At 46.8% G+C, this 70,205-nt stretch overlaps 2 protein-coding genes and 1 long non-coding RNA gene across 5 annotated transcripts; 2 read left to right on the top strand and 1 right to left on the bottom strand.

Annotated features, from left to right (window-relative positions):
* The first annotated feature begins 3,820 nt into the window (after positions 1-3,820).
* On the top strand, positions 3,821-31,654 carry Meaf6 (MYST/Esa1 associated factor 6). 2 transcript variants are annotated; one of them, XM_058570898.1, is made up of 8 exons: positions 3,821-3,933; positions 4,925-5,040; positions 8,660-8,747; positions 8,902-8,947; positions 24,725-24,917; positions 28,803-28,832; positions 29,618-29,651; positions 30,144-31,654. In XM_058570898.1, exons 1-8 carry the CDS (start codon positions 3,844-3,846, stop codon positions 30,150-30,152), a joined length of 606 nt encoding a protein of 201 aa, XP_058426881.1. In that variant the 5' UTR covers positions 3,821-3,843; the 3' UTR covers positions 30,153-31,654. The 2 variants fall into 2 exon arrangements, with proteins under 2 accessions (XP_058426881.1, XP_046325131.1); XM_046469175.2 differs by lacking the exon at positions 28,803-28,832.
* Positions 31,655-40,759: 9,105 nt separating this feature from the next.
* On the bottom strand, positions 40,760-56,260 carry Zc3h12a (zinc finger CCCH-type containing 12A). 2 transcript variants are annotated; one of them, XM_046468807.2, is made up of 6 exons: positions 55,886-56,260; positions 48,412-48,888; positions 44,287-44,426; positions 43,058-43,292; positions 42,425-42,531; positions 40,760-42,282 (listed from the first exon to the last, which is right to left on the bottom strand). In XM_046468807.2, the coding sequence occupies exons 2-6, from the start codon at positions 48,852-48,854 to the stop codon at positions 41,411-41,413; spliced, it is 1,797 nt and encodes a 598-aa protein (XP_046324763.1). In that variant the 5' UTR covers positions 48,855-48,888; positions 55,886-56,260; the 3' UTR covers positions 40,760-41,410. The 2 variants fall into 2 exon arrangements, with proteins under 2 accessions (XP_046324763.1, XP_046324762.1); XM_046468806.2 differs by lacking the exon at positions 55,886-56,260 and adding an exon at positions 49,642-49,780.
* An 11,051-nt stretch (positions 56,261-67,311) lies between these two features.
* On the top strand, positions 67,312-69,522 carry LOC124109899 (uncharacterized). The gene is made up of 3 exons (XR_006857126.2): positions 67,312-68,591; positions 68,758-68,847; positions 69,280-69,522. It is a non-coding gene; the product is annotated as an uncharacterized LOC124109899 (long non-coding RNA).
* Positions 69,523-70,205: the final 683 nt, after the last annotated feature.

Here is a 70,205-nt window from a genome sequence, read left to right on the forward strand (position 1 = left end):
ACAGTGGGGGATTTTGGAAAGGATTCTATACATTGTTTGCCTCAAGTTCCATAATGATAGTGAGAAATCATGCAGTCCTGGTTCAAGTGATCTTTCCTCTGGACTGTTGGTTTCCAACTGCAGAACTTCATAAAAAGAAGACAGATGATTCCTTAAGCTGCCCATTTCACAGGGATCTCAAGGAAATCAGATTAGATGGGACTTCTGGGGGTAGAGAAGTCACCCCCAAACTTACATCACCAAGTCACAGCTGGAGCTACTTGGAAATGATCTTGTTGATTCATAAAAGTTTTCAGTAATTGAGTGTGGAAGAAGTGCTATCAATTGAGACTTTAATAATAAAGCTGGCTGGGATTGAGGAGCACTTTCTATGAATAAGTACAGAGCTAAGCATGTACTAACTCATATGTACTCTTAATTCATCTTCATAACTCAGATGAGGCAGGCTTCAACCATTGTTCTATTTTGCAAATGGGAAAACTGAGGCATAGAAGGTTAAGGTCATACAATGGTAGGCAGTACTGGCATTATTCAAACACTCTTTTCTTTCTGAGATGGGCTTTTGGTATGTTGCCCAGGCTGGTCTTCAACTCCTGGGTTCAAATGAGTGAATCTCAGTATCCCAAGTAGCTAGACCACCTGATGCCACATTCTTTAGCGTTAAGATGTACAAAGGCTGGCCCTTGCAGAGCCATAGAGTCAGCCATATACATCAATAGATGGAGGACACATTGGGGATTGTTTAAGTGAAAAGTTGGGGTTAAGGAAGCCTTATGAATACAAGAATGAGGAGTTACCCAGAACAAGCCAAGCAATGGCACTAGAAATGCTAAAGGAGGCTTTGGGAAAACTTGAAGTTCAGTAGGGGAATTGAGGTAGTGAGACTTCTGGTTTCTTTTCACAATGGAACTACATTATTTTGATGAACCCACCTGCAAAAACTTAAAGGTAAAATATGAACAGAAAAAGTTCTTGATTCCAAGAACAGACAAATTATTAAAAAATTTATCAGTCAAGCCAGGAATGGTGATGCATATAATCTAGCAACTCAGGAGGCTGAGGCCAGACCCTGTCTCCCCCCAAAAAAAACAAAAACCACAAAACTGGGGATGTAGCTTAGTGGTGGAGTGCTTACCTAGCATGTGGGAAACCCTGGGTTTGATCCCTGGTAGCAAACACAAAGTTAACAGTCAAAAGTGAAGATAAAGCCAGGTGTAGTGGCCCATGTCTGTAATCCCAGCAACTCAGGAGGCTGAGGCAGGAGGATCACAAGTTTGAGGCCCTGTCTTTTTTAAGGGTTGGGGATGTGCCTTGTGGTTAAGCATACCTGTGTTTGATCCCCGGAAACAAAAAAAAGAAAAAAGAAAAACAAGAATCCAGAAAGAAATGGAGTATAGATGCAATGTTGGAGATCACATTGAGGGTATGGTGTATGCTAGGTAAGTACTCAACCACTGAGCTACACTGCTGCTCAACCCCAGCCATGTAAACCATATTTGACCTAAAGGAAAACCATGTTTGATTCTAGCAAATCAGACTTCACATTGAGTGGGACAGAAATCAAAACCCAAAGTCCACATATAATGGGGAGTCTAATATTTCATTTTTAAACAAAAACTGTCATACCATACACCTTTCAGAGTAAAAGAGTAGATCAGGAATAAAATCTTCTTAAGGATTTACAACTCGGGAATTTAGGAATACTCAAGCTATGTTCCTGTATTGTTAGTGTCTTGGATATCTGATAGAAATAAATGAAATTACTTTCTAGAAGAATGGATTTTCTAATCTTCTAATTATTTCTATATTCATTCCCCAGAGACACAGTTATTTTTATTATCTTTTTTTGGGGGGTGGGATACCGAGGATTGAACTTAGGGGCACTCAGCCACTGAGCCATATCTCCAGCCCTATTTTGTATTTTATTTAGAGACGGTCTCACTGAGTCCATTGCTGAGACTGTTTTGAACTCTCGATCCTCCTGCCTCAGCCTCCCAAGCAGCTGGGATTACTCATGTGAGCCACCATGCCCAGCTCACAGTTATATTTCTTAAAACACAGGAAAACATGCCACCATAATCCCAGGTAGTTGGTAGGCTGAGGCAGGAGGATCTCAAATGTGAGGCCAGCCTGGGCAACTTAACCAGACCTGCCACAAAAAGGGCTGGGGATATGGCTCAGTGGTAGAGGGCTTGCCTAGCATATGTGAAGTCATGGGTTCAATCTGCAGTACCCCACAAAGAAAAATCTGTAACCCATTGTATCAACAGGCTACAGAAGAAAAATAACATGATCATGCCAACTGATTCAGGAAAAAAAAAAAACACCTTGATAATATTCAATGGTAATTGGTGATTCTAGGCATATAGAAGAACTTTCTGGCTTTGATAAAGAGCATCTACAAAACCTCTTAACAGCTAACATACTTCATGGTGAAAGACTGCTTTTCCCCTTTGAAAAAGAACAAGGCAAATATGTCCACTTTTATCACTCTTAGTACATATAAAAGTCCTCCTACTCAGCGTAATAAGGCAGAAAGGAAAATAAAAAGCATTCAGACTGGAAAGGGAAAAAAAATCAACTTCCTATTTGCAGATGAAATGACTTTACAAGGAAAAAAAAAAATGTCAAGGAACGAACACACCACACACACACACACACACACACACTCTCTCTCTCTCTCTCTCTACAAAATTAATAAGGGAGACCAGCAAGATGCCAGGTTGTATTGTACTGACACAAAACAAATTATCCAGACTGTTGTAACAGAGAGACAAAAAGAAAATGCAGACAGTTGGTTAAAAAAAAAAAAATTCTTATGTCTGAATTACAGGGGAGAGAAAAATGAATAGGCATTTGAAGAAAAATGACAGAATTTTCCAGCATTGATGAAAGATACCAACTTCCAGATTAAAGAAACCCAACAACTTCCATGCAAGGGAGGAAAATAGAATCCCACCTAGACCTGTTGCAAAATTGCAAAATATTCAGAACGGGGCTGGAGAAGTTAGATGGGGCCAACGTTAACAATATTGGACCTAATGATAAAAACTAATACATGATTCTTTTTATTTGCCAAGCCCCTTACATACATCAAGCGATTTATTCCTTACAGTATCATGTAGGTTCTATAATAAGGGAGTTGAGATAAGTTTAGTCCTTGCCAAGGTGGCACAGTTTACGAATGTAGAGGAAAGATCTTGAACAAGGTAGTTCTGGCCCCCATTTGTGCTCTTACCTGCTATACACATTTGTGTCACTAAGACAAGGGGGAAGCCGTTAGAAACCTTACCCAAGGGAGGGACATCACATTTGTTTTTGGAAGATCATCCTGGCACCACTCTGGATAAGGGATTGGATGGGGCCAAAGATAGAGGTGTGAGACTTTTGGAAAATGGGGGCCCAAATAGGGAGGGCCTGAATGAACTAAGGAAGTGATAAGAGGGGCCGACAAAGGTGAACGGGTTGCGAGGTCATCTGGGGTGCAGTCCACGGGACTCGGTTTTGGATGGATCTAAATCAAGGGTGGATTGAGGATGGTACCCAAGTTCTGACGGGTAATTCCGAGAACAGTGAAAGGCATTCACCGAGACGGGGCACACAAGATTCTTAGGAGGCTTAAGGAGCTTCTTGGCTTTGGCACGGTACAGGTGTGGCGGCCGCAGAAGCCCGATTGCCCCCACGCGGCGTGCTGGGCTAGGAGCACGCGGGCGCCCCGCGGCGCCGGAAGCCGCGCGCGCAGGCGCAGTGCGGCGGGCGCCCCCTGGCGGGCGGCGGCGGCGCGCAGGGACCGCCCCCAGCCTCGCGCCGCCGCCGCCGCCGCCGCCGCCGCCTCAGCCCAACATGGCGATGCACAACAAGGCGGCGCCACCGCAGATCCCGGACACCCGGCGGGAGCTGGCAGAGCTCGTGAAGCGGAAGCAGGAGCTGGCGGTGAGCGGCTGGGGCCGGGACACCGGCCTGGGCCCCGCGCTCGCCGCCGCCCGCGCGCAGGCCGTTGGTTACGCCAGGGCGAGCGCGGCGGGCTGGGGCCCGGAGCGCGCTGCGCGGCCCTCCGGCAGCTCTGCTGCCCGGGCTGCGGAGCCCGCGGGGAGCGGGAGGCGCGGGGCGGAGGCCGGGCGGGCTGCCGTGAGGGCGCCGGCTGGCGGTGCGTGAGGGCGGCCGCGGCTACGGGCGGGCGTCGCCTCGGTGGGCATCGGGGTGGGAGGGAGGCGGCGGTGGGAGGGTCTCCCGGCGCCCGGTCTGGCCGCCGAGGGTGGGGAAAGCAAGTCCATTTCGGTGCTGGGAGGCGGTGGCAGGGGATTTTGATGGACAGGGATGTGATGTGTTTGGGAACATCTGGAAGGTGACAGGCGAGGGGAGAGGACCCGGGCTAGGGAATTCGGATTGTGACGTGCACCCAGGGTCCCACGCATCCTGCGGCTCGGTCCCCCCCCCCCCCCGCGCGCGCTTTGGCTTGCGCAACCGGGAGGCTCATCTCACCTGAAGCTGCCCTTCCAGGTTTCCATAGCAACTGCAGCCCGCGCAGAGGGGAGCCCGTGGATGCTGAAAAGCTGCTCACCCTTGGCTCTCCTGGTAGCGACACCTTTAGTGAGTGGGAGTGGAGACTGCCCACGTTCCGTCTCAGACCTGTTCTTGACACTCAGGTTTCCCTTTGGAGTATATGCAGAATTTTGCCTGTGTGTGCGTTTTTCTGAGGACAGGCTCTATATATTCCATTCTGTTCACCAAAGGGTTCATCATCCCCAAGAGGTCTGGACTGTCTTTGGCTTGGACTACCTGGCACTCCCCATATCGTCTCTCTCTCCACAAAAATGTGTCCGTGTGGACGAGCTTGGCTTTACAAGGTTGATATCAGGATTTCATATTATCCTTAATAGCCACATTAAAAAGACTTTCCGTGACCTTGTTTTTCCATCTCTAGGAAACACTGGCAAACTTGGAGAGACAGATCTACGCTTTTGAAGGAAGCTACCTGGAAGACACTCAGATGTATGGCAATATTATTCGTGGCTGGGATCGGTATCTGACCAACCAAAAGTGAGTGTCAGAAGCCAGTAATGTTCCTGTTGTGCCCTAGTAATATTTGTTTGGAGGACAGTGTTCTTGGTAGCAACTTTGCAGAGAGGCAGTGGTAAAAATGATGGTATGAAAAGAGGTCTGGGTTTGAACTTGGCTTCTGGCTCACTTCTGCCACTGCCACCACCTCACTGAGTAACCTTGGACAGAGCCCACATCTGTAAATGGGGAAGTTGGCCCTATCAGCAGAGTTGTGTGAGGTTTAAATGAAACACAGCATATGCCAGTACCTTATACAGCAGCACTCTATTGGTATTTTCCACATTTCCACCCTCAGTTTGCCATACCTGTATGCCAGTTTTACCCCTATTTATTTAATAATAACTATTCTGTAAAAAATTTCTAAAGTTTTGGAAAATTTTCAAACCTAGAAAAATTGAAAGAATATGGTACACGAACATTTTTTATCCTTCATCTATACTCACAAATTGTTAACATGTTGCCACATTTTTGCTGTTATGTGTTGTCTTCTCCTTCTGTGATATAAACACCTGCATATACTTAAGATTTTTAAAAAATTTTGAATAATATTTTATTATTTGAAATAATTATAGATTCATGGGAAGTTGCAAAAAAATGGTATACAGAGGTCTCATGTACCCCTTCACTCAGTTTTCCCCAGTGGTTGCATTTCATGTAACTGTAGTATATTATTAAAACCCCAGGAATCAACATGGGTACAATGTGTATATATAGTTCTGTGGCATATTATCACATGTGTAGATTCATATAACCACAGTCAAGATACAGGGCTATTCTATCACCACAAAGCTCTCCCTCATGCTATTCCAGATATCATGAGACTTTGTACCTAATTATGCCAACGGTTACCTCCAGAGAACAAGAACATTTCTTCTACCATTGTATGGCTACACAATGATCATACTTAAAATATTAACAATGCTAATGCATTATTAACATTATGTGTAATGTTAGTAGTATCATCTGTTATAGTCTTTCTTCAAATTTCCTCAGTTGTCCTGAAAATGCTTTGTTTTAATCCAGCATCCAGTCAGTATTTCAGTATTTGTGTATTGCATTTGGTTATTAAGTCTCTGTAGTCTTAATATTTAGGAGTCCCTCTCTGTTTTTTTTTTTTGGTACGGGGATTGATCCTAGCAGTGCTTTACTGCTGAGCCACATCCCTAGGCCTTTTTATTTTTTGTTTTGAGACAGGTCTTACTAAGTTGCTGAGGCTGGCCTTGAACTTGTGATCCTCTTGCCCCCTTCCAAGTTGCTGGGATTATAGTTGAGCACCACTGCTTCTGGTGCTCTCACTCTTTTTGTAGTGGTAGTCATGACATTGTCCCATAGAATGTTCTAGTCCACACTTTTCTTATTGTGACCTCATGAGCAATCCTTTAAAGATTTTTGGCAAAAACAGTGTGATTTGTGTGCCTTTTATTATGTGTCTGTGATCAGGAGGCACATACTGCCAGATTGTCTAATTATTGGTGCTGCTGAGATTGGGCATATAATATCTCTGCTGTAAAAGTTCACCTCCCATGGTGATTAGAAGGTTACTCTTTAAGATATTATGAATATATTGCTCCCCCCAAGTTTTTATTTAGTAGTTTTACTATATATTACTGATTTTACCAGCATTAGTTTTTATACTGGAAGTTGTAAAATGATGGTTTTCTAACTTTATTATTCCCTTTACATTTTTTGTTTCAAAATATATTTTTTAGTTGTCAATGGACCTTTATGTTATTTATTTAAAATGGTGCTGAGAATCGAACCCAGTGCCTCACACATGCTAGGCAAGTGCTCTTCTACTGAGCTACAACTCCAGCTCTCCCTTTATATTTATTGTTGGCATTCTGAAAGAAAAGTCTTAATTTTTTTTTATTCTGTTCCTTTTGTTCTCTCTCTTTTTTTCCCCCTTGGTACTGGGGATTGAAATCAGGGGCACTTGACCCCTGAGCCACAACTCCAGCCCTGTTTTGTGTTTTATTTAGAGACAGGGTCTCACTAAGGTCCTTAGTGCCGTGTGGTTGCCGAGGCTAGCTTTGAATTAGCGATCCTCCTGTCTCAGCCTCCCAAGCTGCTGGGATTACAGGCATACATCACCAGCCCAGCTCTCTCCTCTCTCTTTTTTGATTAATAGAGTCATAATTGAAACAAATTGGCCATATGTGGTACACATCTTGCTGAGGCAAGAGGATCATAAGTTCGAGAGCCTGGGCAAATTCAAGAGACCCTGTCTCAAAATAAAAAATAAAAAGGTCTGGAATGTAGCTCAGTGGTAGAACACCCCTGGGTTATATCCCCAGTACTGCAAAACAAACCACAAAAAAAAGCCAAAGTGAATTCAGTGTTGAAATCTAGTATTGTCACTTTCCTCTCTTTTTTATAGAGGCTTATTTTTAGTGAAATATATACAAATAAGTACTCAAGTCTTAAGTATACTGCTCATTGCTTTTACATAATGTAAACATACTCTTTGTTATCCTTTTTGTTTTCTTTGTCCCAACTGTAGAGCCTTCTTGAAATGTTTCTTTGTCCTTTTGACATAACTCTATTAGTCTCTGAACACTTGTACTTTCTGGCCCAAAAGAGGTCCTAGACTGACCATGTCCTTTTCTTGCCCTAGCCATTTCTCTAAGGAAACTGTTCTTATAAATTAGAAAATTAAGTTTATTTAATAAAGATACTGCATATCACTAGCGTGTGCTGGATTGTGTTCTTTTTCTTTTTTAGTAGCATTACTGGTGATTGAGCCCAGGAATATTCTGCCTTTGAGTTAGATCCACAGCTCTTTTTATATTTTGTTTTGAGACAGGGTCTTACTAAGTTGCCCAGGCTGACTTTGAATTTACAATCCTGCCTCAGCCTCCTGAGTCGCTGAGATTATAGATTTGTGCCACCATGCCTTGGTCTGTGCTGAGGTGTTCTTCTTTCTTTCCTTTTTTTTTTTGGTGCTGGGTATTGAACCCAGGGTTGTTTAACCACTGAGCCACATCCCCAGCACCCCCTCCCCCCCGCCCTTTTTTTGGGAACGTTTTATTTTGAGACAGGGCATTGCTAAGTTGCTGAGTTTGGTCTCAGACTTTCAATCCTCCTGACTCAGCCTCCCAAATTGCTGGGATTACAGGCATGTACCACAGTGCCTAGCTGTGCTGGTTATTTTTACTAATAAACATTTAAATAAATACTAAAGTAAAATGGGGAGAGGGGTTTGGGCTGGGTGGGCACCTGGTGCCCACCAACCACATATTGGCCGGGCATTAGTACACTGTATTTTGATGATAGGCAAGACATGCCTTAAATGTGCTCCAGGCCTCTGAGCCCCTTGATAGATAGATAGATAGATAGATAAAATGAAAATATTTGTGAAGCAACTAAAATAATCTCTCTTCCCATAGTGAGGCATATACCATACGTTGGGAAACATTGCTATCTACTTAGGCATTCAACACAATAATTGTTTGGGCCAATCCAAAAGGATTGGAGGCATTCCTGTAAGGAACTTGATTAAAAAAAAAAAAAAGTCTTTTTATATTTGCCCTGGACATCCCCAACTTTAGCCATGGACTTAATTTGATGCTTATAATGAATTTCTTTTGTGTGCTTTTAGAAACTCCAATAGCAAAAATGATAGAAGGAATCGGAAGTTTAAGGAAGCTGAGCGGCTCTTCAGTAAATCCTCAGTTACGTCGGCAGCTGTAAGTGGTGGTGGTGGTGGCCTGGGGGGCAGTGTGTGTTTTCTGTGGTATGTAGTTAAGGAAGGTGAGTTTTCTCTTTCCCTTCCTATCTATATGGAAATGCTCTCCTGAGGTCTGTGGTCACTTTTCTAATAACTGGTGGCTTTTCTTTTAGGCAGTAAGTGCATTGGCAGGAGTTCAGGACCAGCTCATTGAAAAGAGTAAGTTTATGTTTTCACTTTCCTTGTCGGTTTATTTTTAAGCTGCCACAATCCCTAAATTTAACTTGTATCCAACTGTGTCTGCGATCTGCATCACTTAATGCTCTGCCCTTTTCTTTCTAGAAGTTGGGAAGCCTTTTGGGCATCTTTAATCATGCCTTTCTTTGGAGGGAGAAACTACTATGCCCTTCTTGCCTCTTCTGTCACATGAAAGTTGGCTTTATTGCTCAGAGACACAAAGCTATGTCTTTGCTCCTGATAAGTCTTTTAAATTCTTAGAGATTTAAAAAAAATTTATTTTATATTATTTTTTTAATATTTATTTTTTAGTTGTAGTTGGACACAATACCTTTATTTTACTTATTTATTTTTATGTGGTGCTGAGAATTGAACCCAGGGCCTTGCACATGCTAGGCGAGCGCTCTACCACTGAGCCACAACCCCAGCCCAGGGATTTTTTTTTTTAATTAAAAAAACTTTTATGGAAAGTTACAAACATATAATGAAATCTTAGAACTCAACCTAATAATTTTAAATAAATTCTAAGTAGTACCTATGTTCTTAAATATAAAATGGGGAATATGTGCCATTTACTTTATTTAAAAATTCCACTATTTTCTGTATGTAAGCCTGATGGTCTAATTTTGTTCTAATTTCTAGTGATGAGAGATAGATCTGTACATTTTACTTGCTGAATCAGGCTCTCTGTAGCTGAATTGAGTATCCTCTCTGTGCATGGGATCACTTTGAAATATAACCTGTTTTTTGTATTGCACCTGTGTACTTCTTTCAGATGATATATCTTGTTGTAGGATCTAGTTCTCTAGTTTCCCTTGGGGCAGTGTTTTGTGGAAAAGGAATTTTGGTATTTGGGAATTATAACTACTCAGGGACTTCAGTTTCTTTTGTCTTATCTCATACACCTTTCCTGAACTTTAATCCTGCCTTTCCTTTAGACATTTCCATTTGGGTATTTAAACTCAAACATTTCATGTAAAACAGAACTGTTCTGTTTTCTTCTATTGTCTGCCTAATTTTTTTTGTTGTGATACTACTGTTCTCCCTCATTCAGAATTCTTTGACTCTTTCTGCCATCCTTATCAATTGTACCAAGTCCTTTTGATTTTTCCTTTACTATGTATGACTCTCAGCTGAGTCTTATTTAATTTTTTCAATTAATACCACCTCTCAAGTGTAGAGGAACTTTGTAGAGTACCAAGACTAGTTAAAGAATATGCTGGATCTCTCTTCTGAGTTGAGATGGAGTGATGTTGGACTTCTCAGTTTTCACAGGAGCCTGTAATTCTTCCCCTGCTTATGTGATAATTCAGTATGTGGCTCTGTACTTATTTTAGGATATCTATGCCCAAGCACTTCTCAGGAAAAGACTCTTAAATTAAGTCACTCCTTTCAGAAACTTGACTGAGACAAAAACTTACATATGAAAGATTTTCTAAAGTGTACGCAGGCCATTCATTTCCCTAAAATCTTTGTTCTGGATGGAGCCACCTGCCTGGGTTGCATCATAATTGCTTTTCTTAGTTTTTTCCCAAAAAGTTATTTTTTGCAAAATTACATACTTTGGTCCCTTAAAATATCATTGTGTTGTTACAAGGACATTCCAGATGTTGTTTATTATCAAAACTGACTCCTGTAGGAATAGTTCTCCCTGGCTGGGCAAAGTGGTGCACACCTGTAATCCCAGCAGCTTGGGAGGCTGAGGCAGGAGAATTGCAAATTCAAAGCCATCCTCAGCAACTCAGCGAGATCCTGTCTCTAAATAAAATATAAAAAAGGGCTGGGGATGTGATTCCCTGGGTTCAATCCCTGGTACTAAAAAAAAAAAAAAAGGAATAGTTTTCCCTAAATACTTGTTTTTTAACTGAAAAATCTCTTTTATTTTAATTTTTGTGGTGCTAGGATTGAACCCAGGGCTTGATGTGTGCTAGGCAAGCACTCTGCCAGTGAACCACATCCTCAGCCCTTTAAATCTTGTTTGATTGTTTCCATTTGTGTGGTCACTAAAATTCATAAAGCGAAATTTGTGGTCTACCCCCTAGCCCAAGCAAGCAAGTAGGAATTTGTAACATGCATTTTGGGAATGAATCTCAGTGCTATATCCAGCTTACTTTCCTCTTCTGTTTATCATTGCTTTACTTATTCATTTATTCTTATTTTATATTTATTCTGTTAGATTGCATTATATGATTCTTAGTAAGCTGCCTTGAATTCCTTTTGGAGGAAGGCCAAGTATACTGAATTAAATGAATAATGGAGTTCATTAATTCAAATGGTCAGAGCCCTTTTACATAACCCTCTTTATCCCCATATTGGGGATTGAACCCAGGGGTGCAAACTGAGCAATATCCCTAGCCCTTTCTATGTTTTATTTTTGAGAGAAGGTCTTTCCAAGTTGTCCAGGCTGGTGTCAAGCTTCTTATCCTCCTCCCTCAGCCTCCCAACTAGCTGTAGTTACAGGTGTGAGCCACTGCTTCTGGCCCTTTATTTTTATTCTATGGCATTCTATTTCACCATTTTCACCATTACCACTTCCCACTGCTAGTTTTTAAAATTTTATTTTTATCTAGATTTTCTGCAGTTAACTACCTTGTGTTTAAATGTAAATTTCTTATTTATCTGGATGGATTTATTTTATTTTTTAATTGGTCCATAGTAATTACACATTTATTGGGCACATTTCATAATATGTGTGATATTTCATTATGTTTACAATGGGTAACAATCAAACTTGAGTAATTAGCATATCCATCACCTCAAGCATTATCAAAATCCTTTTCTTCTGGCTATTTTGAATAATACATTGTATAGTGCATTAATATGAATACCTAATATTATTAGTGAACCATAGTTACTCTACTGTGCAGGAAAATATGAGAACTTATTCCTACTGTCTGTAGCTTTGTACATGTTGTCCAGCCTCTCCTCAGCCCCGCTCCCCACCCCACTCTGGTAACCAACTTTCTGTTTTCCAGTTCTATGAGATCAACTTTTGTGAAACCCAAATGAATGAGGTCATACCTGATTTGATTTTCCTCTGTGCCTGGCTTATTTCACTTAGCATAACATCCTCTAGGCTCATCTATGTTGCCACAAATTACAAAATTTCATTCTTTTTAATGGCCAAATAGTATTTCATTGGACTTCTTGAAACAGTGGTTTGGTATTTTTTATCATTTCTTGAAAATTTCATCTGTTACCTTTTCAGAGATTGCGTTTGCCCCAAGCCCTCTTTACTTTCCTTCTGATATCTGATTAAATGTATTTAAACCTTCTCGTTTTAGCTTTTATTTATTATTTTTTTTACTATCTCTTCTTTCATTTTTGCCTCTGCTTTCTCATGAGTGCTTTTTTCCCTGACCTATCTAACAGTTCACTAGTTCCCTTTAACTGTTTGATCTGTTGTTAAACCTTCCCTTGATTTTAAGTCCTTTGTTTTTGCAATTTTAATTTCCATATGTTCTACTTATTTAAAAAAAAAAAAAACATTTAACTTTTTCATATCTTTCTCTACAGCTATTTTATTTTATTTTTGGTGCTAGGGATTGAACCCAGTGCATGCAAGGCAAGCATTCTACCAACTAAGCTATATCTCCAACTCTCTCTACAATTATTTTTAAACTTGTCTTTACTCTGTGAAAATTATCAGAATCACAGTGGAGTCACTTGTATCAAGCCCTGTCAATAACAGAAAAATAAAGCCAAGAGGTTACGAACGAGGGGATCTCATGTACATATGTTTGAAAACAAAAACTATCACAAAAGACTTCGAGAATCACAACCTTGCAGGAAGGCCACCACAACCTTACACAGAAAATACTTCTGTGAGAAATCTGTCCAGGAACTGTCTGTCCAACCTTAGACTGACGCCACCCTTGCTATTGATCCTTGTAACCAAGAATAGTTGATCCAGAACCCTCCTCATTTTGCCTTTAAAATCTCCCCCTTGCCTCATCCTGTTTTCCAATCAACCTAGGCATTAAATTTAATTAATTAATTAATTTTGACAGTCCTAGGAATTAAACTCAGGTCCTCAAGCATGCTGGGCCAGCACATAACCACTGAGCTGCATTCCTAGCTCTTTCTAGATCTCTTTGAGTATGCTCATATGACATTTACCATGTCACACATCTTCCCATTGCAGGCTCTTCTGTCTTGAATAAATTTATTAATCTTTGGAGAGTCTTTTTCTGTTTGTTATTTAGGATGACAACCTCTTTAAGTATATTAAGCATTGTCACTTTGTATTCTGTTTAATTTAAATCTCTGAAGTCTTTATGAATCTGTTTGTTTCTGGGCCTAGTGGTGCCCACCTATAATCCTAGCCGCTTGGAAGGTTTAGGATTGAGAGATTGAGGCCAGTCTGGGCAATTTAGCAAAACTCCTCCAAAAAAAACAGGAGCTTCTTTCTGATATCTGTTGTTTCTGTTGGTTATTGTTTGTGAAGTCTACTTTCCTTGTGTACTAGGTAATCTTTGTGTCTGCTCATTTTAGTTAAAAAATACTGTGTTTTTTGGGATATATGTCAGAATCCCATTCCAAGACAGACCTAGTATACTAATTCAAGTTCCTTATTTTAAATGATAGGGTATTTATATATAACTTCCACATATCCTTCTGAATGCTTTATTTATTATTTTGTGGTATGGAAATTGAATCTAGTTCCTTTCTTATATACTTTGTTTTTTTATTTTTATATTTTACAGAACTGGGAATTGAACCCCAGGGGTGTTCTACTGCTGAGCTCTATATCCAGCCCTTTTAATTTTTTTTTTAACATTTTTTTTTTTTTATAATAGATGGACACAATACCTGTATGTGGTGCTGAGGTTTGAACCCAGTGCCTCACACGTGCTAGCCAAGCACTCTACCAACTGAACTACAACCCCACCCCTAATTTTTTTATTTTTTAGACAGGGTCTTAACTTAGTTGCTGAGGCTGGCCTTAAATTTGTGATCCTCCTGTCTTAGCCTCCTGAATAGCTGGAATATCATATATATAGCCTGGTTTCTTGTATACTTTGTCTCTAGATTACTTATGATACCTAATGCAATATAAGTGCTGCAAAATTGTTTTTGTACTGTATTGTTTAGGGAATAATGACAAGGAAAATAGGTCTTTGTGTGTTTAATACAGATGCAGGTTTTTTCTGAATATTTTCTTTTTGTGGGGGCATGCTGAGGATTGAATCCAGGGGCATTTAACCACTGAGCCACTTAACCAGTCTTTTTTTTTTTTTGTATTTTATTTAGAGACAGCGTCTTACTGAATTGCTTAGGCTTTCACTAAATTGTTGAGGCTGGCTGTGATCCTTCTGCTTCAGGCTCCCAAGCTGCTGGGAATTCACCACGGTGAATGGATATGAATCCATTCACTTGAATATCCATGGTGCACCACCATGCCTGGCTGTTCTGAATATTTTCTGTCTGCAGTTGGTTGATTCCTCAGAAGTGGGACCCAGGAATGTGGACTACATTAGTGAAAAAATTTGAGGGCTAGGAAAGGTACTGTCTTCCAGAGAAGACTTGTGTTTGCTTCTGGTTGGTGCTTGGGCCTCTTTAAGCCAGGTTTAGTGCTTGAGGGTCCCTGGAAGATCCAGATGATTCAAACCAAGCTTTAATTCCATGAGAGGAATTGTCTACTTTCTCTTTTATCCCGCCCCCCCTTTTTTTTTTGTACCAGAAATTGAACCAGGGGTGCTTTACCACTGAGCCACATCCCTAGCCCTTTTTTAGTTTTTTATTTTTATTTTTTTATTTTGAGACAGGATCTCACTAAGTTGCTAGGGCCTCACTAAGTTGCTGAGGCTGGCCTTAAACCTGCAATCCTCCTGTCTCAGCCTCTGGAGCCACTGGAATTATAGGTATGCACCACCAGGCCCATTTTACTTCTTTTGTTTTATGTAGAATCCCTCCAGTGCTTCAGAATTTCTGAGAAACAAGTCTGGTGAGATGAGTTTTGTGTTTTTAATGCCTTTGATTTTTGATAGGAATGAAATAAACATTCTTTTAGAATTTTGCCTTGCATATTCTTTTTTTTAAATATATTTTTTTTAGTTGTAAGTGGACACAATACTTTTATTTTATTTATTTATATGTGGTGCTGAGGATCGAACCCAGGGCCTCACCCATGCTAGGCGAGCACTCTACCGCTGAACCGCAACCCCAGCCCTTGCCTTACATGTTCTTAGATGTCCATGATTTTGGAGTTTTGCACTTTGGGAATTTTATTTTAAACCATTTTGAAAAACTTCCTCAAAAATGAGATACTTGGGCTGGGGCTGTAGCTCGGTGGCAGAGTGCTTGCCTGTCATGTGTGAGGCACTAGGTTCCATCCTTAGCACCACATAAAGACAAATAAATAAAATAATTTTTAAAAATGCAATAGTTGAGGGCCTGGGGTTGTAGCTTAGTGGTAGAGCGCTTGCTTAGTGCAAGGAGGCCCTGGGTTCCATCCTCAACACCACATAATTAAAAAAAAAAAAAAAATGCAATACTTGACGGGTGTTGTGGTGCAAGCCTGGAATCCCAGTGACTTGGGAGGATGAGACATTAGAATCTCAAGTTCGAGGCCAGCCTCAGCAACTTAAATGACATCCTGTCTCAAAATAAAAATAAATAAAAAGGGCTAGGGATGTAGCTCAGTGGTATAGCACCCTTGGATTAAATCCCTAGTACTGTCCCCCAAAATGCAATGCTTTCTACTATCTTTGGTTTCATATGTATCCAGGCTAGAAAGAAAGTGTATTTGCATCATCCCTAAAGAGGACTTTTTGCAAATTTATGAAGCATTCTAAAAAGAATAAAGTAGAAGAAAAGGAAAATAGGCAGATTTGTGTCTGGTTTCCTTTGAAGGATCAATAATCTCTACTGTTTGTTTTAATGAGCTTCTCTGAACCAGATCTCTCTTCAGCATTTATTTACATCATTCAAGTAGGTAAGTATGATTCTGGATAGTTTTCCTTCTCCTCTAGCCTTTTCATGCTGATTAGAAGTTACACCTTTAATAGCCATTCCTTTCTTTTAGTAGCTAGACTTTCTCATTTGTAGATTTATTTATTTATTTATTTTGGATAGAATGCCTTTATTTTATTATTTTATTTTTTTATGTGGTGCTGAGGATTGAACCCAGTGCCTCATACATGCTAGGCAAGCACTCTGCCACTGAACTATAGCCCCAGCCCTCATTTGTAGATTCATTAATCAAAATCTGATCTTTGCTCAAAGAACAAGTTGCTTTTTAAAAAAAAGTTTTGAATTTTTTCAATTGCTGTTGGACAACAATTTATTTTATTTATTTATGTTTTTATTTTTATGTGGTGCTGAGGATCGAACCCAAGGCCTCACACGGGCTAGGTGAGCGCTCTACCTTTGAGCCACAACCCCAGCCCCACTTTTTTTATTTTTAATATCAGTGAGAAACACATGTTCATGTCTTGCACAGTGACAGCATCATTCAGTGGAGTGATTGACTTTCTGCTGCACTTGGAGGTATTGTGACCTGCTCCTGTTATGAGCATGCTTCTTGTGTTTCTATGAGCTAAAGAAAAATGTTTTTCTTATTTTGTGGTCTTACTTTGTATTTTAATAGCACTTAGTCTCCCCATCCCTCTTATAAACCACTACCAGCCTAGTAATCCTACAATACAGGTCTGTACAAAGAGCTGAATATTGATCATTTTATGTCATTCAGAAATTCCTGGTAGCTTTCCCTTGTTCTGTCACAGTTGTTTCACTATATATAGTCTTCACTCTATTTAGAGTTTGACTTGCACGTTTGTAGATCTCAAAGGTATCGAGATTTGAGCACTTACTAGGTTCCAGACTCTGAGCAGTTTCTTTTGTTTGTTTATTTATTTTTAAGTTGTAGTTTCACACAATACCTTAATTTTACTTATTTATTTTTATGTGGTGTTGAGATTTCAACCCAGGGCCTTGCATGGGATACCTCTGAGCCACAACCCCAGCCCCTCTGAGCAGGTTCTTTACTTGCATTACCTTCTTTAATTCTTAGAGCTGCTTCCTGAGGATAGGTGTAGATTGCAAACTCCATGAAAGCAGGGACTGTTGCCGAAGGAGTGTGTCCAGCTAGTTCCTCGCCCATGAGAGAGATTCAAGTGTTTGCACATGAGAGGAAGAATTCCTATTTTGCTGTTGGGGGAACAGGCTCAAAAGGTTAAGCAAAAAGTCATTTCTCTTCTCTGTCACCTTATACTGTCTTCCTAGATGAAGTCTGACAAATATGACTTATTAACCTGTCTTTCCATTTTACCTTCCATTTCTCAGGCTCTCTATTTAATTCATTTGTCCCTTGTGTTTTCTTACCTATGTACCTTATCTTGTGCTTTTTTGTACTTTTTTTTTTTTTTTTGCTTTTCATTTTTCAAATTCTAGGTTTTTTTTTTTAATATTTATCCAGGCCCTCAGTTACAACTAAGCTATATCCCCAACCTCAAAGTCCATTTTAAATTCTAGTCCCTCAGTGAAACTTTTTCTGAACAATATACTTTTCTCCGGCTACTATGGTATTTCATGTCCATATGAGTCCTTTGAGGTGTCCATTATTGCCTCAGGTGTTATCTTTTCAGAGATGGGACACAAGTGAATTCTCCATCATAGGACTTTGATAGGATTGAAACTGTTTCCTAAGTGTACTTATAGAATGTGAGTGACACATTCATTTACTTAGTAGTGCCACAGCAGCTTGCCCCAAATGAGAAAACAGTTGGGTTTTCCTGTCAGTGTCTTTAATAGAATTGCAGCATGGACAGAACTTGCTGTGTCTAACTTGCCTTTCTTGCCTGTCTCTTATATTTCAGTTATTCCTTTTCTCTTCCTGTATCCAGCCCACTTACTTACCCAGTCCTGTGTCCCTTCTGCCATCCTGTCTCCGATGCAAAGCTTTGTGGCCTTGTGCCTTGTCAGCCTTCTTCTCATCAACCAGTGCTTTCACAGAGTTGTACTTTCAGAAATGATTTTTTTTTTTTTTTGTCTATGGGAAAGGAGGGCTGTCTTGACCATCCTTCTCCTTAAATTCAGGTTTTATATTTCATTAGTTTTTTTTTTTTGTTGTTTGTTTGTTTGTTTTTAATGTGGTGCTGAGGATTGAACACAGGGCCTTATGCATGCTAGACAAGCACTCTACCAGTTGAGCTATACCCCCAGCCCTCATTAGATTTTTTTAAAACTACAAAAGTAACCCCTTCTTATTGTGGTAAGTAATTTAGTCATGTAAAAAGTTACTCCTACTTCCATCCTAACTTTGTGAGGTAACTGACATTAACAGGTTGGTATTAGCCTAACACATCTTTCTGAATGACTTATTGGTCATTTATATATCTTTAGAGAAATATCTATTCAAATTCTTTGCTAAGTTATTTTAATTTAATTTTTTAATACTTTGCCCAGGCTGGCCTTGAACTTGTGGGCTCCAGTTATCCTATCTCAGTCTTCTGAGTAGCTGGAACTGGGGGCCCAACTTTTCCACTGTGCCAGGCTCCTTTGGTAATTTAAATTTCACTTTGTATATCTTTTTTTTCTTTTTGGTACTGGGGATTGAACCCAGGGCCACTTTACCAAGACCTATATCCCCAGTTCTCTTTATTTTTTATTTTGAGACAGGGTCTTGCTAAATTGCTTAGGGCCTTATTAAGTTGCTAAGTCTGGCCTTGAACTTGCAATTTGTGATCCTTCAGTCCTAGCCTCCCAAGTTACTAGAATTACAGGCATGGGCCAGAGTGCCCAGCTCTGCTTCATTCTTTTGCATGTAAATATTTGGTTGTCCATTGTTGTTTATTGAAAAAATTTTCATTGAATTGCTTGCCTTATTGCTCTTTTCAAAAATTAATTGACATTAAAGGTACAGTTTTATATCTGGATTCTGAATTCTGTTCCCTTGATATATGTATTCATCCTTCTGCCACTATCACACACTGTTGATTACTGTAGCTTCGGTAGTAAGTTTTTAGAATCTTTTGGTAATATTTGCTTATTTAGGTATTTACGTGGTGCTGGGGATCGAACCCAGGGCCTCAAATGATAGGCAAGTGCTTTACCAAATAGCTATCACTCCAGCCCTGTTTTGGTAATTTTTTTCTCCCCAGTACTGGGGATTGAACCCAGGTCTGTTCCACTTCTGAACTACATCCCAATCCCCCCCTGCCTTTTATTTAATTTTTAATTTTGAGCAAGGGTCTCAGTAAGTTGGTGATGCTGGCCTCAAACTTGGGCTCTTCCTGACTCAGTGTTCTGAGTAGTTGGAATTACAGACAGGTGCCACATACCTAGCGTTTTGCAATAATTTTTTTGTGTGTGAAATCAGTTTTGAATTTTAGAAGGGTGGGATACTTTTTCTGGTTTCATAGCTCTAGAGCTCCCTCTTCTGTTGCGTTTATGAAATGTGTTCAAAATAGTGCATGATTTCTGAGATCTGGCTGTTTCTTCTGATATTTTGGGAATTTTTTTCCCTCTACTTCTGGTGTGCTTTCCATACAACCCCTTCTGACAATCAAAAAAAAAATTTTTTTTGAGGGGGGGGATACTGGGGATAAAACTTAGGAATATTCTCCCTCTGAGCTACATCCCCAGTCCTTTTTTATATTGAAATAGGGTCTTGCTAAGTTGCTGAGGCTGGCCTTGAACTTGCAGTCCTCCTGCCTCAGCTTCCTGAGCAGTTGGAATTATAGGGTATGCATCACTGTGCCTGGTCCTTTTGACAGTTTTTAGCAAGAGATAATGCATTTATTTATGGTCCATTGATGGTTGAGTAAAGTGAAAATCTTTCCCCCATCCTTATCCATTAAGTTTCAAGAAACACTTTCCTGGGGCTGGGGATGTGGCTCAAGCGGTAGTGTGCTTGCCTGGCATGCGCGCGGCGCTGGGTTCGATCCTCAGCACCACATACAAATAAAATAAAGATGTTGTGTCCACTGAAAACTAAAAAAATAAATAATAAAAAAAATTAAAAAAAAAAGAGAATCATTTCCTGCCGCAGTCTGGCTGGGCACAAATGCCACAGTCTGGCTGGGCACACAATCACGAGCCACCACACAGCTTGTAGATTCAAACAGCAACTCTTTATTCCCGAACTCACACCAGCCGTCTACAATCACATTCTGGGGAAATCCACGTTCTCTGCCCAAATCCGCGTTCTCTGCCCAAATCCACCTCCACTGGGCTTCTATCTCCAAAATATACTGTCTGAATCCCGTGAGAACTCAAGGGGAACTCAGGCAGCAGGATACGCCCTATTCCCAGCAGGAATAATCTTAAACCTTAAACCTGGAACCTAAACTGGGAACGCCCTAAACACGATTATCTTAAAACCGGGAACACCCTAATCTGCCTTGGTCCTTGAGCAAGGTTAAGTACATTCAATGTCACTGCAACATGGGGTACGCTGGCAAGGAAATTGTCATACTTACTTGGCTAATGGCTCCCAGCATCTCCCCCCTTCTGATTAATTAAACAACAAGCAATGTGGCTTAAGGACCGTGCCTGGTAGGTTGTCCAATTCAACATATGGTTCTTACCCGTCATCGGAAAACTGACCTTTAGGCGTCAGCCTCCTGTCTTAGGTTGATACCACTGCAATTGAATCATACCCGTCACTGACTACCGGTCCAGCATACAGCCATACTTGTGGATAGGTCTATGCACCAGTGGGGGGGTGAGGTTCTTTGCCTCACCTCTGTTGGCCCCCAAATTTGGCCTTGGTGCCAGTGGGGGAGTGAGGTTAATGTGGCTTATGGACCGTGCCTGGTAGGTTGTCCAATTCAACATATGGTTCTTACCCGTCATCGGAAAACTGACCTTTAGGCGTCAGCCTCCTGTCTTAGGTTGATACCACTGCAATTGGATCATACCCGTCACTGACTACCGGTCCAGCATAAGCCATTGGCCCCCAAATTTTAGACCATCACTAGCAGAAGGGAGGAGGATACAGAAATGCCACGACACCAAGCCAATTGACGGCTCCTTGGGAAAAATTGCATCACTGGTGACACCATCAGCAAAGATATGCCAGCACTACCACAATTAACATGGGGTGCGCTGGCAAGGAAATAAAAATTGCATCACTGGTTAATCACTGTCGCAGATGTAAGAATGGCCAAGCTGGAGTTCTGGATATCGGCTGTTATGGATTTGAGTCAAATCATCTTCTTTTCGATCTGTAGAAATTGTTTTAGTTAATCTCTCTGGAATCCAAATCGGCTGCTGTTCTCCCTGTAGAAACACACAAACAAAACCCTGACTCCAGACAATCACTGGGTCAGGACCTTTCCATTGTCCTGTTAGAATATCTTTCCAAAGTACCTTAGGCTTATGTACATTTTTTGGATACATATGTCTTTCCACAGCACTAAGCCCTTATGAATCCAAATTTAAAAAGTTTAGTGTAAAAAGGGTTATTTTAAGTTTATCTTTGGGGCATATATACCCCTTAAAGATCATCTTCTAGTTTTCCTTTAAGGTTAGTACATTCACCCTTAGTTGCTTTTTTTTCCTCCTAGTTTTTTTTCTTCCTATTTTGTGGGTTTAAAATTCTTGTCTTCCTACATTTTTTAATCTTTCTACATCTTGTTTATCTTTTTCTTTTTAACTTTCTATACTTCTGTCTTTAAAGTTTTTCACTTTAAATTTTTAATCTTCTTTATCTAAATATCTTTTATCCTATTATCTTCCAATTTTTTTAAAGTAATGCCTTTAAGATTAAGCTTCTTTCCTCCATCATGAAGGCATTTTAACCACCTTTAATTTAACCTTTTAAAGTCTTTTAATTATCATCTATACTGTACTTTTAAATGTACTTTTTCACCACCTACAACTTCACTCTTTTAAACGAGGCTTAGATTCTGTTTAAATCGCTTTAATGTTAGTTTACATGGCTGCCCTTCAACCAAAGGCTTTTTTTTTTTTAACTCCATTGAGAAACTTTGTCTCAATCTGCCATGTACAAATACCTTTTTTTATTTCTTCTTTTCTCAAGCTTTTAAAGTAAGTCTAGTTTCCTCAAAAATTTTTTAAATGGCATTTTACAACTTTTTACTTTACCACACAGAGATTATCTCATCTAAAAACATTTTTTTCCTTTAACCTTTTATATTAAAATATATTTCCACATCTTGAATCTTTTTCTATCTTTTTTAACCGTTAACCCTTTTTATAAATTCACATTTTGAGACAACTCTTATAAAATTTCTGATTTGGACAAATTACTCCACTTTAATAAGATGAAAGACTTTCATGTTTTTTATGATACTATGATACTATAATTGAAACCCAACTGAAAATTTTTCTACTCTTTGTATATAAATTACACATGATAGAATCTTAACTCTTAGTAACCTTGTTTTAGCAAAGACACAGACACAAAGCAATATTAAACATTTTTCCATTTACCAATTTATGAAAACACACATAATGTTTAAATATATTACCTTATGGGACTTAATAAGTAAAGAGTACTTGATTTCATATTTAGTGGTTGATATTTTAACACTTTAGCTTTGTAAATTAATCAGATGTCTGTAAAAACCAAGATCTTAGACAAATGTAGTAAACAGAACTAGCCATCTCTTTCTTGTTGAGGAAAAATTCTTCTACAGGATACCATGATGGTCCCATTGATATACTTAATAATTTGTCTTTAAAAAGCCATGGGCTACATTTTTGTATTGTATCAACATATGCCCTAATTGTTCTTGGTCTCACTGGGGTGCCTCCTTCCTCTAACAATTTCTTTTGCTCGGAGGCGAATAACTTCAAACCTTGAGTCAACCATTTTCCCCAGTTTGCCTGAGAAAGTTCTAGGAACAGGCAACTTGAAATAAAAACAAAATATATCAAAACGAGAACACATTGTTTTTTGAATTGGTCACCCATTCTTTCTCTCTTCCTCAAGGGTGAGAAATTTCACTTACCTCTAAGCTTCAGAAGTTCCCCGTACGGGCCACCAAATGCCGCAGTCTGGCTGGGCACAAATGCCACAGTCTGGCTGGGCACACAATCACGAGCCACCACACAGCTTGTAGATTCAAACAGCAACTCTTTATTCCCGAACTCACACCAGCCGTCTACAATCACATTCTGGGGAAATCCACGTTCTCTGCCCAAATCCGCGTTCTCTGCCCAAATCCACCTCCACTGGGCTTCTATCTCCAAAATATACTGTCTGAATCCCGTGAGAACTCAAGGGGAACTCAGGCAGCAGGATACGCCCTATTCCCAGCAGGAATAATCTTAAACCTTAAACCTGGAACCTAAACTGGGAACGCCCTAAACACGATTATCTTAAAACCGGGAACACCCTAATCTGCCTTGGTCCTTGAGCAAGGTTAAGTACATTCAATGTCACTGCAACATGGGGTACGCTGGCAAGGAAATTGTCATACTTACTTGGCTAATGGCTCCCAGCAATTTCCCATTCTTTAAAAAAAAAAAAAGAAAGAAACACCTTCCTTCTGGGCGTGCTGGCATACACCTGTAATCCCAGTGGCTTGGGAAGGTGAGGTAGGAGGATTGCAAGTTCAAAGCCAGTCTCAGCATCTTAAACAACTCAGAGACCCTGTCTATAAATAAAATATAAAAAAAATAAAAAAGGGCTGGGGATAGGGCTAAGTGGTTAAGTGCCCTAGGTTCAATCCCTGATACTAAAAAAAAAAAAAAAAGGAAGAAAAAAAAAATTTTCAGGAGAAACTAGTATATATTAAAAGGGAAAGAAACTAGTGTTTTTTTTCCAAAATATGTTTAATTTAATTTATTTTTAAAAAATTTCCTTGGGCTGAGGATGGAATTCAGGGCCTTGTACGTGCTAGTAGGCAAGAGTGCTACTATTAGGAACATCCTTAGCCCTAAAATCACTTTCTCCCCATACTGGGGATTGAACTCATGGGCACTCTATCACAGAGCTACACCCCCATCTTTATTTGTTTATTTATTTATTGAAAGGATCTCACTAAGTTGCTGAGGCTGTATTTATTGATTGAAAGGATCTCACTAAGTTGCTGAGGCTGGCCTCAAATTTGTGATCCTCTTGCCTCAGCTTCCTGAGTTGCTGGAATTACAGGCATGTGCCATTGCACCTTGCTAATTATACTCTTAAGAATAAATGCATACTTAAAATGTTCTTGAGCTTGGTTCTGTTTAATTAGTATAACAAGTGAACTTTTAAAATAGGGCTCGTATGTCAGGTGAAGAGTACTGTTACTGCTTTTTCAAAACATTCTTGGATTGGGAATGTAGCTGAGTTTTAGAGCACTTGCCTAGCATGTGGGAGGCCCCACAAATAAATAAATAAATACTTACGACTTCTTGAGGTAATTTAGGGAATGGACTCTTCTCCCTTTTTGGTATGTTTTTCGGGGCAGGGGGCAACTTTGCTTGATAGAAAGATTTTCTGTATGATTTGGGTAAAGAATCAGGACCAGCTGTGGGCAATTTTGTCAAGATCATCCCTTGTCTCCTGGAGACCTATCTAATATTTTCAGTCACACTTTTTGTATAATTATTAACCCCATTATTGTATTCTATGTTTAAATAAACTTTATGCAGGGAGGTTATCCTGGTTGTATGTTCCCAACTCCCAACTGTCCTTAGACCTCTTGCCCCTGGTTACACTGTTTCAGATTACATGTCTTTTAGGAACTCTGGTAACTTTGTATCTTCTCTGTCATTTAGCATGTATGCTCAAAAAACTCTTTCCAGATAATGGACCAGTTGTCTGAGGTTTTTGGGGGATTTGTGTTTTATTTCTTCCAGGGGAGCCAGGAAGTGGGACAGAAAGTGATACTTCTCCAGACTTCCACAATCAGGAAAATGAGCCCAGCCAGGAGGACCCTGAGGATCTGGATGGATCTGTGCAGGGAGTGAAACCTCAGAAGGCTGCTTCTTCTACTTCCTCAGGGAGTCATCACAGCAGCCATAAAAAACGGAAGAATAAAAACCGGCACAGGTCAGTGACAGGGACCCCATTCCCAGAGCTTCCGTGTACTTTCCTAGAGTAAAACACTATAGGATTGTTTCAGAGCCTTCTACTGTGGATGGGCAAAAATTCCTTTGGGCCAAATGAAATGGGCTAGTGTTCTCTCTCAGGGAGGACTTGGGTGGGTATCAGAGTAACCCTGTATGATTCGGGTCAAGGGTCAGGGCCAGCTGTGGGCAATTTTGCCAAGATGGACTCCAGGGCATCCTTTCCACTATTGCTAGTGCAAAGTGTTATTCTCTGAAAATCTTGTTTAATATGGTAAATTTGGAATCCTGTGAGAAGAGAAAATGGGGAAATAGAAATGGAATCTATGTAATGTAGTTTGAAACATGACACTAGGAAGTTTTGCAAAGCTGCAAAGTTAGAGGCTTTTCATTCTGATTCCTGCCTTATGAGAACCTATGTGACTCGTCTTTTTTCTATTCTAATTACAAATTTTTTTGATTGCTTATGGTTTTTCTGTTTTGGTATTTCTCTGCAATATGCTAACTTCAGATATTGGAAAACAATATAAAGCCTATAAAATATGACAGTGCCTTCCTAGAGAACATTTGTCCACCATGTTTTTTGCAGTACATAATGAGTTAGGCCTGACATCAGTGGACAGAGAGGATTTTTAGCTTTTCTGTCTTCCAGAGAGGATTTTTAGCTTTCACTCTCTCTGGGGTATTTACACAGCTTCATTAAGAGAGGGTAATAAATAGTTTCTACAGTGAGGAATCTTGTCCTGGCCTCATACCTTCTGAGGGCATGGAAACTGGATTTGCATTGATTGGCTTTGTCCTACTGTCCTTGGAGGCCTGCATGCAGAAAAGGTGAAAGGGGCATGCAAGGGTTGGGTGGGGTTCCTTGTCCTCCAATTGGCTTCGATATTGTGTTATTTTAGAAACCTGTAGGATATTCCTTCATGCACCCACGGTATTAAAACTGTTGGCTTTATGGATATGGATGGGGATATGTAGAATTTATTCTCACTGGTTTGAACCTCTTTGGCATTAGCTGATTCTTTAATTCACTTAAGAATGTTTTTTGTTGTTGATGGTAATGGTGAAATAGTATTTCCTGCAAATAGTGACAAAGGACTGCTGCTTAACATTTTTCTGCAAACCAGAAGTCACCATGCCAGCCTCAAAACTGTAGTAGGAAATAGCAAAATTTGCTTTCGCCTTTTTTTTGGGCTATGGATTATTTGACCACCGTGATGGTATTGGTGCTGGCTTCTAAACAGCAGATACTTATACTCTTAAAAAATTCATTAATTTATTTTTTGTTGTTGGGATCAAACACAGGACCTCATGCTTGCTAGGCAAGCACCGTTACACTCCCCTAGCCCGTTAAAGAAATATTTTTAAATTGTCAAGATAATTAAATATTATGCTTTATGATGCTTTTATTTAATTTACTCCAGTGGGCTTTTTTTTTTTTTTTCTTAAATGTGTGTGTGTATGTGTGGTACTAGGGTCCAGTGTCATTTTAAAATAATTCTTTTCCTATTTCAGAGTCTAGAGTAGGGACAATATTCTTGAAAAAAAAGTCTGTGACTTTTTCCATTACTGATAAGTTTACTCTCTAGACAGCTATTTATTTCAGGTAATACGTCATTTTCATTAATGACCCGACCATTAGTGACTGAAGATTGATAAAAGGGAATTGGAGAGGCATGAAACCTAATTAACTTTCTTCTTGAAGTTTTCTAGTAAATTTCCATAGGATCTATATTTCTTGCTTATTCTTTCCTCTGCTGGCCTAGGAACTAATTTCTCCCAGAAAAACACTAGCATTTATAAAGATTTTTGTGTTAGTTATTGCTTTCATCAATGATGTCTCCAGTTCAGAGAGCAGGGTCCTAATTTTTATTGCTTTCCCTGTCTTTCCTTTCTCCTTAAGGGCTTATCTGCCTGAATGAAGGGGGGACCTGATTTGCTTTCTTTCTTGGGAAACCAGGTTCAGGACACCTTAGTAGCACCTTAGGGTCCAGTTAAGATGCTTGGGTTCCTGCCATCTTTAGTGAGGAGTTGTATCTGGCCCAAATCCCTTGCCCCTGGTGGATGGCTTAGTGGTGCTGACCGATCAGGGTGAAGATGGAGTAGGTCATCTAGGCATATTGGTAGGTCAGCACCCAGTACATAGTTTTTTCTCCTCCAAGGTGCTGATAGTAGACTATTTTAAGAAATGTTTGAGTATACTATATGCGAGGTACTGTCTAGTGGTGAATTAAGATGGTACTTTAGCAGAAGGAAATAACTTGAATTTGCCCTCTTCTGGAATATGAAAATTTATCAGTTTTTCAACATTCATAAATGATCAAATGAATGCTTACATTTGTATGTTATCTGAACAATAATTAAGTCCTAGTGTCTTTAAAGAAAAAATTGAAAGAATAACTCACAGCTGTTAGAGTTTTACTACTGTAGCAAGCCCAAGTTTAACCAAGATTAACCAAGTACACTCTTATTTATATATTTATTTCCAGTGCTAGGGATTGAACATGTTAAGCATATACTCTACCAATGAGCTACACCCTGTTTTTTAATTGTCTTTTTTTTTTGGCGGTGGGTACTGGGGATTGAACTCAGGAGCACTCAACCACTGAGCCACATCTCCAGCTCTATTTTGTATTTTATTTAGAGACAGGGTCTCACTGAGTTGCTTTAATACCTCGCTAAATTGCTGAGGCTGGCTTTGAACTCCCGATCCTCCTGCTTCTGGCTCCTGAGGCTCTGGGATTACAGGCTTGCGCCACCGCACCTGGCTTGTCTTATTTTTTTATTGTCTATTTTAGTGATGAACAAAATTAAAGTCAGGCTGAAAGTAAAATGTTTTTTAATTCCTGGTTTGTACACTGTATGCTTTCCCAAATGTCATAAATGAAACTATTGCATAAGGGATATGGCAGTTAAACTTCCAATTTCACTCTTGTAAACATGGTCTAGGAGGAAAGCTCTTTGCATATTGTTTTTGCCCCTTTTCTACAGTGTGAAAGGCACTGGAGTCAGCTGTGGAGCTGGTGTCGTGCTCCAGTTGATGTTTGCTTTGGGGCTCTGCCTGGACCATCATCTGTTATAGCAGTGATGGCACAGAATGGCCTCCTCTCTACTGCTCCCTTCCAGATCCTTGAGGCTGGGGTGCTTATGGATGCCACCTTTCCTTTGTTTTAAAAAGGGTTCTAAAAAAAGGGGGGGGGGTGTTCTGCAGACTTTGGTGTTAAATGTCACCTTGATATAAACAATTAATTGTCATCACCATCTTATGGGGCCGAATAGTGTTTTACTCTTCAGTTTCTGGAACAAGACTCAACCCTACAGCATGTTCATTCAACCCCTGACTTCTAGGATGAATGCTGTAGCAATGGAGCACCAGCTTCCTGGACACATTTAGAACATAAAACTTGAGTACAAGTTGCAAAATGTTTTCCTTTTTTTAAAGTTTAAAATGTTTTTGTCATCTTACTTTAGTGAAAGTCTATTATGCTGAGTTTTACAAGCACCTTTCATTATATGACTAAACCTTTCTTTCTCTGTTTCTTCTAATGCCCTAATTATATTTTATGATACAAATATTTTGAAAGTTCTAACTCTGAATCTGGCAGCTAATAAAAAGGCTCCAGGTGTCTGTAGTTTTCTAATGATATAACTTTTTCTTTCATAGTCTATTCTTTTGCTGTGGAATCCGTTGAGGGAAGGGATTCTTCTGACCACAGAATCTTTGGTGCTTTCATGTTTAAAACTTACGGCTTAAGATCTTAAAGCTGGTTTTGTTTCTATAAATCTTGCTAGGGTGGCTAATCGACTAATTTATTCAATTAGTGTATTAATTTCTATTGCTTTCTTCCTTTCAAATGCTGCCCCTCAGCCCGTCTGGCATGTTTGATTATGACTTTGAGTAAGTTTGATTTGAATTAGTATTTGTGCTGTGTTTTTTAGTGTGTAGACACCAGTATGCCTTTTTGAGACCTTTCTAACCCATAGTTTATCTGTTTAATTGTAGGTATGTATATTAGGTTAGGCTGGGAAGTTTTTTTTAAAAACAGAAAAACGTGATGGAGGTAACATTTTATTTAATAACTTAAGCAAAATTAAGTAAACTTCACTTTTATGCATTTTAATTTCTTTTTAAATAGATAACCTTTAATTTATATTTAAATTGATTTTCTGGCTTTGCTTCATAAGGAGATTAATAGTTAAAGATTTTGATATTTTGCTTTGGAAAGATTTAAAAATTGAAATTCATGTAATTTCTTTTGTGTTTCATGTCCAGAAATACAAACTCCTAGTCTCTCTTCTATTCTTAATCACCACATGTCTCAGTAATTTTCAGTGATATAGTTATAAAGCTAACATATTAACATAGAGCATGCCTTCTTAATCCAATCTCTTTAACATGTAACTTTGGAATATTTTTAAAAGATTAAATGACTTTTGCAACTGCTGTATATTTCTTTTTAAATTATCCAAGTTTACCTTATGGCAAAAGTATCTGCTCATATTTTTTAATACTTGCTTAATAATATCTGGGTAAACAACTAAATATGACATAGTCTAATGAAGAATGTGGATTTTACTTAACCAAATAGCCTTTGTTATAGCTTATGCCCTATGCAATAGCTAATTGTTGGACCCTTTTTCTGTAAATTAAAATGCAAATATCTTTTATCTTTCCTATCACAGAATTGATCTGAAGTTAAACAAAAAACCACGAGCTGTAAGTATCAGCCAGACTACTTCAGAAAGGCTGGAAATTTTGTAGATGATTAGGAAAATGTATCATCTTCAGAGTCTGAGTGTCTCTAATCTGGGTCACACTCTAATTTTAAAGTCTGGGATGTCCATTTGTATATACTGCAACTTTTAGATAATATTTGCTTTATTTTGGAGAAAGAGCAGTTGCGCATATTTTTACTGAAGAAAAATTCCCTCTGATTAAATAACAAGTTGTTGATACTAACTCCTTTTTTTGGGGAGGGCTGGTGAGTTTAGGTCTAGCAAGAGCAGAGTTGATGTTTCAGTTGATTTTCCTTATAGACTCAGAAGACAGGCCATTTTCCGTTGTGAAATGTTCTACATTACATTTGAGATATCTTGGAGTATAGAACAATCCCCTAGCACAGTTGTTTGTGAGATTTTTTTTTTTTTTCTCTAGATTGAAATGAGTGTTTTGTTGAGTAAGTTGAGATTTTTCTTTCTTTCTCTTTAGGACTATTAGAAGACTCATTAGTGCAGAAGCCTCCAGGCTGTAGAGCTCTGCTTCCCTTCTCCGACCTCATACAGATAAAGATAAACATCCCTCACCTGAGTGCGTGGCCATCCACCTCTGCTCTCCCAGACCCAGTGCCTGTGACTCTGAGTAGTTTGTTCTAAATGTTGTGACAAACAAGTCATTTCTGTAAGACATCGGATCATTTGCTTTGTGTCATTTTTAGTAACAGAGCTGCAAGAAGACCAAGACATGGTTATAATCGCAGCAAGTTGTTAACTGTGCATTTCTCCCTTCTTAGAATGAACATTTTTCCCCAAACTGGCTGCTGCCAGCCACATCCGTGATCCCTGTTGAGAAATATTCTCTGGTTTTCTTTTATGCTAAGTAGAACACAAGTCACAATGATGTAGGCTGTAAATATCTGGCATTCTCTTACTTTGTTGTGTTTTATTTTCTGTTGTTATTTTACCATCTCATTTTCTTTGGGGACTTTTTGTAATGCCTTTGTACAGCTCATACCTTCCTGCCAACATATCTGGTAATCTATTTCATGCAGTTTCCAATATTCCAACTGAAAATAATGTGGCTTACCATAGTAAAATGGGAAACTTGGCTCTTTGTTTTCTTGCAGGAGGAAGGTAAAGAGTGTTTATTTAAAAATTATCTATCTTAAATCTTTGAGTTGAAAGCAGTTTCATGTTCAAGGAACAGGAAAAGCGGAAAAACACAAGTTAAAATCAGTTCTTTTAAAATAGACATTTTTATTCTTTTGTATAAATAAAATTTCACAGGCTTTGACTTCTCATGCTTTACTTTTAAACCTGAGATTGTTTTTTTACTTATTTATTCATATCATGCCTTATTGGAAATTTCTTTTTTCCCATCTTTTTGTTAGTAATCACCTGATTAAATATTGCTGTAAAAATCACCAAGGGAATGGAAAGTCTCAAAATTCCACCAGAAGCTGATAATGTAAGGTTCCTGAGCGGAGTGAAAGGTAGCATCAGCAGAGCCAGCACTGCCCCAGGGACATTGTCCTTGCAGGGGTCAGTAGGCAGAGGAACTTGCTGATGATTGTGCTTGATTCAGTGCAGTGGTCACCTACTTTGGCAGCAGATTGTAATCACCTAGGAACCCTAAAAATGCTGATGTCTGGGCCCCACTCCCAGAGACCCTAGGGTCCATACAGCCTGCTTACTAGGATTTCTTTCAAAGGGTCCTGGTGATGCTGATAAGAAGCCATGTGGAGAGCCACTGCATTAGGAAACTGAATACTTTGATTAAGTGTTATGCTGTGAATCATTCTAAGATTTGGGCCTTGCCTTTCCGTGACTCTATTTAGTCATAGTCCTTTATGTATGCCCATCTCTTTGTAAGAAGAAATATGTTCATTGTGATCTCAGTGGAGCTGAATATGGATGGCATCTGTTATCAGAACAAAGCTGCCTTGTCAGGTGTGCAAAAGCTTTCACTTTTGTTCTCAAATAAACTTTTTTTTTTTTTCCTCTGTGATGATTTAGACATCTTTGGCTATGTCTTTGGCAGCAGAACTCCAATGTTGCAATGTTTTAAGGAAATAGTTTCTTAGATTGTTCCTTTAAAACAAAAACCTTGAAGTGTTCTGTGTCCTTCTTTGTCAGTTCATCTCCTTTTCCAAGAGGGAAGAGTGGGATTTCCTGGACTTTCCTTACCTCTGAGGAAAGTGCTGAGCTGACTTTAAAATATCTCTGACACTCAGAGTTTGGCATTTGCTAGAGATGCAGTAGTATTGTTGTTTAAAAGGTATGTTATTTATTTTGTTCTATTTATTTTTACAATGCTTGGGGTAGAACCAGGGCCTCAAGCACATTTTACTGCTGAGCTACACTCCCAGCCCTTCTAAAGATATTGTTTAAAAGATATCTATGCCAGGTATGGTGATACACACCTATAATCCCAGTAACTCATGAGGCTAAGGCATGAGGATCACAAGTTCAAGGCTAGCCTCAGGAATTTAGGGAGGATCTGAACAACTTAGGGAAACCCTATTGCAAATTTTTAAAAAATTAAAAGGACTTGGGGATATAGCTCAGTGCTAAAGTGCCCCTGGGTTCAATCCCCAGTACCAATAAAAAATAAAAGTGTATCTATGTGATTACACCTGTGTGTATATAAAAATCATGATTATGGGCAGGCTACTGGCTTTATAGCTATATAAAGTTTAACCACTGATTAGCAGACCTTTCAGTTTTCTTGTAAGTTGGCCAGGGAGGGATACTGGTCTGAGAGATTACTTAGTTTCCCTACATGGGGATATTTTAGAAAAAAGCACCAAGGGGTGCACCATTGTGCTTGTAATACTTAACTTTGGTTATTAGATTGCTTGTGAGTGAATGTGCCAACCTGAAGAGACATTACTGTCAGTGGATGGATAACATTGGTGGCATGTGGAAGGCTCTAGGTTCAGCACGGAAGAAAAAAGCAAGTCCACTGGGTGGCCTGTGTTCTCCCACTTTAGCCCTGCTGCAGCCTCTTAACTGGACCTTCTGTGAGGACCACTGAGAAGATGCTTCCTCCCAGGCCTGCCCTCACTGGCTCAGTTTTTTAAAAAAATATTTTTAGTTGTATAAGAATGCAGTCCCTTTATTTTTATGCGGCGCTGGGGTTGAACTCAGTGCCTTACATGTGCTAGACAAGTGCTCCCAGCCCTCAGTTGGGTTTTGAGTAGTGCTTTGCTACACATTATAGGTTACTGAACAAATTGGTTTAAAGAACTGGAGCTGATTGAGGAAGCTGTGTCCTGGAATATGTCCTTCCTTCTTCCCTTTTTTCCTATTCCAGAGGGACTAAAGTGGGAATGGGAAGACTGAGGGGGCCGTACATGTTTGTTTCTGCCATCTGGGTACACTTTCTGTTCTTTACATTTCTCTTAAACGTGGGAATAGGTTTTCCTTTGCTCCTCTTAGTAAATAGGACATTAGAATAAAAAGTCAAGGCCCTTGTAACATTTTTGTCTCCTACTAGGAGCATAGTGCCAGCGCAGAGTTTCCTGGGAGTCTCAGGTGAACTCAGCCCCTCTGAGGACTGGGAAAATGGTTCATTCTATTTAAATGTAGAATGTTTGAAACCCATCATACCGAACAAGTTGAAGTTGGAGAGCAGGAGTAAACCACAGAGTAGAAGCCTGGAAGCCATTTGGGGCCTAGGGGAGGGCTATGGGCAAGGCCAGTGGGAACCGATAGAGCAGGGCCTTCAAAGCTGCTGTGGTGATCTGGAGAAGCCATATATCTTAGGGGCCTTGGAACACAGAAAGAAATTGATCAGTCATGACATGGGTCAAACATTTTCCCCACAAATGAGTTCATACTATTTGCTTAGAAGATCCTTTGTTCTGTAAGAGAAGGAAGCAGTATTTCTGCCTCCACACTTGAGCCCTTGGTTTCTGGATACTGTAAGTACTCTAAATATCCTGTGAAGAGTGAGCTTGACATCTTGACCCATGCAGTAAATAAGAGCATTGAAATGAGTCTTAAATAGCCTACACTTGCTTGCAAGTGGTTACGTGTATTGTTTTGAAATACCGTTTTTCATTGCATAATCATCACAGATTTTATGCCAAAAAAATTTTTTTAAAGTGGGATGCAACTTCATGTGAAGCCCCTCTCTCTTTTAAAAAAGAAGTCATGCTCGTATTAACTTAAAAATTATTTATTACTAAATTATCTTTGGTGTAAGATTAGAATGCGTGGGATACTTGTGAATATATGTTACTGCATCAGTGATGATTATGTGGTGAAATACAGCACTCCTTGTTTTTGTATTCTGACTTTTCTGTCCCTCAGCCTTCTCCGGATTTCTGAAGCAAAGTCACATCTGAAGTCCTGACTCCATGCTGTTCGGGTAGGAGAAAGTACAGGACTGTGTTTTGTGCACCTTTACTTCTCCAGGGTGGTGTATTCAGTGCTTAGGAAGGTGATACAGTGGTGATGGGAAGGGATTGGAATTTTCATTCTATGACACTCTAAACGAGTATTATCATGTCTGAATCTTTTAAGTGGTAAACTTCATGATTTCAAACAGTTTTCTGGAGTAAAAGTTGTCATTACTGGTAGGGCTGTGTGTAGTTGGTGTTGATCCTCAGGGTAGTGGTCTCCAAGGGAGAGGGTATGGAGGATGGCTGGGGGGTGTGGGAAGGAAAGATTCGGACTTTGATGTGTGCTTCACTTTTGAGATCAGCATTATGTAGTTCTTCACTTTGAATGTGTTGTATAATATGAGTAAATATTAGCTCGTTACTACATGTAGATAATTTATAAATAAATATTAGGTTGAACCACAAGAAATTGCTGATATTCAAATCATTTTGATCTATTAAAAATGAAAGTTATTGCCAGGCACAGTGGTACATGCCTATAATCCCAACAACTTGGGACACCAAGGTAGGAGGATCACAAGTTCAAGGCCAACCTCAGCAATTTAGTGAGACTCTGTCTCAAAAAATAAAAAGGCTGGGAATGTGGCTCAGTAATAGAGAACTCCTGGGTTTAATCCCCAACACCACAAAACAAACAAAAACATCTATCATGGTTTAATAACACATACCTGTTATAGATGTATACATTCCAAAATTTTTTGCACTGGAGATTGAACCCAGGGGTGCTTTACAACTGAACTACATCCCAAACCCTTTTTATTATTTTTTTAAAAAATATTTATTCTTAAGTTTTAGGTGGACACAATATCTTTATTTTACATTTATGTGGTGCTGAGGATCGAACCTGGTGTCCTGTGCATGGTAGGCGAGCACTCTACCACTGAGCCACAACCCCAGCCCCCCCTTTTTATTTTTTACGACAGGGTCTTCCTAAGTTGCTGAGACTGGCCTAGAACTTGGGATCCTGCTGCCCCAGCCTTTTGAGTCACTGGAATTACTAGTATCACTGCACCTGATCCAAGTTTGACCTTTGGCCAGTATAGCCCTCCCTACTGCTACCCACTTACTGGTAACCCCAAAACTTATTTCTGTATCCCAGAATGGGGGACATTAAAATATTTAATTAATTTGAATTCATATGTCAGTCTGTTAGGACTGCTATAACAAAATTAGCATAAACTAAGATGGGTTATAAATCGTAAACATTTCTCACAGCTGTGGAAGCTAGTACATCTAGATCCAGCTACCAGCAGATTCAGCCTCTGGTGCAGGCCTGATTTCTGGTTCTTAGCCCTTCACATGATGGAAGGGGAACAAGCTCTTTTATAAAAACATTAATTCCATTCATTATCTGATCACCTCCTAAAGACCTCCCTCTCGATACCATCTCCTTGTGGTTTAAAATTTGGGTAGAATTTGGGGGAAACACAACATTCAAACCATAGCAACATGAAACTAGCATACATTTAAATGGTCCTGAAGTGTATTCAGTGGAAAAGCAAGTTCTCCTGTCCTCCAGCCACCAGTTTCCTTCCCAAAGACAACTCTGAGGGTCTTGTGTTCCTTCAGAGGAACTTGGTACATGTATGAGCAGTGTACACACGTGTGTCTATTTACAAAAATGGGTAGAGGAAGTAGTAGTGTAATATGCACCGTTTCTACCCTTGCTTTTTAAATTTAGCAATCTAGCAAGAAGTGTTCAGCTATTTATTTTTACTGACTCCTTAATGTTCCGTTGCATGTGGGTATCAGAACTTATACAGCCAGTGCCCTGTTGCTGACATTAATATTGTTCCCCATCTTTTGCTGTGTCAGTCCTGTAGTAAATAGCCTTAACACATGTAATTTTGCAAATGAGCGCCTGTGGGATAAATTCATAGCATTAGTATTGCTGAGTCAAGGGGTATGTACCTCTATGCATGCTAGGCAAGTGCTCTACAACTGAGCTATCACCAACCTGAGATTTTTTTTTTTTTTTTTTTTTACAATTTGTTACCTGGAACAGTCAAAACCTTCTGGAATTTTAGACTGTAGAAGGTATGACGGTGACCTCTGGTTGCAAGTCATTAAGAATCCCCTGTTTTAGCCAAGTAGTGGTGCATGCCTGTCATCTCTGTAACTTGAGAAACTGAGGCAGGAGGATCACAAGTTCAAAGCCAGTTTCAGCAATTTAGTGAGCCCCTAGGCAACTTAGTGAGACCCTGTCTCAAGATGAACATGAAAAGGGCTGGAGTGTAGCTCAGTGGTGGAGTACTTGCCTAGTACACACTAGGCCCTGTCTTCTATCCCCAGAAATGAAGAAGAAGAAGAAGAAAAAGAGACTGCCATAAACCAGGCAAGGTGGTTCATGCCTGGTTCACCCCACTGACTCAGAAGACTGAGGCAGGAGGTTCGCAAGTTTGAGGCCAACCTGGGCAACTCAGTGAGACTCCAGTCTCAGGAAAAAAAAATCCTGCTAACAAAGAAGGAGTTCCCTGCTTTTGCTTTAGCGTGTCATTTGCCATATTCTCCTAGATTCTTGTTTCCAAGGCCCATCATTCCAGGCCAGGGCTGGTCATCCCAGGGAGTAGGCAGGGTTTTCCCCAGGCAGTAGTGCCAGGCGGCACCAGCAGGTGGCAGGCAAGACACTACATGCCTTCAGTGAGCCTCCTCTGGAGCGCTGCCAGAATGGGAGCCTTTGGGTGGTTTCCAGTGACCTGACCTCCCAGCAGCAGACCTGGCTTAATGTTGGGTGGGGTGCCTGATCCTTTCCTCCCACCTAGTCTTGCTGCCATTTCTTAAATTGGTGAGCAGTTTAAGTTCACTAGCAGCTGCCTTGAGAGGAGCTCCAAGAGGCCACACCCGGAGGTGCCAGGCTGGGCCGCCACCCCCTCCAGGAACTGGCTGGAAGTATTTGCATGCCGTGGCCTGGGATGACTTGCGTTTCCTTAATTGCAGGGCTCTACTTCCTGTCTCTTTCAGCCAAATCTCCCACACCCTTCCCATGAACTAGGAGGTCCCCAGAACAGACATTTACCACTTGTACTCCACCCACTTTGCTACGGGCTAGGGAAAAAGAATGAGCTAGAGGTCTGAGCAGGGCCCTGGACTGCCATACCTGGGAGTCAGGGCTCAGGCTGTTGGCCCTGCCCCTCGCGACTCCTGTTTCCTCTGCTCAGGCAGTCTGGTAGAGGCCTGCCTACCACTTCCCTTGGGTCCAGTTAGAGGACATGTGCAGGTTGCCCTTCAGTGCCTGGGGGAGTCTTGGGGAAGGAGGGAGAGCAGAGGACTTGGGAAGTGGGATGAAATAGCATCTGTGGTAAGTGCTGACCCCTTCCCAGCTACTATCTGGTCTCTTGCCCCACAAGGGACTAGCAATATTTGGGGATTAACAGCACTGGGAGGGCTGATCCCCTCTAGCCCAAAGCTCTCCTGCCCTTAGTTTAGGTCTCCCAATCTTCAGAGACTGCCCAATTTCCCCTCAGCCTGAAGGAGTATGATGGGATGGAGTGGGCAGGGACATAATGAGCAGGGAAGTTTTATCTCATTGTGAGCTGATGAGTCTCTGCTGTGAGGGAGGCCCAGGAGGCTGGAGGTTTCCTGTCTTACAGGCTTACACACAGTCTGTGCCCCAGAGTAACTCCTGCAAGACAGAGCTTGCAAGAAAATTCAGGGTCAGCCCCTGCTGCTGCTGAGAGCCTGAGGGCCTGGTGGGGACCCATGGTGGGAAAAGGTGGGCAGGCAGCTGTCCTCTGTGGCTCCCCAGGATCATTTCCCAGCATGCATGAATTTGCATATCTCTGGTTTCCCCATCAGTTTCTTGGCTCCTGGAACCAGGAAAACAAGAAGAGGAAAAAGCAAGTGGGGCAGCTACTTGGAATTTGATCCCTTCTAGGTCCGCGCCTCGTGGCTTGAGCTTTGGTCTCAGGAATCATATTCTGTCCGTGTCTGCCACCCTCTCCCTGGAAGCTCACGTGGAGTTGGGTGGGCCAGGCAGCTGAGGCCCTAAGAAGGGAAATAAGTTGTCTTGAACAGTCCATGAGTGGTGCTCGAACCCAGGTCTTCTCCTGCTGCCACTACATGAATTGAAGTATCAGATTGTCAAATCTAGAAAAAGACAAGGATCACTGTGTTCCTTTTATAGGTGGTGAGGCTGAGACCCCGTGAGTGAATGCCACCTGACTAAGCTGCTAGAATAGGCAGTGGGGCAGGAGGTAGTAGGAGAACTTTGGAGTTAAAATCCAAGTCATGGGAAAAAAACAGCCTTGGCATTGGACCTGGCAACTTGAGTAGCTCTGCCCGGAAGCCAGATTGAGGAAGAGACCCAGAGGGGAGGCTCTAAACACTGGACAGCAGGCCCAGCTGGGCTGAGCCTGTCAGAAAAGTGCAGGATGCTAGCATAGGTCATTGGCGGTGCTGAACTGACCCAGCCATCCCGAGGGTTTGGCCCTGGCTGGTACCTGCTGCACAAGCCCTCCCTGGTGCCCGTCTGAACCAGCAGGGCCAGACCCAGCCTCCTGCCATTAGCTGCAGCCGGCTGGGACTAACACCACTGCCCACTTGCCCTGGGAGTACTTGGTTGCCCTCACACCCACAGAGCAGGAGGGCACATGAGCACAAGTTCAGCTCTGGTTCAGGAACAGGTGTGAGAGAGTGCCCTACTTCTTCCAGGCGACCGTTGTGGCACACACAAGACAAGGCTGTGGCACCTGCTGCTGAGCGGGTGGATAGAGTGACCATCCCACCTGCTGCCAGAGAACTCATGGGAATGTTGTCAAACTCAGGGGCTGAGGGCACCCTGTATCCCTCCAAGGCCCAAGGTGCTGCAAGCAGGTGCCAAGGCTGCCCTTCCTCAGGTGTGGGGGCCAAGGACTAGTGTTCAAGCCCTGGCCCAGCCAGTCCTCCTCCATGGGACCTTGGGCAAGTCACTCAACATTGCCAAGTGGCCGATAATGAACTAGATGGTCCGGTATTTTAGCTTCCTGCCCAAACAAACAGGCCCATAAATAGCCTTTTAATCTGGAATACAGTCCTTTATTTATTTTTTACCTTTATTTTCTTCTACCTGTTTTTTGTTGGTGCATTAGTTGTAAGTGTTGATAGGATTTGGTGCTGCATATTCCTGTATGCACACGGTGTGACCATATGATTTGGCCAGTTCCACTTTCCAGCACTCCCCCCCGCCCCCCAGAATAGAGTTCTTGATTGGAAAAAAATAAAAATAGGGCGAGGGCATTTCCCTGTGTAGATAACACCTGAGCCATCTGGAAGGAACAGGCAGCGGCGCCTTGAACAGCACTCAGTGGCTGAGACTGAGCTACTGCTTGCCAAAGTCCTGAGTGCCGAATCCCTCCTTGATTTCTGTCTGGAAGCGCTGGCTTCCAGAGCTGCTCCAGGGTGAAGAAGGTGGTGAGGCTCCAGGTACAGGGCTGGCCACAGTGGCACTGTCTCCCAAGTGCTTTATAGCTGTTCTGTGCTGAAGCAGTTCCTCCAAAAGAAAATGCAAATACTATAAAAGCCTCATGACAAAGTACAAGTCAGGTGAGATGTTCAAGACACAATTATTAAAACTGCATTTTATCCATTTTACCTGACCGATAATGTATGTTTGGAGAATCATTTGATGACCTTTTGCATTTAGAATATTTAACATTCAGCCAGGTGCAGTGGCTTATGCCTGCAATCCCAGCAACTGGGAAGGTTGAGGTGTGAGGATCACAAGTTTGAGGCTAGCCTCAGCAACTTGGCAAGACCTTCAGCAACCTAGGGTGACTGTCTCAAAATAAAAAAATAATTTTAAAAAAGGGCTGGGGATGTGGCTCGGTGGTAAAGTACTCCTGGTTTCAATTCCCAGTACCAAAAGGAAAAAAAAAAAATTCACACTCATCTTTTCAACTGCAAGGGAAAGGGAGAGAGGAAGAAAAGAAAGGTCTCTTTCTGAGGTCAGATGAGAAGTTAAGACTGGATGAAGGTGGAAACTCTGTGAACGTAGCCCGCAGTGGGTCACTCTAGAGGCCTCTTAAAGAGCAGTTGCTATGTGCCAAGACTGGGGTCACACACCTAGCATATGTTATCTTCTGTAATCCCCATGACAACCCCAAGGTAGGTGCCATTATTATCCCCATTTCATGAGGAAACTGGAGACCCAGTGAGGGCCAGTCATTTGCCCCAGATGTCAGTGGCAGAGCCAGTTCTTGAGTTTGAGAGTAGACCAGGCCTAACCTGGAAGACCGCCTGGCATTGTCTCTCCAGCTGCTGCCGCCCAGCACTCCTCCCCAGCTCTGCAGTCCCATTTCTAGAGCAAGGCAACATCTAGAAGATGGGGCCAGCACTGAGCACCGAGGAGCTCCTCTACACCTGCTCCAAGCCCCCAGAAGCCACCATCTCACTCCTTTGCCATCCTCAGCTCTGGTCAGCACCCAAAAAAGGAGAAACCCAATCCTATCCCCTCAGAGCCATCCCTCCCCATGCTGCAGCCACGGGACTCTAAACCCTTACACTTCTGCTTAACCCCCACATCCTGTCCCAAACCCTTCCTGTGTGTCAATAGCCACCTCCAACAGAGGACCAGCTGGAGGCTGTAGGAAAGATGCCTCATCTCCAGGAGACCCAGCACTCTTGGAAACCTGCCTTCCAGAGGAGGGTCAGGGCACAGCATAGCATGGTTCCCTTGGGAGGCAGGTCAGCTTGCCCCCCACCCCCCATGAAGATGATCACCTCCTGAAAGGGCTCACATTGATTTTTATTGATGTCTTACAGGTAAGGACATTCCACTTATATTTCAAATTTATAACTGTACACAGCATACACATGTCCCCCCACCTTTGGGGAAGGGCGCAGAAGACAGGGTGGGGACAGAGGCCCTGGAGCCCTGGCAGGGGTGGTGGGGCAGGTAAACAGAGTGGGTAGAGGTGGGTTTTAAGAAGCATCTTGCTTACTGACATGAAGCCTCACGACCCGCAAGGGGTGCGGATGAGGCCTCATTGGCTTACGGGAGGGGTGTTGGAGGGCAGGCACACGGTGCCCAACTAGCCGGCCATGCCGGCGTCCCAGGGACGGGGTGGAGGTGGGGGGCCCTGCCCAGGCCTCTGTTCCCCCAGGCCTCTCTCCCCGCCCTCTGAGAGAAAAGAGGGTTTGGGCCTCAGCCACGGACCAACGGCCTAATCGGCAGCGTCTCCTTAAACGAGATACAATGTGCATCAACGGGGCGATCGCCTCTGGCCCACAGGGCAGGCTGCGGGTGCCACGTGCGCCAGAGCCAATCCTACAGGATCTTAGGTGGGGTCCCTTCCCTACTAGAACTTTCCCTCTGCCCAGCATCCAGGCGGCCTGGGGGCTGGCTTGGGAGCCCCTTGCGGGCCACGCCGCTGGCTCACTCAGTGAGGTGCTGCGACTTGTAAGAAAGGATCTCCGCCGCCAGCTGCTGGGGGTCCAGGAGCTGCGGGAAGCGCCCCATCACGGCCTCCACCAGGTGCGGGGGGAAGACGCCACACAGCTTGGTGTACACACTGGCCCGCTCCTTGGCCAGGCCCCCCGCCCCGCCCCAGGGACCCCCGCCAGCCCCTGGGCCCGGCACCGGGGCCTCCTGCAGGACTGGGGTGGGTGGGGGCAGCGGGTACGGCTCAGACCAGTACTCTCGGGACTGGAATGCGCGTGGTGGGTGCGTGTAGTCAGCAGGGACGCTGAAGTGGCCGGTACCCATGGCCCGTCCAAAGGCAGGGAAGGCAGGCACAGCCTGGAGCTCGGACCCATAATGGCGGTAGCCAGAGTAGGGGCCCTGGGGGGGTCCCGGCTCACCAGGGCCTCCCGCCCGAACCCCCCACAGTTCTGACATCTGACTTTCCAGGGAGCCGATGCCAGAGTCCAGGCAGTCCTGGGAGATGTATGGGAGCGAGTCCAGGGTCTGCGGGAGCCAGTCTGTGGGCCCCAAGTGGCCGCTGCCTCCGCTGGGTGGGCGGCCCCTGCCCGCAGGGGCAAAGGTCTGCGTCAGCCCCTCCTGGCGGGGCCCTGGGGGTGCTTGGGCCCCCAGCTTCTTTCCCTCCTGGCTGCTCTGCTCACCCTCTGCAGGCAGAGAGCCAGATTGAGAGGAAGTGGAAGACCGCTGGCTACTTTTGTCCTTGCCAGGGGCCCTGGGGGGTGAGAGGAGGGCGTTCGCACGGAGCTCATCAGCCACCGAGCGCTGCGGGCGGCTGGGCCGCTCAGGGTGGAAGAATCGGCACTTGACCCCATAGGTGCATTTCCTCCCTGCAGAGGGGAAGGGAGGTGGGCTGAGTCGGGCAGGAGGTGGTGGTGGCAGGGAAACTTGGGGCTGGCTGGTCCCATGATGGTGCCACCCAGGAGGAGGCACCTAGGGCACAGGTGAGGGGAGGGCAGAGCTGGGTCTCACCATAAGGGCACGGCTGTTTTCTGTGCTCAGAAGGAAGTGGCTTCTTACGCAGGAAGTTGTCCAGGCTGGGTCCGTGCCGGCCCAAGGGGTCATCCGGGGGCATGAACCTGTAGAGGGCAAAAAGAACTCTCAGGAGTGGGAGACACAAAGGGGGACTTCCAATTGCTGAGGACATCCAGCCTTGCTGAAAATCCAGCCATAAAACTGGGGCCTATCTTTAGGACAGAACAGTGCCAATGTAGAAGGGGGATGCCCCAGCCCAGGGGCCACAGCTCAGGGGCACCTAGGGCAACTCCCAGGCTAGGATCTTTCCAAGGTCATCAGGAAACCACAACAGGTATCCCAGCCTCGGGCTGCTTTCAAGAGAAATAGTGTGCAGCTGGACAGGCTGTCCTGGACGCTGACCACATCCTGTCTCAAGTGCTACTTCTCCATCCCTGAATCAAAGAACACCCATCCCACCTAGTCCCAGCCGGATATCTGCTGTCCCTTTCACTCCCAAAGCTGCCAGGAGCCCAGGTGGTGGCTCCCAATGGCCATAGGACCCAGCAGAGCCTGGTACCAGCCCCACCCTCCGGGCGGCATCTCTGGCTGCCTCCCAGAGCCAAGTTCATTGGGTCCCCCAGAACATACTTGTCATTGACAAAGGAGTACATGAGCAGTCGCTCCTCGATGAAGCGCTTCCACTCCTGCCGTTCGCCCTGGAGGTCCCGGTAGGTGTCATTGGAGACCACAACCCCATCCGAGTCGTAGGCGAGCTTCACGATGAAGCGGTCATCATAGCATACCACCCGCTTGCCTCCCACGCGCCGGGACGGTGTGAACACCAGGATCTTCTTCTTCTCCAGTTCCCGCAGAATGTGCTGGTCTGGGGGTGGCAGGGAGAAAGTCAGGGCCCACTCAGGACCCAGAACCAGGCTACAGGGCTCCCTAACCTCCCAGTGGCCAGGCTCTGGGGCTGTTAACCCACATTCACAAGGGTGGATACCCGTTCTGCAGAGGTTCCTGCTGGTTTGCTGCCTGAAGACTATGGACACCTGAGCCCAGCCTGCAGGGGGGCTCTGGGCACAGAACTGGCCCTTTGGCTTCTCACGCTCTGACATCAGGCCTGCTCAATCAGAGGTGGTTTGGCTTTGTCTGTCGACCCAGCCTGTCCTGTAGGGGTCCATGAAGAAGTGTCCTGGCTCTGTCCCTGGACAAGGGACAGAGTTTCTGGCAAGGCCAGAGTTCCCTTTGGAAGGGGCCACTCCTCCTGGAGCTCCCAGCCAGACAGCCAGCCCCTGGATCTCCAGACTCCTGGAGAAACGGCGGTTTTAATCTAGGCGGGGGCTCGAGAGCGTAGCAGCCGGGGTTAGCACAGGCTGACACCCACCAGGCACCAGGAGAGCACCTCTAGATTAGCTCACAGGTCCACAGCAGGTGGGAGGAAGGCTCTGTACCAAACCCTGCCCCACCCTGTTTTTCAGATGAGGAACGAGATTTAGAGCAGGGCTTCGGGGTCCTTGCCTGGGTCACAGAGCCAGGAATGGACAGTCAGAATGCCAGGCCTCACTGTCCTGGCCCAGAGCCCTCAGCCCTAACCACTGAGACACACGGCCTCTCTGCCACTGGGGATGCTGAATGAGTGACATGCCACCAGAAGGACGAGGGAGGCACCCAGTATCTAAGGCAGAGGCCTGGACAAGGTGATATCTAATGACCACTGTTTACAGCAGGGTTTTGGGGATACAAAAGCCCCGGAAAGAGATACTGATCCCTGGTCTCTAAGTCTAGAAGTTGTCAGCTCTGCCCAAGGGGTCCCTCTTGAGGAGAACCAGGGCTGTGGGACAGTGATATTGGTCACCTCCAGAGGTCCCACATACCTGTGATGGGCACGTCGGGCCGAGGCTGCTCCTTCCTCCAGGACGGTACGAACACTGTGATATCAGTGTGGCCCCGCTCTAGAAACCAGGTCACAGCCAGTAGGATGCCCCGGCAGGAGAACACCTCCTTGTTCCCGTGGCTGGGGGGAAGGAGGGACAGGTCAGCCCACAGCACCAGCTAGCTGGTCCTCACCCTGCAGCAGGGCTCAGCCCGGGTCCTCTGCCTGTGGGCCCAAGGCCTCTGTTCCTGGGCTGGTTCCCACAAAGCCTGAATGGCCAGACCAGCTGCGGGACTTTCCCCAAGATTCCATCTGCCTAAAGTGGGGATCCACCCAGGAATCTGGCCGCACTGGCTCCCCGCGGAGGGGAGGGTCAGGCACTTGCAACACACCTGGGGGTGGGGAAAAGGTGCAGGGAGATTTCTGGTTCCTGCCCCACCCGGAGCTTCTGGGACCACGGGACACAGATGTGCACTGGCAGACTGAGTCACCTCCCTCCCTGCCCCACTGCGGCTCCTTGTCAGCAGCCAGAGGTGGGGGTGGGGAAGAACCAATCGGCTAACCAGGGAGAAACCAGATTGTTCCGGATTAAAGTCTGGCCACGCACACAGCCTAGGGCAGGGACCCCAAGGGTTCAGGGCAGGGGCTGGTGCTTCCACCCTTCCAGGAGGGACAGGAAGTGACGGCAGGAGGTGCTGGCTGGTTCCCTTTCAGTGTGAAAGTGAAAGGTCAGAGCTTTTCCTCCCAAAGCGCCAGCTCCCGGCATGGCCAGGGCCAGCCCCACGCCTCCTCACAGTGCAGGGAGGGTGTGACCTACAGCAGAAAAATGGTCAGAAAGGGGCTGGAAGGCTTGGGGATTCAGACTCCCAAAGAGAACCCAGACGATGGACCTCCTCCCTGCCCTGGTCTGAGGGCAGTTCCATACAAATGCATCTGGACCCAGAAGAAAGCCTGGAGGTGCTGGGCTGCTATGGCTCAGTTTCTTCAGCTGAGAAAAGGGCCCAGTGGCCTGCAGCTTTCTTAAGACGGATGGGTCAGTGACACAGGTTTACACTGGCTTGAGGCCAAAGACTGGCAGAGCAGAGATTCCCTGGGACTTCCTGGGAGGGCTGGAGGGGGCACTGGGGCTTCTTCCCCAGAGGCCTGCCTGTCACTGGCCCCTTGGTGACAACTCAGACTCTCATATTTGGCAAATCAAACTGAATAAATGTTACGCAAAAGAGGCAAGTCCAGGGTCGACCACATCCTGTGGGTGGCTTGTTGGGGTGATAGCTGGAGGCCCAAGAGAAGGCAGGCGGGAGGTGTGGGGTGAGGCTGGGGTTCCAGATGCCGAAGGTCTTGCAAATTGTAGGGGAGACAAAGTCCAGCCTCAAGGCAGCACTCATCCCCATCTGCTGTCCCCTAGTAGCCTGCTCATAATAGTAAGAGTTAACATGTATTGACAGCTGTGGCCTCGACTGCTCTAAGTGCTTTACACTGAACCATCGGCAAGCCCATGAGGAGAGTACCATAGTGACCATTCCCTTCCCTTTTCTTAGATGAGGAAACTGTAGTCCAGAGAGGGTAACAATCACTAGGGTCACACAACAATAATGCAGAGATGCAGACCCGAGCCACTCTGTGGATGCTTGGACAGGTTCAAGGACAAGCACAGACTCTGATGGAGGGGAAGGGGCAGGGGGAGGGGGTTCTGAGCTCCAGTGCAACAGCTTCATCCTACAAGGCTTGCTACAGTAAAGGAAAGGAAGGTTCCATGACCTACCCAAGGTCACCTGGCTAGTGCTAAGAGTTGGAAATTGAACCCAGTTTGGGGCCAGTGAGTTGCCTTCCTGTCCCTAACAGAAGACCTGGAGTCTATTTGGGAGGAAAAAAGCTTCAAACGTGTTTGCACAAAGTGTGCGTGGCGAGAGAAGAGCAGGTGGGAGTGGGAGGAAGGGCGTCTCTCCTGCTCTTCCTGCAGGAACACAGGTTAGGAGACTGCTAGGCTTCCCTGGCTGGCCAGGTCCCTGGTCTGTGGTCCTCACAATGCCCCATGCTGCCCCCTCACGCTGTCCCCTTCCCTGGGCCCTCTGCACGGTCTCCCAAGGCCTGGATGTGGTTGTTCCCAGGCTCTGCTGCCTGTCCCAGCCACACAGGTGTGCTGCTCACCTGCCTCCCTCTGAACACATGAACACACTCAGGTATGTGCTTGTGCCTCTCCTGGCCAGCGTCTTCAAGCCCTGGGACCTGGTGTCCTGCCTGTGGGCACCAAACACCCTGGTGGGGACATCTACTCTCAGCAGGTGGAGCCCTCCTCTTCCTGCAGTGGAGAGCTCCGTGGACTCAGGAGACCAGACCTCTCCTCACCCTCACTGAGTCCTAACTGCCCAGGAGGTCAGGGCCCCCCAGCCTGGCCAAGGAGACTGATAGGATGTGTACGTGGGAGCCTCCAGCCGCTGTTCCTGCCCCAGGACAGAGGCAGGGCTGGGCCAGCTCCCCAGGTGAAAAGACCTGCCTGGGCTGGGTCTGATTAGAGGAGAAAAATTCCCTTAGAAGGAAACAGAGGTGAATTTCCCCACGATTTGCATATGGTGGGGGCTAGCCAGCCTGCCTGCCCCTGGGGGGAGGGGGCATCAGGGCAGGAACCCAGCGACAGCTGAGACAGGAAGTGTGAAGCTGGAATTCCCCTCCTGCCACAGCCCCAGCTCAGAAACCCCCGGCAGGCGGGCAGGCGGGCAGGCCAGCAGGCGGGCGGTGCTATCTGTCTCCAGGGTCAGCTCCCAAGTGCCCCCACTGCTGCCCTCCTCCCAGGCTCCTCCTCCTTTTACCAGGATACAAACACACACAGCACATGGCTGTCCCCAGGGCTCAGCCACTTCTGTGGGCCTGAGGCCCACAGGGGCAGAGTCATAGGCTCATCCTAGCTCCTCAACCAGGCTCAGGCTCGAGCGTGAGGGGACCCGACCTTCCTGTGACCTGCCTCCCTCTGGCATGGAAGCCCCCTTTTCTCGGCCTCCCATCCAGGACCTACCCAGTTCAGGAATGGGAATGGTGGGGAAGGGGCTCCCCTGCGTTTGTGATGAGCTAGGCCAGGACCAGCTGACAGTGGCCTGCCCTGCTGGGCTGGAGCAGGAGGAGGGCAGAGGCTGACTGGGAGAGTCCTCAGGGAAGCGGGGAAGGCGCTCACACCGCCTCCCGCCCTGTGTCTGGGGTCTCCCCGCATCCCTGCCAACAGGAACTTTTCCTGATGAGTGATCCACCCGTCCTGACTCACCAGCCACCTCGAAGGGAACTGGGAGAAAGCAGCAGGGAAGGCGGGGCCACAGATCCAAGGGAGAAGTCAGGAGCAACCCTGGCCTCATCCTTGGCTCCCACCCCTCGCCACGACCCGTGTGAGCACATAGGGGGCCACAGTTAGGGGGTTGTGTGCTGACTTTGGCTCTGGGAGCCCCAGAGACCAGTCTAGCAGAGACTTGGCTCACCTGGGGCCAGAGCATCAGGCCACCCACCCACACCCCATGGAGAATCAGAGCCAGCCTTGAGGTCACTCCAGGTCACAGCCCTGAAGGTCTCAGTAGCTGGGCCTGCTTCCATGGGAGCCCAGGCCTGGGACAGGAAGGCCTCAGAAGACCCAGGCCCTGAACAGTAACAACAACTCCTGTTCACTGAGCACCTGTGACTTTCCAGGTGCCATGCCTTTGCTCTCACAATGACCACCTGAAGCAGCAGGAGATAAAGCCCAAAGTGGCTAAGTAACCGCTCCCATCTGGAGCACTGGCGCTCACAGGCAAATCCCCAGCCGCCACGGTCTCGCCTCCTGTTACAGGCGAGGAATTTAGATGGACATGGCTGGCCTCAGGAGACCCAAACATAAAGTGAATTCTGGGGACACAGAACCTGAATTCCAATCCTTGCTCCACTAGCTACCAGTAGTGTGACCCTGGACAAGGCTTTGAGCCTGAGTTTCATCCGCATGACATGTCACAAGGCTTAAGGGAGCCTCCTGGCGTGAAGTAGACCCTCATAAGGGCTTTCCCTTCCTCTAGCCCAGTCCACCAGAGAAGTCAACTCCTGTCTGAAAGCTCCTCCACCTGAACAGCAGGGACAGAGACACCTCTCCACTCATCTCCACAGAAGTGACGCGTACCTCATGGCCACGTTGCTCCCATCGATGACCACTGGCCTCAGGTCACTGCCCTCCTTGTCCTCCTCTGGGAGTGAGGGCTCCAGGCTAGGGGCCTTGGGAGTGCCCCCACCCCGGGGCACCAGAGGGAGCTGAGGGCCGGGGTCTTGAGAGGCCTGGCGCTCATGCTCGGAAGCTGCGCTATGCTTCACCAGCTCCCCCAGCACTGTGTTGGTGTCTGCCTGGACCCCCAGCTTCTGAAGGACGCTGTGGATCTCAGAGGATGAGTAGCCCAGCTTCCGGAAGAAGTCCACCTTCATCTGTAGCTCCAAAGCTGATGCCTCCTCTGGGGTGGGCTCCCGGGCAGGCCGGGGGGTACCCCGACAGCTGTGGCTGTCCTCAAGCCCCCACAGACTCATGGTGGGGCTGGCTTCCTGGACGGGCCTCTCTCCTCGGGTGCCACTCATATCTCACACTCCTGGAAGGCACTTGTCACAGCTCCTATGGGACAACACAGGGTTAGGGATGGGGAATGTTGCTCTCATCCCCTCTCCTGCCTGCCCTTCCCAACAGGATGAGGCAACACTGGACTGGTGACACTACGTCGGCTCAGGTGGTCCCCTCAAAAGCTCTCTCAGCTAAGGATTATCTTTCCCATTATATAAAGGGGGAAACTGAGGCACAGGTGCTAAGAACTTGCTCAAGGTCTTCCAACTGTTAGCTGGTGACGCAAGAATTTGAAGTTAGTCTGATTCCACCCCCAAGCCCAACCCCTCACGCTAACACGGGGGGGGGGGGGCAGAAGGCAGGGGCGGGGCTCTCATACGGAAACCTGGGCGGGAAGTGAGCTCGGGGATGTGGGGGCCACGGGGCCAGTGGGCTGGCGGGCCAGGGTGGGGGGCTTCCCCGTTGAGGTCATCGCCTTCATCCACCCGCCCGCCCCACACTCAGGACCCAGGCCTAGAAGGGGCAGGGCCGGGGCCAGCCTCCCGGGCCGCGGGAGGGCAAGTTTCCGGGGTGACCCACTGGAGAAAAAAGTTGCTGGGAGACTCTGGTTGGCTCCCGAGCGCCGGTGACGCGGAGGCTGTCCCGGTAGAGACCCGCACTGTCGCGGCGCTGCCCCAGGACCTCGGGACCCTCCCCGGGGCTCCCCCAACTTGAGCTAAGTTGGAGGGGGTCTAGAGGGGCCGGGGAAGCCGGACCCCGCCGCGCCCTCCCCGCTCCCTTCTGCCCGGGCCCCGCCGCGCGCCTCACCCCGCTGCGCCCCAGCCGCGGCCGGCGGCGGATCCATGGGGCCGAGTCCCCGGCGCCTTTGTACCGCAGGGGGCGAGGCAGGTGCTTTAAGAACCGTGACGCGGAAGCCGGGCAGGGCCGTCGCCCCTTCCTGCTCCGCCCCCCGCGCCCGCCCCGCCCCCGGGCTCGGCCCCTCCCCCAGGCTCGGCCCCGCCCCGCCCCGGGCTCGGCCCCGCCCCCGGCCCCTGCGCCTCGCCCCGCCCCGCCAGTGCAGGGTCGGCGCGCGCAGCCCCCTACGCACTGACCGGCCCTGCGGCGGCGTGACCTGCCCGCGGGCGGAGCGCACAGGCCGCCGGCATCCCCTCTGCGTGAGGTCACCAGGTACGCGCACCTGTCAGGTAAGGGCAGACGGAGGTGCGCACCAGCAGTACAAGAACAGGTACATTTTTCTTCGTTCAAATTGAAGAAGTTAAAAGGATGCGCGCGAAATGAATCTGGTACGCAAAGGTGGGACCGTAGTTTTAAAGAGAGGTACACCCAGCCAGGCACTTCTCAGATGGAGCCAGGACTCCCAATGATCGGTCGTGGTTGAAGCGGTTACCCAGAGGCGCGCCACACCCAGGATCAGGTACACTTTTTCTGAGGTAAGCACCTTCTAAAATAGGCTGATGCACAACGAGTGGGAGAAAAACCAGGGAAAGAAGGGACATTGACACCAATCCCCATCTGTTCATGGAAGGATACTGTTATTTATGGCCCCACTGGAGGAAGCACCCACCCCCTCCATGAGGATGCCTATAGGTCCTGGGTCAGTTGGTCATGATTCCTCACGTGTGAACAGCACTTTACAGTGTCTACCCAGGGGCTTTTATAAGGAAGACAGAGATTGTTGTGCGCACTTGCCTTTGGGAAATTCAGAAAAAGCTAAATCGCCCCAGCTAGAGAGACTTGGAACCACTGCATCAGTGCCATCTCAGGAGCCTCCAATGGCCCCGGGTAGGGGGAGCTGACTTTCAGTCTGGGCGTGCTGGGGGGTGGGGGCCATAGAGAATCCATAAGCAGCTAGAGGACAAAGTCTCCTTCGTGCCATCCAGTTGTCTTGCAGATGGGGACACTGATGCCCAAAGAGCTCAAAACTAAGTGCTTCTTACTCTGTGCTGGTACTTTAATTATGTCATCTCAGCCTTCTCAAAAGCACCTGTCCTGTAAGGGCACTATTTTGTTATAATAAAAAAAATATGTATTATAAAAGACACCATGTACAACTGTACAGGTACAGCTTAAAGAATAACAGTATTCACTTCAAAAAACCCATGCATTTATCATCTAACTTAAAAATACCAGTACTTAAGCTGGGCATCACACGCCTGTCGTTCCAGCCACCTGGGAGGCTGCGGCAAGAGGATCTCAAGTTCAAAGAAGCAACTTAGCAAGACTCTGTCTCAAAATTAAAATAAGAGCAGTTTTTAAAAGGGCTGGGGATGTGGCTCAGTGGCTAAGCGCTACTGGGTTCACTCCCAGGTACAAACAAACATACAAGCAAACAAGCAGCCTGTACTTTTGAGGCCTTCTGGGTGCCCCTGGCAATCTCCTTCACTCATCCTGAGGAAACCGCTTTCCTGGATTGGCACTAGTCGTTCTCTGGCTTTTTTTAAACCACCTTCATATAAATCGTTCAATACTGTACTGTTCTGTTTTTCTTTATGTAAATAGAATCACTCTAAATTATGTGCTTCCTTTTTTAATATTTATGTTTATGTGTAGTTGGACACAATGCCTTTATTTTATTTACTTATTTTTATGTGGTGCTGAGGATCCAACCCAGGGCCTCACACATACCAGGTGAGCGTTTTATCCACTGAGCTACTACCCCAGCCCCGTGTGCTTCCTTTTTCACACTGCATGTTTTTAAAAATCCATGTCTATTACCTACCTATAATTTATTTATTTTACTACTGACCAGTACTCCATTTTGTGAATATACTCCTGGTTATTTATCCATTCAAAATATAAGTTTAAAATTTTTTTTTTCTATTACATGCCTGGGTTCAACCCCCCGCCCCCCACACACACACATTGAGTCCCTTTGATATTCTTGATGTGTCTTCCCAGTTGCAGAGTTGAAGAAATAATGGCTCATGGGATTAGGAAAGGTAAGTGCCTTGCGCAGGGCCCTGGACTCCTGCTCATGGGGAGGCCGCAGGAGACCACGAGGAGGAGGGGGGCATGTGCATGGCGGGTCAGGTCTGAGGCTGTCCCTTGGGCTTGCCTGACCCCACCTCATTATGTACTTTTTTTTGTGCCTTTGAAGACCCCAAGTGTCCCCCTCTCTGTGTCTCTCCAGTCCCCAGGACTGTGGAGCAAGGGGACACAGGGCCAGCTCTGTGTCAGAGTTGGGCACACACAGTCACTGCAGCTGGGCATGGTGCACCTGTGTCCCTGTCACCGCCCCTCTTGTGGACCAGGAGAGTTCAGGGGTGGCAGGCACTTACTCATTGCAGCATCTGCCTTTAAGATGGGAAAAATATTAAGTGATGTGTCCAGGTTAATATAATAATGAGACTAATAATTTGCCACAGTGATCATGCCTCACGTTTGGAGAGGGCTTGTGGGGTGGGCACTGTGCCAGCCCTGGAAGACACTTTTCCTTTGCTTCTGCTCTCAGCGGGAGTGCCCTCCCCACCCCACCTGATGGCTGCCTGGCCAGTTCCATCAATCTTTCTGATGATGTCACCTCCCCTGTGAGTCCTTCCGGGACTCCTGAGACGCTGGAGATGCTGAGCGGCTTCCTCCTGGGGCTCCCGCTGCACCCTGCTTGTGCCCTCCCTACGTGCTGAATTGCTGTGGCCAACCTCGGACCTCCTTCCGGCCAGGACCGGGCTGGGATTCCACCCACGCTCCAGGCCCCATGCTGTCCCGCACGTGCTATGGGAGCTGGCAGGACTGGGCCATGAGTCACATGCCTCCCTGCCCTCTGCAGTCTCGCTCTCTTCCTGCTCAGGCAGCTTCTTCCTGAGAAGCTGAAGCTCTTCTGCAGAACCCAGGGCTGCTCTGGGGAGCCCCTGCTCCACTGAGAGCTGGAGTTTGCAGACCTTAGTCCCATCCCCAGGAGCCCTGTGGACCCAATGGTGCTGACCAGCGTCCCGCCCACCTCTTGCACCTCCTTCTTGGAGCCTTGGCCTGCCCGTTCCTTCCTGGAGCTTGCCTGCCCTCTGGCCACCTGCCTGTGCCCAGCCAGCCGTGGCGAAGGCTACAGAACTCCTCAGCTGGTCACCTCTTAGGGTCTGTGAGTGAGGCTGGACATGGGAAGATCCCAGGAATGACCTCAGGCAGCTCAGCCTGGGGAGGGCACCTGGAGCTAGGCCACCTCTGTCTGTGGAACGCCCCCTAACTTAGCAGAGAGGCTGAAGAATTCAACAAGGGCTCCCGGACCTAGGGAAGGGCTCAGGCCCCTCCTGTGTTTTAAGGCTCTTTCTACATTTTAAAACTATTTGTTGTGAGCTGGGTGCAGTGGCAAATGACTGTAATCCCAGCAGTGGCTCGGGAGACTGAGGCAGGAGGATCCCAAGTTCAAGGCCAGCCTCAGCGATTTAGTGAGGCCCTAAGCAACTTAGTGAGACCCTGTCTCAAAAAATAAAAAGAGCTAGGCATGGTGGCGCAGGCCTGTAATCCCAGAGGCTCCGGAGGCTGAGACAGGATGATCACGGGTTGAAAGCCAGCCTCAGGGAGCTAGGGTTGTGGCTCAGCGGTAGATCGCTCGCCTAGCATGTGCGAGGCCCTAAGTTCGATCCTCAGCACCACATATAAATAGAGGTATCATGTACAACTACAACTAAAAAATAAATAGATATTAAAAAAAGAAAAAGAAAGAAAGCCAGCCTCAGCAAAAGCCAGGCCCTAGGCAACTCAGTGAGGCCCTGTCTCTAAATAAAATACAAAAGTGGGCGGGGATGTGGCTCAGTGGTCGAGTGCCCCTGGGTTCAATCCCTGGTACCAAAAGGAAAAGACCAAAACCAAACTTGTCAAACCGATCTACAAAAACCGACGTATGTTTTGAATGGTAACTGAGCAAATGAATTCTTTGGATCGTGCACTGGAAGGCGGTGCAGTATTGCATTACCAATGAGATGATTAGAGGACTTGACTTAGAAATATGCATTTCCTTTGACAAATGTCTGATTCTGCAGCTGGAACAGGGGAAAGGTGAGCCTGGAGCATCTTGTGGTGCCCAAGAGTTTAAAAGTTGCTCTGAGGGCAAAATAATTGAGACCATGAACTGAAAGGGCCCCCAGGGGACAATGAGCAACGGAACAACTAGGAGAATATTGGATTATAGGATGACCATCCCTGAACCCAGACTGATAGGAATCAAGTACTGAATGGATAACTAACAGGGAGGGGAATGCCACCGTGACTCCTTCCTAACAAGAGTATGGAAAGGACAAAAGGCCACAACTCTGCAGTGGACTCCTAACGGACAGTGTCTCAGCCAGGGCCTCCAGGGAACGTGACCGGTGATAGTCAAGTGGACGTCACGTGACACCCTTTATCCCTTGTGATGTTATGTGACCCGAAGGGGAACTTCACTGCTGTGGTGTCAGAGAAAAGCACTGGACGAAATCCAAGTTAAAGAACAGTCTACAGCCGGGAGTGATGTTGGCCGATCCTGTATCAATGAATCCCATGTCGTGTGCAATTATAATGCACCAGGAAAAGATAAGAACAAGCACAGCCTAAGAAGGACCCGACCAGGACTCCTCAACACCGTCAAGGTCGTGAACAGCACAGAAGCCAGGAATGGTCACCGACCAGAGGACTCTGAGACAGGCTGGGTGGGTGCAGGAGGGTGCCCTGGGCTGGTGCCCGGGACGGAGGAGTAAATGCTAAGGGACCCCAGAGGCCCTGGAGTCGGCTCCCGGTGATGTGCTGAGACGGCGTCTCTGAGTCCCGACAGGTGTTCCCTGGTGGTGAAGGATGATGACCTGGGGAGCCGGGTCTGGGTGAGGGGTCCCCGGGACTCTCTGTGCTGTCTTTGTAGCTTTTCTCTAAACCTAAAGTTCATCCCCAAATCCAAAAGTTTATTTGGGAAGTGCACACATAACGTCCTGGGCCTCTCAGATGGTGTGTGTGGGTGACGGGCCACCGTCTCTGTCCAGTTCTGCTGGTGTGCATCCTGTGACTGACTGTGATCCCATCTGGGGAAGACCTCCAAAGTCTAAACTTGAGATCTTTTTGTCCAGGGGTCTCTGGCCAGATGACCCTCCGGCCTCCCCTCTTCTCCCTGTACCCCCCGTTTGGCTGCCCCCCACTCCCTCCTTTCCAACCCTAGAATCCGTCGGCTGGAGTTGGAAAGCCCCGTGGATACTGATTAACCCGGAGCTGGTTTATGGTTGGGGAGAAGTGGGGGTGGAGGGAGGGCGGCGAGAGCCGGACCCCTGGCCACGTGCCAAGTGACTTAGGCCCAGCTACAAAGGGGGGAGCCAGGCTCTCTCCATGTCAGGCATCCCTGGGGACCTGGTGGGGACAGTGCTTCTTGGGAAGGAAGGGCAGGACAGCAGGGGCCAACAGGGAGTGGACGCTGTTCCTTGGACTTTGGGGTGTGTCTCCTTCACAGGTGAATCCCACCTGGTGTGGAAGCTCTGGGAGGAGGTAGGTCCTAAAAGGGGGCCAAGAGTTGAGTGTCTGTCCCCTGCCACCCCTACCCAAAGCCACTGCACCCAAGGGCCAGAGAGGACCCGGCAAAGGCCTGAGCATGTGAAGAGGGGTTGGGTCCCGTCTTGGGGTCCGAAGTTCCCTGGTCTGCACTGGGGGACACAGCGTTGGGGACATACTCGAAGCTGCCAGAGAACCCCCTGGCCTTCCCTGGGACCTGGGGCCTGGGGGCCCGGGCTGCGGGTGCTGGGCGCACACTCCTGCCTGCTGGCCTGGGAGGCGCAGTGCCCGCCTCAGGGCTTCCCCACCCACGTCTCCGTCCAAGGCCCCACCACAGCCCCTCCAGGCAGTGGCTCCCCAAGGGTGGGCCCACCTCCGTGACCTCTCCTCCCCAGGACAGGACTGGGCGCAGATGGCGGGAAGCCCTTGGCGTCATTCAAGTGAGCAATAGCAGCTGCAGGACATTCCTCTGCCGCACCCTCCCCTGGCCTGGCCGTGGACGTCCCCCCCGGTATCCACCAAGGGCAGTCACAGGCCTGGGGACTCCAGGGTCCCCTGGGGTCTTCAGGAAGCCAACCCTGAAGATCCCCTGGGAGTGGAGGACTGAACCCACCGTGAGGCCGGATCTCGCCGCAGGGTCAGGAGCTTGCTGTTGGCTGGGCTGATGTCAGCCATGTGGTCAGAGCGGCCACTCACAGATAGGGTGGTCACAGCAAGTGCCCCACAAGATCCTGGGGAGCACTAATGTGCAGTTCACAGGCTGGTCACAAATCCCACGGTGCATGCCTGTAATCCTAGGAACTTTGGAGGCTGAGGCAGGAGGATCAAAAGGTTGAGCCTCAGCAACTTAGTGAGGCTCTAAGCAACTCAGCAAGGCCTTGTCTCAAAGTAAAAAATAGAAAGGGCTGGGATACAGCTCAGAGGTAAAGCACCCGGGGTTCGATCCCAAGGACCGGAAAAAAAAAAAAAAAACAAACAAACACAAAACCAGAGATCTCACTGGCTGATGAACACGCCACAGCGAGAGACTGACAGTACTGGGGAATTTCCTAGCTTATTATCTGGTCAGAAATGACCCCGTCCCAGGGGTGGGGCTTAGCTGGCTTAAGCAAATCAGAAAATCTCATCTTCTAGGCTCTAGAAATTGGTCCAGAAAAGACAACATGGCCCAATTTAGGCCAATCAGAGCTAATGAATCTCAATGCCGGGTCTCTTCTTCAAGCCAACTGGGAGGCACACTGTTTATCACTAATTACAAATGACAAAAGCAAGTAGTGCCAGGAATTTCTGGCAGCTACCTAGGACACATCATAGGAGGTGGAGCCAAAAGACAGACAGAGCACAGATCCTTGGTAATTCGCTGCTGGATCAAGCTTTGCCTGAAGCTATCCCGAGTGCTAGGCTTTTAGGTTATGTAAGCTCCATAAATATAGCCACTCACAACCAAAAATATCCTTTATAATGGTAACAATGATCACTTGGTAATTGTTAAGCATATAGTAATTACATAAATACAGCTTGGGAGATAAAAACCTTACAAACTATGAAGTCTGTATTTGGAGATAATTAAACAGACTGAGTGGTGAAAAGTCCAGCAGATTGCTGGTGTAGTTCAAGCTTAGTGTTTGGCACATGGTTAAACTAAGGCCCAGGGAAGTTATGAGGCTGGTTCAAGATTTTTATGGCTGCTTGGTAAGGCTTCCTGTCCCTCAGCCCACCAATTCTTGATTTTTGAATGATAACTGGAATGTTTGAATTTCAGTGCTTTCTCAGTGAAATCATCACTCCGTGTTTTTCTTTCCTTTGAGAATGGCAGTAATTCTCTTCATTCCAAATGGGGAGGCAGAAGCCCAGAGAGGCTAATAGATTTAGTAAAGGTCACACAGCAAAGTACTGACAGTGTTCCCTGGATGCCAGATGTCCTGAATGTCACTTTGGGTTCAGCCACCTCCACCCCACCCCTTGCCACCTGCCTCTGCCTCCCTTAGGACAGGAGTCAAGATTAGGGGCATGTTGGGGCCCTTTTCTGGCCCTCCTTCTCAGTTGCTCTATAACTTGATGTTCTCTTGAAACAGCCTGATGAAGAGATTGTGGGTAGCAGTAGATGAGTCCCTTCCCCTACCTTAGGAAACTTATGGTTATAAGAGAAAACTTAGGATGTGTGTGTTGCTAGAGGCTCCAAAAGGGAGGCCAGCTTAGATGAGAGGCTATATGCATGAGATTCTGGCCTCACATCCCTACAGTCTCAGCCATGGCACCTGCCCTCTCTTGAACCCCAATCATCTGTGGCTCTCCAGCATTTTCAGTAGCCACAGGATTGATGTTCATGGCTGCTCTGGTGATGCCCTGCATAATTTGGATTAGGGTCTGCATGGTGCCCTCTGAAGTTGTGCAGTTTACAGCTTGCGCGACCACACGGGGCAGGCTTCATTTGCATTTCTCAACGTGTTTGGGTGATCAAATAATTTTCTCAGCAATTGATGACCTTGCAAATCACTTTTTAATAAGAAAAACATTTTATTGGTATAAGATACAGTAGATATATTGATAAATTTATCTTATTTTAGATCATTCTGATCCCAGAAATTGTGTTAAAATGTCTACACGTAGCCGGGCATGGTGGCACACACCAGTAATCCCTGCTGCTGGGGAGTTTGAGGCTGAAAGATCACACGTTCCAGTTTAGCCCCAGCAACTCAGCAAGACCTTTACAAACAAACAAACAACAACAAGAAAAACAGGCTGGAGGTGTAGCTTAGTGTGGTAAAGTGCCCTGGGTTTCAATCCTGAGTAAATGCCCCCCCCCCAAAAAAAAAATTACTGTAGCCAGGTGTGGTGGTGCACACCTGTAATCCTAGCTCCTCGGGGGGCTGAGGCAGGAGGATTGCAGGTTTCAGGCCAGGCTGGGCAATTTAGTGAGACTGTGTCACAAAATAAATAAATAAATAAATGGGACTGGGGATGTGGCTGGGGATATAGTGGGGCACCCCTGGATTCAGCCCCCCATATGGGGCTGGGGGGGAGTTCACATGTAGAAAGATTAATTATTTTTAAGGGCTACTTTTGGTTGTTTTCTATTTAATAAGCAGAGCCTACTGTTTAATAGAATTTAAATTAATTTCATGATGAAAAGCAAGATTTATAGGCAAATGAATTAGGAATAATTGGTCAGGCTTGACTTAAGAGCTGAAGGTACACCAAAGTCATCACTGCAGATTGAACCTTACGTGCTGTGAAATTGTCACAAATGGGATTTATTTGCTTTTAATACGTGGGGGTTTAGAATTCTTGCATCTTGGGCTTCGCCTTTGTGACGGATTTGGTGATTTTAAAAACAAATTTTCTGCTTTGTTTCTAAATGAAGAGATAAGAGAGAAGATATCACTTCCTCAAATGACCCATTGCTGTTCCGAATAGCTGTTATTTTCAAAAAAGATGAAAAGCCCCAAATGGCTATATTTTCCCTCTTTACTCTCCATTTTTGAAGTAGTAGAAACATCTTGATGTTCTTCATAAGATTAAAAAAACAAACAAACAGGTGACACATTAACAACGGGAAGGCATCAAAGGTGCAGGTGTGTTTACAGCCGAGACAAGATCTCTCCCTGTCCTCTCTGTGTGGCTCTCCAGGACATTCGAAGTTTGCAGTTTCTCCTGTGTCTTGCCCAGAAGAATCTTTGCATCTGTGAGCAAATATTTACACATGCACATCCATCTTTCTTTGTCTTTATCTTTATTATATTTTTGTTATTATTATTGTTTTTGGTACTGGGGATTGACCCCAGGGGCACTCAACCACTGAGCCTCTTCCCCAGCTCTTCTTTGTATTTTATTTAGAGACAGGGTCTCACTGAGTTGCTTAGCGCCTCACTAAGTTGCTGAGGCTGGTTTTGAACTCACAATCCTCCTGCCTCAGCCTCCCAAGCCACTGGGATTATAGGTGTGTGCCACAGAACCCAGCTATTGTTATTATTATATTTTGTGGTGCTGGGGATGAAACCCAGGGCCTGGCACATTCTAGGCAAGCTCTCTCCCTCTGAGGTGCACCCCAGCCTGTTTCTCTTTATTTTTATACAAATGAGGCCCTCTCCACAGCCATCTGCACTGTGCTTTTCTCATTTGAGAATGATTTGAGATCATTCTAATCAGTACACACTACCCTGTTTCAATTCTGTTGTCAGTTGATAAAAACATTCTATTGTAACAACATGCCACGGTGTACCTCGGCAGTGTGTGATGGACAGGTGTCTAGGGTGCTTGTGGTCTTCAGCCATTACAAACACAACTGCAACGTATTCCCCCTCCACTCAGCTCTCGGAAACTGGCCCTAAGCATTGTAGGTGTGCTGGTCAGCTCTCCTTCACTGTGACAAAACGCCTGAGAAAAATCAACTTATAAGGAGGAAAGATGCATTTTGACTCCCAGTTTCAGAGATTTCAGCCCATGGTTGCTTGGCCCCATGGTTACTGGGCCTATGGTGAGGTGAGATGGGCACAAGAAGCTTCTCACTTCATATCAGCCAGGAAGGAGAGAGAGGGAGGAAGGGGCCAGGGCCCATTAGCCCTTCAAGGGCGTTCCCTGTGACCTCACTTCCTTCTGCTAGGCCCCACCTCCTCAAGATTCCGCCATCTCCCAATAGTGGCACAGGCTGAAGTCCAGGCCTTCAACACATGGGGGACAGTTCAAGTCTAAGCTATAGCAGTATCCTCTTGCGCAGTCAAGGGGCCTTGGTTTGCTAGGCTGTGATGATAAAGTACTACCACTGGTAGCTAGAACACCAGAAATGGGTTCCTTATGGCTCAGGGCCTGGAAATCCAAGATACCTTGCACCTAATAAAAGTAAAAGGTGTCTGGCAGGCAGAGCTGGTTCCTTCTGAAGGCTGTGACATAGCTCTACCCTTAGTAATGTCTCAGTGCTTTTTATTTTTTAATTTTGAGACAGGGTGTCACTAAGTTGCTGAGGCTGACCTCAAACTGGCAATCCTCCTGCCTCAGCCTCCCAAATAGCTGGGATCACAGGTGTGCACCCCTGTGCACGATGCCCAGCTCATGGGTTAGGATTTCAACATATGAATTAGTTAGTGTGGGTGATACAATACAACCCACAAGTAAAGTCCCTGAGCTTTTACTTGCATAATTTACTTTTTGCAGTGCTGGGGATGGAACCCGGGGCCTCACACCCTAGGCAAGTGCTTTCTCACTGACCACATTCCCAGCCTGGGATTCACTTTTAGGAAAATATTGCCAAATGACTCTTCATAGAAATTGTGCCATTTCCTCCCCACAGGCAATGATGAAGACAGCCTAGGTCGTGTGGGTGCAGCCCAGCCAACAGCAGGCCACAGACCTGTCCGCCTTTGCCTGTTGAGTAGGAGAAAATGGCCTCTCATGGGTGGGCATCCACCTTGCACAACCCTCCAGGTGAGGACGAAGGCTCCTTTTCACACATTGAAGACCAAGTTACATAGCTTTGGGGACCAGTCTTCTATATCCTTTGCCTGTTTTTCTGTTTGTTGCATGATTGGCCCTTTATCTTCTTTGATTGGAGGAGCTCTTTTAAGATGAGGGAAATGAGCAGTTGGTGATCTTTTTCAAATATTTTCTTTTCCTGCTAGTTGATTGTTATTTGACTTTGTATATTAATTTCTTTTTTCTTCTTCTTCTTTTTTAAACCTGGGAAAATGTTCAGTTTTATGTAGACAAAGAGACCTTTTTCCTTTTATGAAATTGGGGTTTTCTGTGATTTTTTAAAAGAAGTCCTTTCATTTTAAGATTAAGACACAAATTTTCACACTCTTTTCTAACACATTCATTTTTTTTTAAAGGGGAATTACCAGGGATGGAAGCACCCAAGGGTGCTTAGCCACTGAGCTACATCCACATCCCCAGCCCTTTTTAATATTTTATTTAGAGACAAGGTCTTGCTAAGTTGCTTAGGGCCTTGCTAAGTTCCTGAAGCTGGTTTTGAACTCACAATCCTCCTGTCTCAACCTCCGGAGCCTTTGGTGTGCACCATCTGGCCTGGCCACATTCATGGTTGTTATGTGCAGTGTTTTTGCTCCATTGGGATGCATTTTGCCTTAAGATGTAAGGAAGAGACCCCATTTAACAATCCTGGTGGATGGATGCTTCGTGGTTCTTAGCAGCATTTATCAGCCAATGTACGAGAACTGTGATCGGGTACCAGCATGAATAGTTAGGGGATTTACAGAAATATTTTTGTTAAAAAAAAACAAACAAACCAAAAACCTTCCCTGGTGAACTTGTATTTCAGCATCAATGTTATTAAGAATTTTTGTCTTTCATCAGTAATCCGCTATGGGCAGAGGACTACACATTTCTTATTATAATAAAAGGAATCTAAAACTATTTAGAAAGCAAAACTGCCCCAGGGACTGGCAGTGTTCCACGTAGTGACAAAAAGACTGCATTTGACAAGCGCGGAGTCTCCAGAACTGTTCCACTTAACAAAATTAATAAACAAGTATCTATTAATTGGTTCAAATGTAGAAATAGAAACAGACACTAGTTTCTATTTCCAGCTGCAATAAATGACATAATTTCCTGGAAGGTGCTGGGAAACCTCAGGCCTCAGGGGAGGAGGGTCGGGAATCTGCCCCCTTCCTGCCCTCTGCCACCTGGAGTAACTGGCTTCATGTCCCTGGACCACTTTTCTCCTCAGTTATAAAAGGGATAGTAACTGAAAGATGACATCAGGGGAATAAGAATTGTAGGGTCTGCAACTTATGTGAACGGGAGGGGGGCACTTAGAAGTTACAGACCGAGGGCTGGCGTGTGGCTCAGGCAGAGCACCAGCCTCCACACAGGAGAATCGGGGTTCGATTCCCAGCAGTGCCTCAAAAACAAACAAAAAGTTACAAATAAGAAATTCAGCACTCACCCTGAGGGATCTGGGAAGGGACCTTGGAGGTTGAACTTGGCCTGCTTCCTGCAAACGCATCTGTGTTAATAGTGGAAGCTCCGTGGGGCTCCTGGGAGTAGGGACGGCGGCGGTGTCTTCTGCATCTGGCACCTGGCTGGGGTGCGGCAGCTCTGACTCCCAGACTACAAGCTCAGGTGTGCAACAACCTCACTTTCTTCCCAACCTGCCTGAGGTTGTGACGCTGTGCCCCAGTTTCACGGAGCTGCCAAACATCCTGTCTTCAGTCATTGTGAAGCTCAATCCAACTTGCCTCAGCCTCCCAGATAGCTGGGATGATGAGCCTGTGCCAGCACGCCAGGCTTGGTGTCCCTTTCTGAAGGTTCTACCCAGCCTTCAGCTCTCCCCTGCTTCTGAGCTGTGTGTGGGACTTGGAGGGCTTGAGAGGAGTTTGAAGGGCCTGTACTGGGGTCCTGGGACCCTGTTCTAGGCTTCACCCGAGGTCCTGCTCTCTGAAGATGGGCAGTGAGCCAGGGTGACTGAGAGCATCGTGTTATGTGCCAGACAGAATCGGGTTCAAATCCTGCCAGGTCTTGTTTTCCTACCTGAGAATGAGGAGGAGGATAGCAATACCTCCCTCAAAGAACCGGTGTGAAAAATCAAATGTCACAATGTTTGCAAAGAGCGTTGGCCTAGTGTCCCCCACATAATACAGAGATGTGTTCACTGAGGTCCTCTCTGTACTCTTGTTCTACCAGACAGGGAAACCAAGGTCCCAGACACAGTGGCTGGCCAGAGCACAGTCCCCATCCGACCTTCCTGTCAACAGCTAGGCACAGGCACAGAAAGTGCCATCATCTGACTTTCATGTGACTCAAAACTGAAAGCAGGGGCTGTTTTTCTGTTTGTTTATTTCTCCTGGCACTGGGTACCCAGGGGTGCTCTACCGCAGAGCTACATCTGCAGCCCTTTCTATTTTTAATTTGGAGACAGGCTCTCACTAAGTTGCCGGTGTTGGCCTTGAACTTAGGATTTCCTTTTCTCAGCCTTCCCAGTAACCGGGGTTGCAGGCCTGCGCCACAACACTTGGCGGCGGGAACAGGGGTTTTAAATGACCAAAGAAGGTCCCCAAAGCACCCAAACCAGATGAAATGATAGACCGATCCCTCTGAAGTAAATAGGGATGCGATGTCAAATGTAAAGATTTTGTGTGAAAAAGGTTTTGTACGAATGTTCAACCTAATCCTAGGTCACTGCCCCACCCTGCTGTGCTCTCTGGCTGCATCCACAGATGGGCAGGGTGCAGGGTGCAGGGAGGTGACACTGGAGCACTGTGTTCACTTCTGGTTGAACACAACCTATGTTTGAAGAGGCAGGGGAGAAGAGAGTCCAGTTTTTGAAGGAGAAAGAACTGTGTGGAGGAACTGGGGACCCTGACCTTGAAGAGAGGACATGGCACACAGCTGGGCTTCACTGTCACTCACGGAGGCAAGGAGCAGAGAGCCAGCTCTGGCTGTCAGAACTATCTGGAAAGGAAAAGGATTGCTCTCAGAGGTGGAGAATTCCCCGTCCCTGCTGGGAGCCATTAGCCAAGTAAGTATGACAATTTCCTTGCCAGCGTACCCCATGTTGCAGTGACATTGAATGTACTTAACCTTGCTCAAGGACCAAGGCAGATTAGGGTGTTCCCGGTTTTAAGATAATCTTGTTTAGGGCGTTCCCAGTTTAGGTTCCAGGTTTAAGGTTTAAGATTATTCCTGCTGGGAATAGGGCGTATCCTGCTGCCTGAGTTCCCCTTGAGTTCTCACGGGATTCAGACAGTATATTTTGGAGATAGAAGCCCAGTGGAGGGGAATTTGGGAGAGAAGGTGGATTTGGGCAGAGAACGTGGATTTGGGAAGAGAACGTGGATTTCCCCAGAACGTGATTGTAGACGGCTGGTGTGAGTTCGGGAATAAAGAGTTGCTGTTTGAATCTACAAGCTGTGTGGTGGCTCGTGATTGTGTGCCCAGCCAGACTGCGGCATTTGTGCCCAGCCAGACTGCGGCACGTCCCCAATGGCAGATTTTAGCAACAAGTCCTAGACCCTCTGTAGGGTCTAAAAGGCTTGTTGGCTATCTATACACAGATGACACTCAGCCGTGTAGCATCTGCATTTCCCCTATTTTGACCTACCTTATATTATTGTCACTAAATGGCAGTGTTGGGGATTGAACCCAGGACCTCATGCATGTTAGGTGAGTGCACTACCCCTCAGCTACATCTCCAGCCCTGAAAGTATACTTCAAAAAACGAGTGTCACCAAAACTAGGACTATTTTACAGTCGTTGAATACATCCTTCTTTCTGGAAAAGTTGTTATTCGAATCAGGAAAACTGAAGTGTATCATCCAGGAATCCTCTGTGACAATCCCTGTTTCATCATAACGTGTGTCATTGGAATGGACGTCTTGAATGAAGAAGAAAAAAAAAAAAAAAGGCGGGCATTCTCTTCTTAGTGAAGCCGTGCTCCATCCATTGAATCCGTCAACCAGCGACATTCCACCTGTCGTGGCCGCCCTGGCATCTGAAACGGAGTGGAGACAGATTATTAAACCACTCTTAACAAATTCAGAGCAGCGGGTTCTTGGCCCCAGGGAAGCATTGCATTTAGCAAGAGATGTTATTCCTCCAAAGGACCAGGCTCTACTTCTAGAAGAGCATTGGGAGGGGGCTTTTGTTCTGCGGCGACAACATCTGGATTTGAAGGTGCCCGTGGGGAGAGGAGATGTCTCATAATGGACCAGACTCGGAACGCTCCGAGCACAAGGCCCGGCGAGCCTTCAAACAAGGCGCCTGGCGGACTGGACTGGTCAGGCCCTGGTGTCGGCTGTGCGAGCTCTGGAGGTGGGACGGCGCCTGCGTCCTGCGTGTGCCTGTCGCCCTGAAAGACTCGCTGCCACCCTCTGTCCCCCGCCCCCTCCGGGAATTTGAGAGCTGAATTCATTTATAAAACATTTGTGGTTGCAGGAGTCTCTCCCCCCCCCCCCCCGGCCCCCCCGCCGGCCTGGAGAGGGCAAAGGAGCCAGACCAAGGCCAGCCTCCCAGCTGCGCTCCCGTCCCGCGCCGCCACCTGCGCGCGGTGGGGCGGCCCCGGGGCCAATCCCTGCCCTGCCAGTCAGCTGGCCGCCCGCCACCTCGGGGAAGTTGTGTAACCCGGGGCCCCGCGACGCCCTTTCCTGGAGCCCGGAGCTGGAGCGAAGCCCCTGGGGCCTTGACATCAGAGGTGACGCGAGTCTTCGCAGGCGATGACTCGGCAGAGGACTGGCCACTCCCTTTCCCGCGTCCGGCTGCTAGGGATGGGTCCCCTCCCACCAAGTGGCCTGGACCCGCCAACAGCTCTCCCGATGTTCTGAACTCGGGGTCCTCAGGACCCGTCCGACCCTCACTATACCTTGGGACTGTCCCCTGTGTGACAGACACCGTTTCAGATAACCGTCCTAGGACTGGCCTGTGGCGCTCCCTCCTGGTGACTGCAGGGAGTACCCTGAACAAAAGGAAGTCCTTCCTGGGGTCTAACCTCCAACTCTGGGGAGGGGTGGTGGTGGAGGGTTTCCTTGAGAGTGCAGAACAGCTGAAGGTAGCTTGTTCTCTCCTCCACCTTACAACATAGACTTGTGTGGAGTCCAGGCAGGTATTTTATTTTTGTTGGGCTGGGCCATCTTGAGGCCCAAATGGACCGGACCACCTGGAATACGCCCTAGGCAGGATTTCTATGTCAAGTGGCCCTGTGGGGAGTAGGCTTGGGGACTGTGCGGGTGGTGTGTGTGTGTGTGTGTGTGTGTGTGTCTTACCTGGGTGTGGGAAGGCCTTGGTGGAGGGGGGAAGGAAAGGATGTAGGTTAGGGCTTTGTGGAGGGAAAAAATGAGGATGGAGAGCTTGGGGCTGGGCAGGTTTCTATGACCCCCAACCCCCACCCCTGGAGTGGGCTTCAGCCCCTACCCTGCCCCCCACCCCATCTTCCCTCCATCAACATTGGTGAAAGGCCTTTCTCATAGGAAAAGAGAAAGCAAGAGGGTTTTGAGTGAAACACGAGGCAGAACTTCCCAATTATGAGGAACATCTGACATCTGGCCTCAGAAAGGCGAACAGAAAAGGGACCTTCCCATTTGGAGAGTCCCAGGGGAAGTGGGGTGTGGGAGAAGAGGTGAGATGTCCCCCTGAAGTTGACTGTCAGGAGGTGGGAGTAGCTAGATGGTAGCCCTGGGGGTCCTGGCACTGGAAGGCCTCTGGTGAGGTTCTTGGCCTTTGGGGTGGGAGGAGTCTGCAGGTGAGGAAGGCCAGGGGCCATTGCCACCCATGCTGCCCTGCCTGGGGGACTCAGCCTGCTCCTCTGCTTAGCTCCTGGCTCCCCTCCGTGGGCTCCCCTCCGTGGGCTCCTGTGGGCCCTCTTGCTCCCTTCCATCATGGCAGCCCAGCTGTGCTGTCCATGCAGGCCCTTGCCCCATCCTGGCTGTGTCCCCAGCAATGACAGCACCTTGCCAGCACATCCCTGGTGCTCAGGGAACGCTGGAGGACTTGGACTGACTTGGGCAGGGGCCGGGGTCTCCCTTGGGTCAGCTCTGCTTGGCTTTAGAAGGTGCAGGCAGAGGAGGGGCTGGACTGACGGGTGACCTGGACGGGCCGCCTCTCATTCTCTGCAGTCTCCCCCCTTTAGATGGACCCTCGTCACCGGGCAGGAGGCTCCCGTGCCTGGGTTCCCACGCAGCACCCCCACACCTGGCCTCCTCGCTCCCTCTGACGGGGCTCTGATGCCCACACTAGGTGACCCCACGTGTGGGTGCCCTTCGCCCCACTGTATGCTGACACCCCCCCCCACAGGCCACCTGCCTACCTGGGCCCCCTCCTCACCCTCCCACGCCACCTGCCTGGGTCTTCCATTCCCCGTGCCCCCCACCCCCATGAAGACATTTCCTTGGCGGCACCGGCTGGCTTTAGGACTAGAGTGTTCAGAAGAAGTTCGGGGGAAGCAGAGCCATGGTTTTGAATAAAATATTTTAACTGGAGATTTTTGTACTAGGAAAATTTTGCAGAGAATATATAAAATAGAGCGACTGGTGGAAGGGAGAGGGGAGGGGCGAGGGAGGGCAGAAGAGGAGGAGGAGGCCGGTGTGTGCCTGGAGTCCCATCCACTTGGTCCTCTCTGAATTGACATCTGTCAATAAGTCCTAGGGGTTCCTTGGTGTACAATTTGGGAACCTCTGGAAAAGAATTCTGCCTGCAATAGTTGAGTGGCGCGTGGCAGCACCAGCGTGGAGCTTGAAGGCAGCGGCCTGCCTGGAGGAGAGGTCTCCAAGAAGGGCCAGGGCCCTGAGCGGGTGCTGGGGTGTCAGGGGGTCAGGGTCTGCAGGATACAGGCTGTGAGCTGAGGACTTCCACCTGCGGGGGACCGGAACACAAGCTTCCTCCCCTGACACCCCCACCCTATCCATGCCCATTGGTGACCCTCAGTGCCCCAGCTCTGTCCCCTCAAAGGTGACTTCCAGGAACAGGACCTGAGGTTCTGCTTTGGTGACTGGTAGGATGCCTCTGGCCTCTGGCGCTACTCTTCAGACGGTGCACGGCACACTATAGTTTACAAAGCACGTTCCCATTGTCACTTGCTGTGAGTTCATCTTTGCAGCCTCTGCTAAGAAAATGTACTATTACTTAATTCCCTCTGTGGAGAGGAGGAAGTTAAGGATCACAGGTTATGTAAATTGCCCTCAGCGGACGCCTGGAAACCGGAAAGACTCTAAATCCCTACCCGCCCCCCATCCCCCTCAGGCTCTCCCCACCCTGTCTGCCTCTTTATAATGCTAATCGAGGTAAGAAGTTTCCCAGCCACAGCCCGGGGCAGGTTGGGGCTGGGGTTAGAAGTCAGTTTTCGGGCAGGCTTAAGGGACTGACCAGGAGAACGTGTCCAGGGGTTGATTGGCAGGTGAGGATACCTTTAAGAGCAGGCCAAGTGCAGTAGCCCCGCCCCCATCGGCTGCAGACCTCCAGACACCCTCCAGGCTGCTGTAGCTCCTGCTGATGCAAGAGCCACCACTGGGCCTGTATCTGCGCCCTGCGCTCCCCAGGGCTCGTTTTTTCTATCTTCATGACAACATGTGGCTGCTGGACGTATGGTCCCCCTGTTATTGATGGAGAGACTGAGGTCCAGAAGAAACTTGCTCAAGAATACGCTGCGGCTAAGTGTTGGAGCTGGGCTTCGACTCCCAGGGGTTCACCTCCCTCCAAAGGATGATCACAAAACTGTAATGATTTGCTCTGAGCCACAGGAATCGTGCCTGGGAATGGGCTCCCCGAGACGTGCCCCAGCTCTCCTCCCAGCCTCTTTTCAGTGTGGGGACCCCATTAGCAGGAACTTTGAATAACCAAGGGGGAGAGGGACACATCGCCAAGAGGAGGAGGGAGAGGTGTGTGGCAGGAGGAATGTGCTGGGAACCTGCCGGATGGGACTGGTCAGAGCTAGTTGTTTAGCACCAACTGTATACCAGGCTCTGTTTTGTTTTCAAGGTATTAACCTATTTGATCCTCTCAACAACCTGTTCGCTAAATTCGACTATGATTCCCTTTTTACAGAAGAGTGAACTCTGTCCCCCATGACACAGCAAGTGGCCGAGCCAGGCCCGCCCAGGTGGCCCAGCTTCCCAGCCAGCGAGTTTGACCATGGTGGGCGGCCTGGGGAAGGAGGGTGCGCCTGGTACAGGGGTGCCTCGGCCCTGCTCCCCCAGGCTCTGCAGGGGGCCGGTTTTCAGTGGGGGAAGAGTCGTCTGGGGACCCCGCAGAGTGTCCCTGGACTTCCTGCTCTGCATCTCTGCGGGGGCTCAGGAGGGCGGAGATGGGGCTGTGGCCGTGTCCTGTCACTTTCACTCATTTTCTTTTTTTTTTTTTTTTTTTTTTAATATTTATTTTTTAGTTATCGGCGGATACAACATCTTCGTTTTGTATGTGGTGCTGAGGATCGAACCCGGGCCGCACGCATGCCAGGCGAGTGCGCTACCGCTTGAGCCACATCCCCAGCCCTCACTCATTTTCTTTAAATGCTTCTCGCTCTTTTTTTTTTTAACTTCTCGCTCTCTGTTTTTAAATCTAATTTTTCAGCTTCTTTTTTATCCTCGCTCAAGTTGCTTTAATGAAACGAAGATGTGTCTGTTCCCCTGCTGGAGCTGCCCTGGGAATTTCAATATAAAACAAACAAGTCGGCTTTTAAAATTAAAATTTTATGGGTGGCATTTCCTCATTTAATGGGAGGCAGAGGAGGCTGGTGTAAAACAATTAACACGGGGTCGGGCCTCGGCGTTCAGCAAAATTAAACGCCAGGAGCGCGCGGTGCCAGGAGCCCGGGCGCAGGCGAGGGGGCACCCAGGTTGGGCGGGCACATGCCGACGCGCCGCCCTCAGCTCCCTGGCCTGACCTTGCCCCTGCCCAGGAGCCGGGTGCCCCTTCCCCGGCCCTTCCCACGGTGGGCGATGGTTGGGGGTGAGAGCGCAGGGTGGCTGCCTTGGAGCCCGGGAGTCCTGGACACTGGGGTCTGGAGAAGCGTCTGTGAAAGGAGCCGCGGCCTCTGCAAAGGCCAGATCTCCCTTGCTGGGGCAGTGAGCCCCTGGCACACGCAGGTGACGCCCCCTCAGTGACAGCTATGCCCCAGGCAGACAGTGCCAGGAGCGCAGCAGGTGCTCCGCGGTCCCTGACGCCTGAAGGACCGGCTTCACCTGGGCAGGCAGGGATACAGGCGCCCTGCTCTCCTGGGCCCCAGGGCGGAGGTGCTCGGGGAGGAACAGGTGGAGGTGCCTGAGGAGACCCGAGGAGGGCTCCTGGGTGCCCGCCCCCCCAGCTCTGCTAAGTGCATCCTCCAGGGCCCAGCGCCAGGAGGGAGGTGGGTCGGATGGAGGTGAGGGGCATGTGGCTGCATCTGGCCAGAAAGCCAGCTGTGTGCAGGCGTGGACTCGGGTGGGGCAGAGCCTTGACAGAAATGCCTTGGGGAGGGTGTGACAGGAGCCTGGACTTCACCTTGGGGGCCCTGGGGA

Source organism: Marmota monax, unplaced genomic scaffold (genome assembly GCF_021218885.2).
Source record: "Marmota monax isolate L192 unplaced genomic scaffold, Marmota_monax_Labrador192_F-V1.1 WCK01_AAM20220418_F8-fsc00008, whole genome shotgun sequence".
Taxonomy (NCBI): Eukaryota; Metazoa; Chordata; class Mammalia; order Rodentia; family Sciuridae; genus Marmota; species Marmota monax.

Coding starts and splice junctions, on each gene's coding strand:
- Meaf6 (XM_058570898.1), top strand. CDS start 3,844: ATGGCGATGCACAACAAGGCGGCGCCACCGCAGATCCCGGACACCCGG. Junction 3,934..4,924: donor AGCGGAAGCAGGAGCTGGCG/GTGAGCGGCTGG, acceptor TTCCATCTCTAG/GAAACACTGGCAAACTTGGA. Junction 8,748..8,901: donor CCTCAGTTACGTCGGCAGCT/GTAAGTGGTGGT, acceptor CTTTTCTTTTAG/GCAGTAAGTGCATTGGCAGG.
- Zc3h12a (XM_046468807.2), bottom strand. CDS start 48,854: ATGAGTGGCACCCGAGGAGAGAGGCCCGTCCAGGAAGCCAGCCCCACC. Junction 43,293..44,286: donor GCCCGACGTGCCCATCACAG/GTATGTGGGACC, acceptor TGCCACCCCCAG/ACCAGCACATTCTGCGGGAA. Junction 42,283..42,424: donor AAAACAGCCGTGCCCTTATG/GTGAGACCCAGC, acceptor TCCCCTCTGCAG/GGAGGAAATGCACCTATGGG.